We start from the raw sequence: 70321 nt of genomic DNA on the forward strand, positions 1-70321 counted from the left end.
AAATTGCTGCTGCAGTTTCCATTAGTTTAATGTACCATGCGATTTGCGATCAGAAGCAAATCGCAAATCGCAGGGTAGTGGAAAAAGGCCCTTAGGGCTCTTTTCCACTATGAAATGCGATCGCGATTGCGATCGCGATTCTGATCGCGATCGCAATCGCGTTTCAATTTCCACCATGCGATTGCGATTGAGCTACTATACTCATTATAGTCCAGCTCAATCGCATACAAAACGCGTCAGGACAACGATTGCGCTTTGACCAAAATCGCATCGCAATCGGATCGCACTAATGGAAATTGCTGCTGCAGTTTCCATTAGTTTAATGTACCTTGCGATTTGCGATCAGAAGCAAATCGCAAATCGCAGGCTAGTGGAAAAAGGCCCTTAGGGCTCTTTTCCACTATGAAATGCGATTGCGATTAATCGCGTTTCAATTTCCACCATGCGATTGCGATTGAGCTACTATATTCATTATAGTCCAGCTCAATCGCATACAAAACGCGGCAGGACGACGATTGCGCTTTGACCAAAATCGCATCGCAATCGGATCGCACTAATGGAAAATGCTGCTGCAGTTTCCATTAGTTTAATGTACCTTGCGATTTGCGATCAGAAGCAAATCGCAAATCGCAGGCTAGTGGAAAAAGGCCCTAAGTTGGAGAGCTTAATAGCTTTTTTGCATAGAGATAACAACTGGAGTTTCTCAACTCTTCCTGTACTGGAAACAATTACACTGATGTATCTGATCTTTAATGTTTTTTTTCTTAGCTGTGCTACACATACAAATCATAATATCATCATTTTTTTTTCGCTTCAGTGTCTCTTTAAAGTGTACCAGAGCTCCCCCCTAAAAAAAGATTTATACATACCTGGGGCTTCCTCCAGCCCCGTCACCTTGGATCGCTCCCACACCGCCGTCCTCCGATGTCTGCAGCTCCGGTACCGGGTCCCCGCACTTCTGTCAGTCGGTTCCAGTCTGCGCAGGAGAAGTGCGCTCTTTGCTTATCTCTCCAGCAGCTGCTGGAGAGATACGTAGAGGGCGCACTTCCCTTATGTCAGACTGGCTCTGACTGACGGATATGCGGGGACCCGGTACCGGAGCTGTGGACATCGGAGGACGGCGGCGTGGGAGCGATCCAATGTAACAGTTAGAATATATACATACAAAATGTACATTTCTCCCACAATAAAATGCATAATTCATTACTTTTTGTTCTATGTTGCAGTCGCTTACAGTAGGTGGTAAAAAATTGACAGATAGGTTTTGGACTAGTCCATCTGCTCCTGGGAGATTCATAGATGTCAGTCACCTTCCCTACTCGTTTGCACGCTATTTTGGCAGTTGTACTGATCAACTGCATTTCATTAAGTGCTTTTGTGAATAAAGAAATAACTGAGAACCTCTAATAAGCAGATGGACTAGTCCAAAACCTGACAGATCTGTCAGATTTTCACTACCTACTGTAAGTGACAGCGACATAGAAAAAAAAAGCTATTTATACTGCCTTTTACTCTAGAAGAAATGTATATTTTAAAGGGGTTCTGTGGATATAATTAACTTCCTGGGGACCGCCTAACGCCTAATGGGCGTCAAGTTCTGGGGCTGCAGTTTCCCAGGGAACGGCCGCGCACATGCGCGATCGTTCCCTGCCACTTCACGGAACGGAGTTCCGTGATTAGCCTGCTAGCCGCCGATCGCGGCCTCTGATTGGCCGGGGAGTGCTGTCCTCTCCTAGGCTGATGCCTATGAGAGGCGGAACAGGACGGATCGCCGTCCTGTTCCAATTCTGATGATGAAGGGGAGAAGGGAGGAGGGAGAGAGAGGCTGGGTAAAAAAAATAAACTGCTACAGCGATCGGACCCCTCCGGCAGCATATCCCCTTAGGGACAAAAAAAGGAGGTGAGTCCGATCGCTGGGCTCCATAGCTGGGCTGTGCAGGAGGCTGAAAAGCCTGCACAGCCCAGTACTGCAAATAATGGCCTGGTCTTTAGGGGAGGGGGTTAGCACTGTGGTCGTCAAGTTTTTAAAAGCAAAAACTGACACTTACCTGGGGTTTCTATCGGTCCCCTGCAGCTGTACTGTCCTGCGCCATCCTCTACAATCCTCCACTGGTCACGATCCAATTATTCGCCTAACTAGACGAATACAGCTGCGCCTGTGCAGCCGCGCCCATCCTAGCTCCCGCTCACGGTTCCGCAAAATGAAACTTTGTGTACAGCGCCTGCGCAGTAAACTCCCAGAGACGCGAGCGGGAGCCAGGAAGCCCGCGGCCATGCAGGTGCTCTTGTATTCTTCTAGTTAGACAAATAATTGGGCCATGACCGGCGGGGAATGGAGGATCCACAGAAACCCTTCAAATGTAGGTATTTTAAATATTACAATTTCACATGATAGTGGTTCTTTACTTTTAGGCAGGTTTCACATGTACTTTTTGCATTGCAGTGGGGATGAAATGCCCCTTCCCCGTCCCACTGCAACACAAAACAAATTACCAACATATTAGCTTGTGGCATAGTGCGCGGACAGGGTCATATGCATAGGGCCCTACACTGAGAGTTAAATGCGTGCATTAAACAACAAGTGAACACCTGACATAACTGGCTGAGCAAATTTGGCCTAATTGGCTATTCATGAGGCAATGCTCATGCAAATATGCATTCACTTACAGGAATCAAGAGGCCGGCACCATCTATTTTTCTGCTCTTTTATTGCTTAAAAGCATAAATATATTCCAGCAATAGATGCAACGTTTCAAGGCTGCACGCCTCTTTATCAAGCTTGGCTGGGTATACAAATAACATAGTAAACATGCCCAGTATTTATACAAGTCATGGATGGCAGCAGCCAATAGCATTCAAACATACTCACACCAATCATAATAGTCCTGTACTTGCGGACCTGATGGGGAACTTCATTGCTGCTCGCCTGATAGGACATAACATGCTGGAGCCTCCCATCTGGTGTGTCCGTCCAGGCCAACGGCTCGGTAACCTCCTTTGTCCGCCCCTTACTGCACGGGCGCCACCTCCTCCTCCGCAGACTGCGGACCTGATGGGAGCCCTGCATGACGACACGCATTGGGCGGCGCCAAGTCGCGCCGCCGTAGCGTGCAGAGGCGGAAACAGTGGGGACGTCTTCGGCTTAACGCCGACTGACGTCACCAGATGGTATCTAGGAGGCCCGGGCCGCCGACCAATCAGGACACATCCCTACACATGCGGCCTGGGAGTCGCATACAATATGCGTACTCACACTGTGTGTTTACAAAATAAAGACACACACGGGCCTCCTAGATACCATCTGGTGACGTCAGTCGGCGTTAAGCCGAAGACGTCCCCACTGTTTCCGCCTCTGCACGCTACGGCGGCGCGACTTGGCGCCGCCCAATGCGTGTCGTCATGCAGGGCTCCCATCAGGTCCGCAGTCTGCGGAGGAGGTGGCGCCCGTGCAGTAAGGGGCGGACAAAGGAGGTTACCGAGCCGTTGGCCTGGACGGACACACCAGATGGGAGGCTCCAGCATGTTATGTCCTATCAGGCGAGCAGCAATGAAGTTCCCCATCAGGTCCGCAAGTACAGGACTATTATGATTGGTGTGAGTATGTTTGAATGCTATTGGCTGCTGCCATCCATGACTTGTATAAATACTGGGCATGTTTACTATGTTATTTGTATACCCAGCCAAGCTTGATAAAGAGGCGTGCAGCCTTGAAACGTTGCATCTATTGCTGGAATATATTTATGCTTTTAAGCAATAAAAGAGCAGAAAAATAGATGGTGCCGGCCTCTTGATTCCTGTACTGCTGATTGACCCGGAGTGCTGCTGGGTCGTTGGCCGGGCACGTCGACTTGGAGTTACTGATAGAGTGTGCAGTCACACAAGGATCACTGAATATGCATTCACTTACGCATGCTGACTTATGCAGGGTCAAAAAACAATGCCGCAAAGCGGTTGCCCTACAGGAATTAGTTCATGCTACAGTACAATAGCACTATCCAGGAGCGCCACGGGGAGGCTTCCCAATGCCCCCATACAATCGGAGGACCGCGGGGTCCCAGGCGCTCTCACTGCCTAGGAACCACAGCAGCACCCCGGAGGGGGAGGCTGGGTGGCGCAGGCGACCCCCCCCCCCAAGCGTGGCCAGCGCCGGGGAGAGCCATTCGCACCCACCTCCCAATATTTAAAAACAGGCACTTACCTTAACGTCCATTGCGTTCTGCTACTGAGCATAGCTTGGGTGCAACATATTTGAAAAGGAAAGGAATGAAGCTGGCTCACACACTGCACTCCAAGGTGGGGGGGGGGGGGGGAGGACAGGCGCAGACAGCCCACTCCAGGGCTCACACCACCTGGAATGAGCCATCCACCACCCGCCTCCAAAGGAGAGACATTCATAAATCACTACACAGAGAGTTAAATGCGTGCATTAAACACCAAGTGAACACCTGACATAACTGGTTAAGCAAATTTGGCCTAATTGGCTATTTATGAGGCAATGCTCTAGGTGGTGTGAGTCCTGGAGTGGGCTGTTTGCGCCTGTCCTCCCATCCCCCCCCCTCTGGAGTGTTGTGTGTGTGAGCCAGCCCTGAGCTCCAAAGCTGGGGGTGACCCATGCTTCACTCCTTTCCCATGCAGTGCCCCCAGGTTGGGGGCATTGGGAAGCCTCCCCGTGGCGCTCCTGGATAGTGCTATAAAGCATGAACTAATTCCCGCAGGGCAACCGCTTTGCGGTATTAGTTTTTGACCCTGCAAAGTTTGGCATGCGAAAGCAAATGCATTTTTGCATGAGCAATGCCTCATGATAAGCCAATTAAGCCAGATTTGCAAAGCCAGACTTGTAAGGGTTAAGCTTGGTGTTGAGCACGCATACATTTTCTTGTTGTAAGCATTTTGCAGTTTCTATCCTTTGGAGGCAGGTGGTGGATAGCTTGCTCTAGGTGGTGTGAGCCCTGGAGTGGGCTGTTTGCGCCTGTCCTTCCCCCCCCCCCCCCCCCCCCGGAGTGTTGTGTGTGTGAGCCAGCCCTGAGCTCCAAAGCTGGGGGTGACCCATGCTTCATTCCTTTCCCATGCAGTGCCCCCAGGTTAATGCGCAGTAGCAGAACGCAATGGACATTAAGGTAAGTGCCTGTTTTTAATTTTGGGAGGTGGGTGCGGACGGCCCTCCCCGGCGCTGGCCACGCTTGGGGCGGGTCGTCTGCGCCAACCAGCCTCCCCCTCCGGGGTGCCGCTGTGGTCCCTAGGCAGTGAGAGAGCCTGGGGCCCCACGGTCCCCCGGTTGTATGGGGGCATTGGTAAGGCTCCCCGTGGCGCTCCTGGATAGTGCTAACGTAGCATGAACTAATTCCCGCAGGGCAACCGCTTTGCGGTATTAGTTTTTGACCCTGCAAAGTTTGGCATGCGAAAGCAAATGCATTTTTGCATGAGCAATGCCTCATGATTAGAGTTGGGCCGAACCTCCGATTTTCGGTTCGCGAACCGGGTTCGCGAACTTTCGCGAAAGGTTCGGTTCGCGTTAAAGTTCGCGAACCGCAATAGACTTCAATGGGGATGCGAACTTTGAAAAAAAAAAATAATTATGCTGGCCACAAAAGTGATGGAAAAGATGTTTCAAGGGGTCTAACACCTGGAGGGGGGGATGGCGGAGTGGGATACATGCCAAAAGTCCCCGGGAAAAATCTGGATTTGACGCAAAGCAGCGTTTTAAGGGCAGAAATCACATTGAATGCTAAATGACAGGCCTAAAGTGCTTTCAAACATCTTGCATGTGTATACATCAATCAGGTAGTGTAATTAAGGTACTGCTTCACACTGACACACCAAACTCATCGTGTAACGCACCGCAAACAGCTGTTTGTGTAGTGACGGCCGTGCTTTACTGGTGCGCACCATGGCGAGAGTGCAGGTTTTGGTGGCTTTACAGCCCATATGGTCATCTGGCTGATGTAGCTGAATGACAGAACAGTGACTGTCCAGCTGATCAAATTTGGTCTGACCACAATGAGGCAACGACCTTATTATCGTGGGTGTGCCCCCCGAGACACTCATCTAGGCGCCGGTCATTGCTCCATTGTGATACGCAAGCCCCTTCACCACGGCAAGGTAATGATCACGAAGGGGAATGGGCGCATGTACATGCCTTTTCTTTTGTTGTTGCAGCTGCCCGCAGTGCAGCCAGAAAAATTAGGCAGTCATGTACACGCACCCGAAAAATTATTACAGCGGCCGCTGCTAGCAGCGGCCTAAAAAATTCAGCAATCCGCCTGGAGTCCCGGACCCTGTTGGTGGTGGCGGAGAAGGTAGTCAAGCGGCCTGCAGGCAGACATGCTGTGTGGAGGGACTGGGAGCGACTTAGTCTTCTTGGGGCAGGCCAGGCAGCCAGTCACACGGCGTGCAGGCAGAGATGCTGTATGTGCGGGGACTGACTTAGTCTTGGGGCGGGCAGCAGCCCTCCGGGATCCATGCCTCATTCATTTTGATAAAGGTGAGGTACTTAACACTTTTGTGACTTAGGCGACTTCTCTTCTCTGTGACAATGCCTCCAGCTGCGCTGAAGGTCCTTTCTGAGAGGACGCTTGCGGCAGGGCAGGAGAGAAGTTGGATGGCAAATTGGGACAGCTCTGGCCACAGGTCAAGCCTGCGCACCCAGTAGTTCAAGGGTTCCTCATCGCTGTTCACAGCAGTGTCTACATCCACACTTAAGGCCAGGTAGTCGGCTACCTGCCGTTCCAGGCGTTGGTGGAGGGTGGATCCGGAAGGGCTACGGCGAGGCGTTGGACTAAAGAACGTCCGCATGTCCGACATCACCATGAGATCGCTGGAGCGTCCTGTCTTTGACTGCGTGGACACGGGAGGAGGATTAGTGGCAGTGGTACCTTGCTGGCGTTGTGCCGTCACATCACCCTTAAAGGCATTGTAAAGCATAGTTGACAGCTGGTTCTGCATGTGCTGCATCCTTTCCACCTTCCGGTGAGTTGGTAACAGGTCCGCCACTTTGTGCCTGTACCGAGGGTCTAGTAGTGTGGCCACCCAGTACAGCTCATTCCCCTTGAGGTTTTTTATACGGGGGTCCCTCAACAGGCAGGACAGCATAAAAGACGACATCTGCACAAAGTCGGATCCAGTACCCTCCATCTCCTCTTGCTCTTCCTCAGTGACGTCAGGTAAGTCAACCTCCTCCCCCCAGCCGCGAACAATACCACGGGAAGGTTGAGCAGCACAAGCCCCTTGCGATGCCTGCTGAGGTTGTTCTCCTGCCGCTGTCCCCTCCTCCTCCTCCTCCTCCCCCAAAGAAACACCTTGCTCATCATCCTCTGAGTCTGATTCGTCTTCTGCACACGACTTCTCTTCTTCCTCCTCCTCCCCCCTCTGTGCTGCCGCAGGTGTTGAGGAAACAGCTGGGTCTGATGAAAATTGGTCCCATGCCTGTTCCTGCCGTAACGGTTCCTGGTCACGCTCATTCGCAGCTTCATCCGCCACTCTACGCACAGCACGCTCCAAGAAGTAAGCGTAGGGAATTAAGTCGCTGATGGTGCCCTCACTGCGGCTCACCAGGTTGGTCACCTCCTCAAACGGCCGCATGAGCCTGCATGCATTCTCCATCAGTGTCCAGTTGTCGGGCCAGAACATCCCCATCTTCCCAGACTGTTTCATTCTACTCCAGTTGTAGAGGTAGTGGGTCACGGCTTTCTTCTGTTCTAGCAGGCGGGAGAACATGAGCAGGGTCGAGTTCCAGCGAGTCGGGCTATCGCAAATGAGGCGTCTCACCGGCATGTTGTTTTTGCGCTGAATTTCCGCAAAGCGTGCCATGGCTGTGTAAGACCGCCTCAAATGCCCACAGAACTTCCTGGCCTGCTTCAGGACATTCGCTAAGCCAGGGTACTTTGCCACAAATCTTTGAACCACTAGATTCATGACATGTGCCATGCAGGGTATGTGTGTCAGCTTCCCCATATGCAAAGCGGCAAGCAGATTGCTGCCGTTGTCGCACACCACGTTGCCTATCTCCAGGTGGTGCGGGGTCAGCCACTCATCCACCTGTTTCTTAAGAGCAGCCAGGAGAGCTGCTCCAGTGTGACTCTCCGCTTTGAGACAAGCCATGTCTAAGATGGCGTGACACCGTCGTACCTGGCATGCAGCATAGGCCCTGCGGAGCTGGGGCTGTGTAGCTGGAGAGGAGAACTGCCACTCAGCCAAGGAGGAGGAGGACAGCGAAGAGCATGTAGCAGGAGGAGAGGAGGTGGCAGGAGGCCTGCCTGCAAGCCGTGGAGGTGTCACAATTTGGTCCGCTGCGCCCTGCTTGCCATCGTTCACCACCAGGTTCACCCAATGGGCTGTGTAGGTAATGTAGCGGCCCTGCCCGTGCTTGGCAGACCAGGCATCCGTGGTCAGGTGTACCCTTGACCCAACGCTCTTCGCAAGAGATGACACCACTTGCCTCTCAACTTCACGGTGCAGTTGGGGTATGGCCTTTCTCGAAAAATAAGTGCGGCCTGGCATCTTCCACTGCGGTGTTCCGATGGCCACAAATTTACGGAAGGCCTCAGAGTCCACCAGCCGGTATGGTAACAGCTGCCGAGCTAACAGTTCCGCCACGCCAGCTGTCAGACGGCGGGCAAGGGGGTGACTGGCCGAAATTGGCTTCTTCCGCTCAAACATTTCCTTCACGGACACCTGACTGCTGCTGTGGGCAGAGGAGCAGGAAGCGCTCAAGGGCAGAGGCGGAGTGGAGGAGGGTGCCTGTGAAGGTGGAAGGGAGAAAGCGGCAGAAGCAGATAATGCACCTGATGGAGGAGGAAGAGGAGAAGGAGGGTGGCTTTGCTTTTGTGTGCTGCTGCTGCTTTTGCTCAGGTGGCCATCCCATTGCTGTTTGTGCCTTTTCTCCAGGTGCCTTCGTAAGGCACTTGTCCCTACGTGAGTGTTGGCCTTTCCACGGCTCAATTTTTGTTGGCAGAGCGAGCAGATGGCTTTGGTCCGATCTGAGGCACACACATTAAAAAATTTCCACACCGCTGAGCCACCCTGGGATGTGGGCACTATGGGGACCTCAGCAGCTGATGCTGAAGGGCAAGTTGGCTGGCTGTACATAGGTGGCAATACATGGTGCCGGACACTGCCACCAGCTGTTTCTGACGAAGAGCTGCCCCAGCTTCTTTCAGCAACTTCTCTCCTCCTCCTACTCTCTGACTCCCCCTCTGAACTGTCCCCCTCTTCATCTCCTCTATTGGGTACATACAGAGGATCCCTATCATCGTCATCATCGTAATCATCCTGCCCAGCTTCGCTTGCCTCAGACAAATCCAAACATGCACCAACATCAGTAGGTCCTTCATCCTCCTTACACGTTACATCCATAATGTTGCCGCGTAACTCAGACATATGAGCTGGTGAAAATTCATCTGGCTGTAACAACAATGGCTGTGCATCAGTGATTTCACTACTAAATAATTCTTGCGAAGTGTCAAATGCAGCGGAAGTGGTGCTAGTAGTAGCACTGGTGGCTGAGCAAGATGAGGTGTTCTGTGTCGCTAAATACTCAACCACGTCCTGACAATCTTGGGAGGTGATGGGACGTGCCTTCTTCCGAGCACTGTACTGTGGGCCAGGTCCACACGAAATTACATTTACACGACCTCGCGCAGACCTGCCGGGTGGCCTTCCTCTGGCTCTGCCACTACCTCTTCCTCTACCTGTTTTGTCCATATCGGGTATGCACGGAGTGGTATATCACACTGCGTGCACTCACGTAGGTAGGTGGGTTCACTTAACTGCACAGGTATGCGCACTGATGCGGTGGGTTCACTGAACAGAACAGGTATACAGTGGCGGGTTCACAGAACAGGTATGCAGTGGCGGGTCCACTGAACAGAACAGGTATGCAGTGGCGGGTTCACTTAACTGCACAGGTATGCGCACTGATGCGGTGGGTTCACTGAACAGAACAGGTATGCAGTGGCGGGTTCACTTAACTGCACAGGTATGCGCACTGATGCGGTGGGTCCACTGAACAGAACAGGTATGCAGTGGCGGGTTCACTAAACAGAACAGGTATACAGTGGCGGGTCCACTGAACAGAACAGGTATGCAGTGGCGGGTTCACTAAACAGAACAGGTATACAGTGGCGGTTCACTAAACAGAACAGGTATACAGTGGCGGTTCACTAAACAGAACAGGTATGCAGTGGCGGGTACACTGAACAGAACAGGTATGCGCACTGATGCGGTGGGTTCACTGAACAGAACAGGTATGCAGTGGCGGGTTCACTAAACAGAACAGGTATACAGTGGCGGTTCACTAAACAGAACAGGTATACAGTGGCGGTTCACTAAACAGAACAGGTATGCAGTGGCGGGTCCACTGAACAGAACAGGTATGCGCACTGATGCGGTGGGTTCACTGAACAGAACAGGTATGCAGTGGCGGGTTCACTAAACAGAACAGGTATACAGTGGCGGTTCACTAAACAGAACAGGTAAGCAGTGGCGGGTCCACTGAACAGAACAGGTATGCAGTGGCGGGTTCACTAAACAGAACAGGTATGCAGTGGCGGGTTCACTAAACAGAACAGGTATACAGTGGCGGTTCACTAAACAGAACAGGTATGCAGTGGCGGGTCCACTGAACAGAACAGGTATGCAGTGGCGGGTTCACTTAACTGCACAGGTATGCGCACTGATGCGGTGGGTTCACTGAACAGAACAGGTATGCAGTGGCGGGTTCACTTAACTGCACAGGTATGCGCACTGATGCGGTGGGTTCACTGAACAGAACAGGTATGCAGTGGCGGGTTCACTTAACTGCACAGGTATGCGCACTGATGCGGTGGGTTCACTAAACAGAACAGGTATACAGTGGCGGTTCACTAAACAGAACAGGTATACAGTGGCGGTTCACTAAACAGAACAGGTATGCAGTGGCGGGTCCACTGAACAGAACAGGTATGCGCACTGATGCGGTGGGTTCACTGAACAGAACAGGTATGCAGTGGCGGGTTCACTAAACAGAACAGGTATACAGTGGCGGTTCACTAAACAGAACAGGTATACAGTGGCGGTTCACTAAACAGAACAGGTATGCAGTGGCGGGTCCACTGAACAGAACAGGTATGCGCACTGATGCGGTGGGTTCACTGAACAGAACATGTATGCAGTGGCGGGTTCACTAAACAGAACAGGTATACAGTGGCGGTTCACTAAACAGAACAGGTATACAGTGGCGGTTCACTAAACAGAACAGGTATGCAGTGGCGGGTCCACTGAACAGAACAGGTATGCGCACTGATGCGGTGGGTTCACTGAACAGAACAGGTATGCAGTGGCGGGTTCACTAAACAGAACAGGTATACAGTGGCGGGTCCACTGAACAGAACAGGTATGCAGTGGTGGGTTCACAGCACAGGTATGCAGTGGTGGGTTCACAGCACAGGTATGCAGTGGTGGGTTCACAGCACAGGTATGCAGTGGTGGGTTCAATGAACAGGTATACAGTGGCGGGTCCACTGAACAGAACAGGTATGCAGTGGTGGGTTCACAGCACAGGTATGCAGTGGTGGGTTCACAGCACAGGTATGCAGTGGTGGGTTCACAGAACAGGTATGCAGCCAGACAGGAACAAGCTAAGCCTAACTAATCTTTCCCTGAGAGACAATCTGCAGCAGCTCGCCCTACTCTGACTAATGCAGGCACACGAGTGGCCTTAATGGCCGCCGCTGCCTGCCTTATATAAGGGGGGGTGGGGCTCCAGGGGCTAGTGTAGCCTAATTGGCTACACTGGGCCTGCTGACTGTGATGTAGAGGGTCAAAGTTGACCCTCCATGTGCATTATGGGGCGAACCGAACTTCCGCAAAGGTTCGCCTGCGGGACGCGAACGCGAACCACTGAAGTTCGCATGGAACCGTTCGCAGGCGAACCGTTCGGCCCAACTCTACCCATGATAAGCCAATTAAGCCAGATTTGCAAAGCCAGACTTGTAAGGGTTAAGCTTGGTGTTGAGCACGCATACATTTTCTTGTTGTAAGCATTTTGCAGTTTCTATCCTTTGGAGGCAGGTGGTGGATAGCTTGCTCTAGGTGGTGTGAGCCCTGGAGTGGGCTGTTTGCGCCTGTCCTCCCCCCCCCCCCCCCGGAGTGTTGTGTGTGTGAGCCAGCCCTGAGCTCCAAAGCTGGGGGTGACCCATGCTTCATTCCTTTCCCATGCAGTGCCCCCAGGTTAATGCGCAGTAGCAGAACGCAATGGACATTAAGGTAAGTGCCTGTTTTTAATTTTGGGAGGTGGGTGCGGACGGCCCTCCCCGGCGCTGGCCACGCTTGGGGCGGGTCGTCTGCGCCAACCAGCCTCCCCCTCCGGGGTGCCGCTGTGGTCCCTAGGCAGTGAGAGAGCCTGGGGCCCCACGGTCCCCCGGTTGTATGGGGGCATTGGTAAGGCTCCCCGTGGCGCTCCTGGATAGTGCTAACGTAGCATGAACTAATTCCCGCAGGGCAACCGCTTTGCGGTATTAGTTTTTGACCCTGCAAAGTTTGGCATGCGAAAGCAAATGCATTTTTGCATGAGCAATGCCTCATGATAAGCCAATTTAGCCAGATTTGCAAAAACATAAATTTTCTTGTTGTAAGCATATGCATAGGGCCGCCCCCGCCACTCCCTGCTGGACAGGAAGTCACTGGGATTCCCATCGGTCCTTGCATGTGCACCACGACACACCCGGCTCCGTTCTTTACATACGTGCGACGGATCGGACACTTTTTGCGCACCGCAAGGGACCGAAATAAGTATGAGAGTCTCCATACACTTTCATTGCTTTTGTGGAAAACTAGGGTACCACAATGCAAGTTTAACCTGAATATGTAGAAGGGGCATTAAAAGGACACACAGTAAAACCCCCGTTTTCCAGAACTCAGCTAATAAGAAGTCTCAAGCAACCGGAAAAAAAAAAAAACTCCTGGCCTTGCAGGATGCACATATCTACGTTTAAACTTTTTATAAAGTAATAAAGCTCTGTTAAATTAAGTTGAGTCTGTCCTTTGTCTTGATTTTTTTTCACTGTATACAGAGTTTATGGTAAGTTTACAGTGTGGGGGGTCTAGTACTTTTTTTTTTTTTTTTTTTTTTTTATAGCTAGGCCTGTTTTTAACATTAACAAAACACATATATCCAGGCACATCGCATCTAGTTAGGACATTAAATAAGTTAAGGAAAGGGAGGTGCTGAAGGGGGTGTGGCTAGAAAACAGCAAAAATCTATTAACCCTTCGCACTCTCACATACAAATGTTCAAACAAATGCATTCACAGATTCACTCATCCAGGCACAACTGTTATCCCTACAGCTAAGTTAAAAGCCGGGGTTTTCGTTCACAGAAGAATGCATTCTTATGCTTAGTCACCTATACTGCGCAGAAGTACCCAGGTAAACATAGGTGTCCTAACTCTGGCCCTGTAGCATGCGAAGGGTTAATAGATTTTTGCTGTTTTCTAGCCACACCCCCTTCAGCACCTCCCTTTCCTTAACTTATTTATTGTCCTAACTAGATGCGATGTGCCTGGATATATGTATTTTGTTCTTGTTACTGACCCCTGTGGCTAGGGTCTAATTCGGTGCACTCCCTCCTTCCCCTGTATGTGTTTGTCAGCATGCACACAGCTTATGCTGGTGTATGTGCATGGTGCACATGGATACATTACGTTAGCTCCCTTGTGCGATTGGTAAGATGCACTATCTGTCCCAGGAGAGGACGTCAGGATCTGTGCTCCTAATCCATTGATAGGTTTGATGCAATGAATGTGTTTGCATGTCTGCACTATGCATGTTACAGGGCCAGAGTTAGGACACCTATGTTTACCTGGGTACTTCTATGCAGTATAGGTGACTAAGCATAAGAATGCATTCTTCTGTGAACGAAAACCCCGGTTTTTAACTTAGCTGTAGGGATAACAGTTGTGCCTGGATGAGTGAATCTGTGAATGCATTGGTTGAACATTTGCATGTGAGAGTGCGAAGGGTTAATAGATTTTTGCTGTTTTTAACATTGACACCAGAAACTACACTTAACCGGCATCAGCCAATCCAGTTGGTGCCGGATAATGGAGGTTTTACTGTACAGAGACTCAACTTAACCGGCATGCCTGAAGGATAATGGGGACTACACTTTTGGGGCGTTTGGGGGAGGTGGGTCTTGGAGGCATTTTAAGTACCGTGCCTCCTGCGATGTCTGGCAGTCTCTCCGTACCTCCCTGTGGGCTCCTAGAGGCTTTCCGGCGTGGTGCACGGATGCTGGCATGTCACGTGACCCGATGCAGATCATGTGACTTGCCGACTTCTGTGCATGGAGAACGCCAGAAAGCAGTTAGACGCCCACAAAGAGGTATGGGGAGACTGCCAGACATCGCTGGAGGCTAGTGAGTATTTGCAGAAGCAGGTTTGTGCTTTTTTAGGGTAGGTCCACACTAGACCCGGTTGCAGAATGCAGTCCGCGGTCTGGTTTTCAAAAACCAGAACGCAAACAGAGCCGTTCTGCCTTTGCAGAATAAGTTTCTGATCCATTTGCGTTTTTTGCCCCCCAAAAAACGGATGCCTGAGGAGGTAGCATCCAGGATGGGGGGTATCGGGCACAGTGGTGGTGGGTGGCCCCCCCTCCCTCACCTGGGTCCCCTAGTCCCCGCTCCCCCTCCAGCTATGTGCTGCAAAAGTAAAGTGTGAGCGAGAGGGGAAGTAATTACCTTTCTTGCTCTGCCGGCCGCGACTCTGTGCCCACTAACCCCCATCCTGGCTGCTATCCCCTCAGGCTACCTGGGGGACACCTATAGGGCTGACGTGAAGGGGAGGAGCAGGCAGTAGGCAATGCGGATCTCTCTCCATTTCTGTGTGCAAGAATAGCCTGTGTAGAGGGAGATTTGTTTTTGCATCGCCCTTCACTACCGGGAGCGATCAGGGTCAGTGAAAATCTTGCAAATCCGGACCCTGCGTTCTGTTTTTCAGCACTGATCCCCCACGGATCCGTTTTTGAACAGGGTGAAGACGGCCGCTATTCTTTACATTGTTATCCATGGCTCCGGTTTTGATCCGGGCCACAGAATGGAGCCACGGATACTTTTTAAAACAAGTGTGAACCGACCCTTAGCCGGTTGCTCAAGCAACTGGCTAGCACATGTATCCGGCGTCAGTGCTGGATACTGGGGATCGGCTGTATTTCCAATTCCCACTAGTTTAGTAGGAGCGTGCTGTAAAGACCAACCAGACAACAGCCATTAGCTGAATGACCAACAACAAACAGCTCTAACTGACAGAGGTCAAATAAAAGTCACAAAACTCTAGAATATTGGAGCAATTCATTATTTAAAGCAACAGAGCTATGCATGGTTCATATGATGACACAGTAGTATATTGTTTTAACATGCGTTTATTTTTGTCTTTAAAGAGACACTGAAGAGAAAAAAAAATGATGATATTATGATTTGTATGTGTAGTACAGCTAAGAAAAAAAACATTAAGATCAGATACATCAGTCTAATTGTTTCCAGTACAGGAAGAGTTGAGAAACTCCAGTTGTTATCTCTATGCAAAAAAGCTATTAAGCTCTCCGACTAACTTAGTCGTGGAGAGGGCTGTTATCTGACTTTTATTATCTCAACTGTAATTGAACTGTTTACTTTTCCTCTGCTAGAGGAGAGTTCATTACTTCACAGACTGCTCTGAAAGACTCATTTTGAATGCTGAGTGTTGTGTAATCTGCACATATTATAGAATAATGCAATGTTAGAAAAAACACTATATACCTGAAAATAAAAATATGAGAATATTTTCTTTGCTGCTAATCTTCTAGTAATTATTCATAGTACACAACCAATTCATTATATCATATATTTTGTTTCGCTTCAGTGTCTCTTTAAGTCTACCACCATGCGCAGGTGAAACTTGAAAAATTAGCATACCATGCAAAAGTGTATTTATTTCAGTACTTCAACTTGAAAAGTGAAACTCGAACTTGAAAAGTGAAACCAATATATGAAATAGACTCATTCCATGTAAAGCGAGATATTTCAAGCCTTTATTTGATATAATTTTGATGATTATGGCTTACAGCAGGGGTCCCCAAACATTTTGGGTCGAGGGCCGGGTCAATATACTTCAGACTGCTGGGGGGTCCGGAGTATACATAAAATGATGTAGAAGTCTTTGTGCACCAGACAGTGAAGCATACCCATGTGCCAACCTGCAGTCCAATTGGACAGCAATGTCACCTGATGTGAAATTTCATTGGAAACCAGCAAATTGATGCTTTCTGGCTTCATTCTATATGCAAACCACCAATATTTAAAGATATAGCTGACCGCATCTGTAATATGTTTTGTGTGTGTGTGTGGGGGGGGGGTGCGGTAAAAAAGCCTCAAGGGGCCACATTTGGCCCGCGGGCCTTAGTTTGGAGGACCAATGGCTTACAGGTTATGAGAACCGCAAAATCGAAATCTCAGACCATTCGAATATTGTGAAGATGTTTAATATTCTAGGCTCAAAGTGTCCGACTCTAATTCGCTAATTAGCCCAAAACACCTGCAAAGGGTTCCTATTCCATAGATTAGTTTCACCTTTTAAGTTGAATTACTGAAAAAAATGGACTTTTGCATGATATTCTAGTTGTTGCACAAGTTGTGATTGCACTTACAGTGCATGAATTGGCAGTTTTGTTATTCATATAAACTTTGGCCAGGCAGAGTATAATTTCCCTTCTTAAAACATAAGGTTTTTTTTTTTTACAGAGCCACATCCGCCCACCATTCACACAGCCCGTTTCTGACTTCCTGGTCCTCACTAGTGCATGGCAGGGAATGATATGGCTGTATGGGATAGGGCTTGGAGCAGTACTAAGGAATACTCAGATAGCTCATGTTGACCCAGAACCAAAAGGCAAATAATACTCAGCTATGCTTTTTAGTAGGAGGGCTTATCGGTCTCTTTTAGCCCCTTATAGTTTCCTAGTGGTTCTGGGCCACCCTTAGCTATCTGGTTATTCTGTTAAACATTGGTCACTGATATTATATATTTGCTTATTATGTAGTCAGCACTGGCACTTTTGCTGTACGACAGTACGGATCCGCTGGTCTTTGAAAGTACTCCGGGATGAGAGTGCTTCCTAAGGCTGCCCAAGGAGTGCCGAAGACACATTCAATTTAGGTGGTTGAAGAACTTCCCCGGGGTTCGGCGGTGGAACAGGTGGACTGTGGCCTGGTGCACACCAAAAACCGCTAGCAGATCCGCAAAATGCTAGCAGATTTTGAAACGCTTTTTCTTCTTTTTCTGTAGCGTTTCAGCTAGCATTTTGCGGTTTTGTGAAGCGTTTTTGGTGTAGTAGATTTCATGTATTGTTACAGTAAAGCTGTTACTGAACAGCTACTGTAACAAAAAATGCCTGGCAAACCGCTCTGAAGTGCCGTTTTTCAGAGCGGTTTGTGTTTTTCCTATACTTAACATTGAGGCAGAAACGCCTCCGCAATCCAAAATCTGCAGCAGCCCGGGAGTATGCGTTTCTGCAAAACGCCTCCCGCTCTGGTGTGCACCAGCCCATTGAAATACATTACCCAAGCGGATCCGCACCCGCAAGCAGATCGCAAACCGCAGCCGAACCGCTCTGGTGTGCACTAGGCCAGAGAGATGATCTGGAAGACTCTATAGGATCCAGAGCCTTCTCTCTCCTTAGGGGAAAATCTAACTTTTTTTTTACAGTTGCTTCAGTATTGCTTTCAAAAGAAACTTTAACCCAGGATTAAAACAAGGAACACCAAGAGCCCCAATAGTGTAATATATACTGGTAAATGGCTACTAGATAGAGTAAATATTAATACTCACAAACCAGGGTTACCATTAGGCAACCACTGTAAAGGCAGGTGGGGAGATTTTCCTGACCCCACTCAGGAATAAGAAGTCGCTCTCTGTAGATGAGAAAAAAGGGGGTTCAACCCTCCGCCCAGGGTGGACTCAATATTATGCAGGAGAACAGAGGCGCCAAAAGGATAAAAGGAAGCTAAATGAGCTTAAAAAGCAAATTCTTGGTAAATAGAGGACGTATTGGTGGACTTACCTGCTCCAAGTAGACACACAACGACTGTAGTAAAGACAGTCAATATATTTTATTTATCACATTGGGATATCCCAATCAACCCCACATTTTAATAACTATTTCACCTCTAATGGTTGATATTTATATATATATATATATATATATATATATAATGATGGTATGACTACACATGGGTTATTAGCCAATTATCTCTGTTTACAGCTATCGCTCTGTTATTGCCTGATGAAGCGGGACCAAGCCTGCGAAACGTGTTGCATATTTGGAGTTCATAAATAAAATATATTGTCTTTACTACAGTCGTTGTGTGTCTACTTGGAGGAGGTAAGTCCACCACTGCCTCCTCTATTTACCAAGAATTTGGTTTTTAAGCTCATTTAGCTTCCTTTTAACCCAGGATTGAACTTCATTCCAAGAAGCTGATACTCCCTTTCCTACAAGAAATCTTTACCCTTTTTTTGAATCATCAGGAGGGTCTGCATGGCTGATATTGTGGTGAAACCCCTCCCACAGTGTGATGTCATGACCATGCTCCTGACAGTTTGCTGTCTCTGAACCCCTTTGCATTGTAGGAAATAACGGCTTTTTTCTAACTGTCAAGCAATCAGTATCTCTTCTGTGCATAGAACTCTCATTTACGAACATTCCGTACAGATCACCTGGCAGAACTAAAGAGGTCACCATCAGTGATACATCTCAGAATGTAAATCAGGGAGAGGAAAGATTTTACAATGGGCAAACACTGACTAAATAATCTATAAATGACTATTGTATAATAATAAAAAAAAGCAATTTTAAATGTGTTCATTATGTTAATTTCCATACAGTTCCTCTTTAAAGTGGTATAAATCTCTGACATAACAATCAATAAAAATGTGTTTTCCTACTTTTTATTACCCATTCAGTTACCATATTTGCTTTTGTGCACAAGTCATTTTGTATTTTTACTCATTAAAAGTTCCCAAAGTACAGTTTATCTGTTCTGAAAGCTACCAATGCATTTTATTCATAGACTAGTGACTTTAGCCCGTTTAAAAACGGGCTAGTTCTGTCACTGCTCATCCGCCTCGCTTGCCGCCCGCATGCCCAACCCTCCTTGCCCCCCGCCGCATCATTCCCCCAGCCCTCCTATGTCTCTGCGTCCCTCCTTGCCCCCCGCCGCGTCATTCCCCCAGCCCTCCTATGTCTCTGCGTCCCTCCTTGCACCCCGCCGCGTTATTCCCCCAGCCCTCCTGTCTCTCCGTCCCTCCTTGCCCCCCGCCGCGTCATTCCCCCAGCTCTCCTATGTCTCTCCGTCCCTCCTTGCCCCCCGCCGCGTCATTCCCCCAGCCCTCCTGTCTCTCCGTCCCTCCTTGCCCCCCGCCGCGTCATTCCCCCAGCCCTCCTGTCTCTCCGTCCCTCCTTGCACCCCGCCGCGTCATTCCCCCAGCCCTCCTATGTCTCTCCGTCCCTCGTTGCACCCCGCCACGTCATTCCCCCAGCCCTCCTATGTCTCTGCGTCCCTCCTTGCCCCCCGCCGCGTCATTCCCCCAGCTCTCCTATGTCTCTCCGTCCCTCCTTGCCCCCCGCCACGTCATTCCTCCAGCCCTCCTATGTCTCTGCGTCCCTCCTTGCCCCCCGCCGCGTCATTCCCCCAGCTCTCCTATGTCTCTCCGTCCCTCCTTGCCCCACGCCACGTCATTCCCCCAGCCCTCCTATGTCTCTGCGTCCCTCCTTGCCCCCCCCGCCGCGTCATTCCCCCAGCTCTCCTATGTCTCTCCTTGCCCCGCGTCATTCCCCCAGCCCTCCTATGTCTCTGCGTCCCTCCTTGCCCCCCGCCGCGTCATTCCCCCAGCCCTCCTATGTCTCTGCATCCCTCCTTGCCCCGCGCCGCGTCATTCCCCCAGCCCTCCTATGTCTCTCCGTCCCTCCTTGCCCCCCCGCCGCGTCATTCCCCCAGCCCTCCTATGTCTCTCCGTCCCTCCTTGCCCCGCCACGTCATTCCCCCAGCCCTCCTATGTCTCTGCGTCCCTCCTTGCCCCCCGCCGCGTTATTCCCCCAGCCCTCCTGTCTCTCCGTCCCTCCTTGCCCCCCGCCGCGTCATTCCCCCAGCCCTCCTATGTCTCTCCGTCCCTCCTTGCACCCCGCCGCGTCATTCCCCCAGCCCTCCTATGTCTCTCCGTCCCTCCTTGCACCCCGCCACGTCATTCCCCCAGCCCTCCTATGTCTCTGCGTCCCTCCTTGCCCCCCCCGCCACGTCATTCCCCCAGCCCTCCTATGTCTCTCCGTCCCTCCTTGCCCCCAGCCCTCCTATGTCTCTCCATCCCTCCTTGCCCCCCGCCGCGTCATTCCCCCAGCCCTCCTATGTCTCTCCGTCCCTCCTTGCCCCCCGCCCTCCTATGTCTCTCCGTCCCTCCTTGCACCCCGCCGCGTCATTCCTCTAGCCCTCCTATGTCTCTCCGTCCCTCCTTGCACTCCGCCGCGTCATTCCCCCAGCCCTCCTATGTCTCTCCGTCCCTCCTTGCACCCCGCCGCGTCATTCCCCCAGCCCTCCTATGTCTCTGCGTCCCTCCTTGCCCCCCGCCACGTCATTCCCCCCGCCCTCCTATGTCTCTGCGTCCCTCCTTGCCCCGCGCCGCGTCATTCCCCCAGCCCTCCTATGTCTCTCCGTCCCTCCTTGCCCCCCGCCGCGTCATTCCCCCAGCCCTCCTATGTCTCTCCGTCCCTCCTTGCCCCCCACCGCATCATTCCCCCAGCCCTCCTATGTCTCTGCGTCCCTCCTTGCCCCACGCCGCGTCATTCCCCCAGCCCTCCTGTCTCTCCGTCCCTCCTTGCCCACCGCCGCGTCATTCCCCCAGCCCTCCTATGTCTCTCCGTCCCTCCTTGCACCCCGCCGCGTCATTCCCCTAGCCCTCCTATGTCTCTCCGTCCCTCCTTGCCCCCCGCCGCGTCATTCCCCCAGCCCACCTATGTCTCTGCGTCCCTCCTTGCCCCACGCCGCGTCATTCCCCCAGCCCTCCTATGTCTCTGCGTCCCTCCTTGCACCCCGCCGCGTCATTCCCCCAGCCCTCCTATGTCTCTCCGTCCCTCCTTGCACCCCTCCGCGTCATTCCCCCAGCCCTCCTATGTCTCTCCGTCCCTCCTTGCCCCACGCCGCGTCATTCCCCCAGCCCTCCTATGTCTCTGCGTCCCTCCTTGCACCCCGCCGCGTCATTCCCCCAGCCCTCCTATGTCTCTCCGTCCCTCCTTGCCCCCCGCCGCATCATTCCCCCAGCCCTCCTATGTCTCTGCGTCCCTGCTTGCACATGCACATAACAACACACACACAGGGACACGAGACACAGAGACACTTGTGTTTTATTAGGTAGGATTAATATATATTTCTAGACATCCTTAGTCTGATATTTTATCGCTTTAATGCTTAATACCTTAATATAAGTGAGTGGGGACCTGCTCTTCTTTTTTGTCAGAATTCTATATTGAGGTCGGTGACCTCTCCCCCCTCTGATTATTACCTATTTAGGTGGCAATGAGATAGCTTTTTGCTGCGTTATGTTTGCTCGTGTTGCTTAGTGTGAATTTAGGATTAATATATAAATACAGCAGCCATCAAGTGATCATTTTTCATACATCTCTTGTCAGCTCAGTACAGTTCCGTTTCAGTATACGGCTGGCTGTATCTAATTGTAGAAACAGAGGAATATAAACAAAATATGCTATCACCTCTTCCAATGCAGATCACAAGCTGAAGGAGTTTTCCACTGCAGAGAAAAATGCTGTGTTTAACTGTTTGAATGCTGTTCTGCTACATTTTTTTTTTTTTTTGTGGTAGTAGGTTTAAAGGCTGTAAATAATATTTTAGAACAAAGAGGAAACGTTGAGTTTCAGACCACTTTAAGCATATCTGATCGCCGTTTAACTCTGGCCTTTTTGTATGTCAAGAACTACATAACCAAACATCTATTGCTTGTCGTTTACAGTAGGTGCTTGTTGCAGCTTGCTCTCCATTGACTGGCAGAGGTCAGACTGCTATAATAATAAAAAAACAACTGATAATAATAATGTGATGTTTTCAGCAGGTGTGCTTTTTCAGCTTGCTGCAGTTATTGTTTTGCTGTTTGTGCTTGTTGTTACAGCCAGCCAGCAATCATTGAGAGACTGCTGACACTAGACACTGCAGAGGGCAAAATGTGATGTCATGTAACATTTCATTGTTATTATAAAGTTACATTTTATCCTTTTATCTGACTGCCAGGAGGACTTTTTCTCCCCCCTTTTGTAAAGCAGAACTGGCATTAGCCGTACAGAGCGTTCATCCTCCCCGGAGCAAAACTGCTCGATTTGTGAAAGGTTGAATTTGATGGACGTGTCCTTTTTAACCTTATTGTATAACTGTCTAATTAGAGTTTTTCTCTTTGTATCGCAGTCTCCTCTCTGGAATCAAGGCCAACTCCAGGCACAGCAAGAAAAAAAATAACCTTCTTGGACTTCCTTCCATAACATATATCAAGCTCCAATATTTACAGGGACATGTGGTATGTTAATGACAATTTCCTTCTTCTCCCAGCCCCTTGCAACCGTCCTGTCCCGTGCTGGGACAAAATGATCCTCCAGTCCCCCCCGCCGCAGCTCCCCTTCATTTTGTCCGTCGGCTGTCCTGGATGCGCGCGCCCTTGCTCCTGCCGACAGGAGCATTCTGCACAGGTGCAGTACGACATTTTCTCATACTGCGCCTGGGCAGGTTGTTCCCGGACATGGGAGTGTGAACAAGGACACTTGCAGCCAGGGCTGCGCAGGCGCAGTTGCTGTCGACTTGTAAGTTAGTGATAATGAAAGTGAACCGTGGCGGGGGAGCGGAGGATGTTTGAGTACTGGCACGGGACAGGACGGCTGCATGGGTCTGTGAGAAGCCCCAGGTAAGTTAAAATGCTTTTTTTTTTAGTTTACAGGTTTCCTTTAACCACTTGAGGACCACAGTGCTAAACCCCCCTAAAGACCAGGCCATATTTAGCATAATTGGCCACTGCAGCTTTAAAGGGACACTTAAGTCAAACAAAAAAAAAATGAGTTTTACTCACCTTGGGCTTCCAATAGCCCCCTGCAGCTGTCCGGTGCCCTCGCCGTCTCCCTCCGATCCTTCTGGCCCCACCGGCAGCCACTTCCTGTTTCGGTGACAGGAGCTGACAGGCTGGGGACGCGAGTGATTCTTCGCGTTCCCAGACACATTAGCACCCTCTATGCTGCTATATGGTATATGATATATGCTATATCAGCATAGATAGAGCTATTGTGGCCAGGAACGCGAAGAATCACTCGCGTCCCCAGCCTGTCAGCTCCTGTCACCGAAACAGGAAGTGGCTGCCGGTGGGACCAGGAGGATCGGAGGGAGACGGCGAGGGCACCGGACAGCTGCAGGGGGCTATTGGAAGCCCCAGGTGAGTAAAACTCATTTTTTATTTCTGACTTAAGTGTCCCTTTAAGGCCAAGCTGCTGGGCCTCACAACTCAGCACATGAGTGATTCCCCCCCCCCCCCTTTTCTCCCCACCAACAGAGTTCTCTGTTGGTGGGGTCTGATCGCCCCCCCCTAGTGTTTATTTTTAAATAAAGGTTTCTTTTTTTTTTATTATTTATCATTTATTTTTTGTAACCCCCTCCCTCCCCCCAGCCAGCCAATCGTGGCGATCGGCTTCAGCCTATGAGAGCCGATCGCTCTCGTGTCCGAGGGGGACAGCCGTGTCACACGGCTGTCCCCAGTACATCCCCACTGATCGCAGCGCTGTACTAACTGAAAAGACGACGAAACCGTCTCCCAAGCGGCGATCGCCTGCGCACGACCACCTGCAGTAGGCGGCCCCAGGACTTGACGCCAATTGGAGTTAGGCGGTACTGGGGCTGCCGCCGCGGCCACGCCCATTGGCGTGGGGCGGTCTTTAGGTAGTTAAAGTGAATCTGAAGCAACATGTGAAATGATGAGCTAAACATATTCACGTAGGATTCTAGCCCTACTAAGAAATTATATGAAGCACCTGTCTGTTTTCCAGTATAGGAAGGGTTAGAAAACCTGAGTTGTTACCTATGCAAAAGAGCTTCTATGAGCTAGTGGACAGCTTGAGCTCAGTCCCGTTTTCTGAAGAGACTAAAGTAAACTTCTTCAGGCCGTGCTCTTGGCTTTGGAGTCTGTACAAAAATCATCAGACTCCAACTCAGTTTATGAAACCACTGACTCCGACTCACTAAAAATTGCTCCGACTCCTCAGCCCTGGTGGACATCTACTCGTCCATACATAGTTACATAGTTACATAGTTACATAGTTACTTTGGTTGAAAAAAGACATACGTCCATCGAGTTCAACCAGTACAAAGTACAACTCCAGCCTGCTCCCTCACATATCCCTGTTGATCCAGAGGAAGGCGAAAAAACCCTTACAAGGTAAAAATTCCTTCCCGACTCCAGATGGCAATCAGATAAAATCCCTGGATCAACATCATTGGCATTACCTAGTAATTGTAGCCATGGATGTCATTCAACATGCCCAGTAGAGCAAAGCTGCTGTACGTTTCTCTTCTCGCACAAGCTCAGTCAGGATGCACTTGTCCACAGCCAGTCCATTAGATGTAATGTACTGTCCACATTTTGATTTCAGTCAATTTTTATATTTAGTAAACAAAGAGAATTCTGTTCGTGGCATTTACCATATTGGTTTTCTTCTGACTGAAGCAAATGCTGATGTAATTTCCTCCCTTACTCTTTTTTTTTCCTCATAGAAATCTGCTCTGTCATAGATAGCTTGCTTTGTAAACATGTGAGTATAGAGTTCAGCCTCATAAGACACACTGAACTGCCCTCAGCCAATCAGTGAGGAGCAAGAATGTGGGTGGGGTGATGACAAGCTTCTTTCTCGTCAGCAATGTACCAAATAGAGCCAGGCTGACACAGCAGACACATTTCTGAATAGATGAGTGCTTGCAAATGCAGGGTAAGGCTGCAGAGCAGTGGGTAAATGGAATGTGATTTTGTGGCTGACAATCCCTCTTTAAAATAAAAAGAAAGTCTGAGACCAAAAATTGTGTTTTAGTTAAATCTGCACAATTTATTGAAGAGATTAGGACAAAACATTAAACCAAATACATAACATTCAAAGCACCAGAGGCAATAATACCCCACCATGCATTTTATCACCAGTCGTTCATCATATACGGTATTAAAAAAAAATTGCTAGGGAGAAAAAAAAATAAACAAAAATATATATACGGGCATTTAGGGGTAAATGGGGAAAATTAAAGTCCACCTTCTGACGCAGCACCATCTTGAGTGTTAATCACCACTTGATTTGTAATTAAGATACCAAAACAAAACCAAGGTCAGCCGCAGATTTGTCTTATTTTTTATAGCTGGGGTAAAAAAAAAAAAGTTCCTGAAAGCAAAATAAAAATTCTTCCCATAGGGCAGGCAAACAGTGTCCCAGTATTCAAATGCCGAGTAGCTGTACGTACATGCCACATACTACAGTTAAGCACAAATTCAAGTAACAATTAGATACTTACAGAGTCTACATGTACCTACTCAAAAAACTTTGAACCATTTCACAAAACAGATACAAGCAGAACAACTGAGGTACGGGATAAAAACACAAATATTCATGTTTATATTTCATTATATAGCAATAGAGAGGTGGTGAGGGTGGGAAGAAATGCCAGTTTTGAGTTATTACAAGCTATAAAAATAAAATAAAAAAACAAAAAAAACAGAAGCGAGTGCCAAAATAAAAAAACACAAGAAAAGGGGAAGTGTTAAAAAGCACAGCATGTAATAGGTTACTGTAAATCACCCGTAATTGAATTGAAGTACTGGCTTAATACATCACAACTGTGACATTTTCATGAAAATAAATAATTTTCAACATGAGAAGGTGCAGTAAAATGCATGTCCGTGCGGGGGCATCGGGGAAAGAGGGCCATACTGGTAATTATGAGCTTATAAAACAAAAATTTCCCATGAAATGTTTACAAGGTAATGAAAACAAAAAATGCTGAAAGGAAATTGAAAGGAAAAAAAATAAGTAAGAATAAATAACAGCCAAAAATAAAAAAGGAATAAGATATAAACAAAATAAAACAAAAAACTGTATTTGAAAAAAAATAGGAAGGAATAATGAAAACATCCTTAAAAATGGCTGTGCAGCTTATCTCTTTTTATACGATCCTGGCTATAAGTGCGAGATGGCAAAGTATGGAAGCCAGCGAATCAAAAACCCTGTTTAGCTCGCCAAAAAGGTAATATTGTCCTCCCTGTAGCATTGCGGAAAATGCATCTGGAAGTTTGGATTATAACAGCTTCCTATAGCAAACCATTTCAAAGAAAAACAGAACAGCTTGTTAAATGAATGGCATCTCCTAAAGGGAACGAGGAAGTCATTTCCTGACAGGAATATTAAGTAGTATGTAATTAGACAAAATAAAGAGCTTAAAATTGGGAGAACTGAACAAAAATAAAAAAAAAGTTACTCTTAGCACCTACTTTAACATCAGTGCACCCAACTAAATTTAAGTTTTCTATAGCTTGCTGTACCAGCTTGGCACGGGTATAAAAAAAATTAAAATAAAATAAAAAAACAATAGCCAACTGTACTTTCCCTGAACAATGGCACAAGTAAAATTAACAGTGCGATGCCAGGATGTGCGTGGCAATATGTCGATAAAACTTTATTAACAGGAGGAGTGACAAAACTGCACTGTAATTGGCTTGTGCAGTCTCCTTGGCTCCATAGAGGGTGAAGCTACAATTGATCCATGCTGATTATGTTCAAGAGAAAAGTAATAGAAAAAAAAAAAAAAATAAAATAAACAGACTAGTTGTATAGCAGCCTTAATGCTACATTTGTAGAGTAGTTCCTTGCAGACCTGTCTTCTCAAAACCAAGGAGCCCAGAGCAGCATGTGTAAAAGTTACCGTCCTGGAACAATATATGAAATACTATGGTCCGGAAGGACTCCTTCATGTGGCCATGTTCAGCTCAAGTACCGAAAGGAAAGTTTTTGTGCTCAATTAAAAAAATGGTCCGTTTCCTCATCCATATTGACATCAGGCACCAGTTGATCTGAAACCTCCTTAGCACCATATCCTGAATTCAACGCATTGAAATCTGTGGAAAACCAGGGATGGTCCAGAATTTCTTGAGATGTGAGCCTTTCTGTTGGCTCCCTTCGAAGTATGCTACGTATGAGGCATTTGGCCTTGGGGGATAGTGTCTCTGGAATGTTAAACTGGCCACGACGGATTTTGCTGAACAGTGAGCTAGGCTCAATGTCATGAAATGGATATCGTCCAACCAACATTGTGTACAGCATTACGCCTAGGCTCCACACATCAGCCGCCTTGCCAGAGTAGCTGCCATTGGAGTTCAGGATTTCTGGACTAACGTAGGCCGGGCAACCATGTTTGTCTGAAAGAGAGTCGTCACCTCCCGATAGAACGTAAGCATCTTCAAGGCTTTCCAGCTTCACCCTAGTTCTAGGATTAAGGAAAAAAAAGAAAGATGTAAATACTAAATACTGTACTGATCAGAATTACATTTCATGTTGCATTAAATAAGGAGCTCATGACTACTCTACTCCAAAAGGTTCTCAAACCTGACCTCAGGCGTCACCAACAGTGCTGCTCATTTTTTAGATTTCCCCTCTAGAACACAGGTGGATAAAATCATGGACTGAATAAATGAAGTATATTCATAAAACTAGCACTGGTCAGTGAGTTCTGAAGGCAGGTAGAGCAACCATGGCTCCCCCTGATCATCAAAATAATATCACATTCATAGTTGTTTTTTTACACAACTCTCCATCTGAGCATAAATATTAATGTAATACATAAGATCAACACAAAACCCACATCTGCATTGGTTTGTAAAAGACATAGGCCTCGATTCACCAAGCGGTGATAACTCAGTTATCACGCCTAAAGGACTTTAGGCGTGATGACCTTTTCACCACTGAGTTATCACCGCTTTTTCCTGCTCTTCGCGCGAAGTTACCGCGCGAACGCGCGTACGCGCGTGAGAGCGCGCGCAAAGTCCCATAGGGTTTAATGGGAGCTTCGCGCGAAGCGTCGGGTGCTGCGCGCGCACTTACGCGCGTACACGCGGTAACTTCGCGCGAAGCCCTTCTTATCATGCCTAAACTGAGTTTAGGCGTGATAAGGGCCTTTTCACCACGGTGCTAACACTTTGCACCGCTTGGTGAATCGAGCCCATAGAATAGCAAATGTCTGGGGGCTTAAAGAAATCCTTGCTAACCCAATGTTTTGAAGAACAAAATAATGGTGACGATGTCACTATAGTAGGTCAGTCCCTGTGCAAGCTTTATCCTCTGACTGAACATATAGTATAAATATTTGTATACACTGGACTGTTTTTAAAGGGACACTGTAGGGGGGGTCGGGGGAAAATGAGCTGAACTTACCCGGGGCTTCTAATGTTCCCCCGCAGACATCCTGTGCCCGCGCAGCCGCTCACCGATGCTCCAGCCCCGCCTCCGGTTCACTTCTGGAATTTCAGACTTTAAAGTCTGAAAACCACTGCGCCTGCGTTGCCGTGTCCTCGATCCCGCTGATGTCACCAGGAGCGTACTGGGCAGGCCCAGTATGGTCTGCGACTGTGCAGTACACTCCTGGTGACATCAGCGGGAGCGAGAACACGGCAACGCAGGCGCAGTGGTTTTCAGACTTTAAAGTCTGAAATTCCAGAAGTGAACCGGAGGCGGGGCCGGAGCATCGGGGAGTGGCTGCGCGGGCACAGGATGTCTGCGGGGGACCGTTAGAAGCCCCGGGTAAGTTCAGCTCATTTTCCCCCCGACCCCCCTACAGTATCCCTTTAATTAGGTTGCACAGTATGCCAGGTTTGTAGCCTTTTGATCGTGCTCCTTGCTTGTTTTCATCAATGTGCGCATGCCCTTAAAAGGCTGCCGACCTGTCATACTACGCATGTGCAGAGAAGTATGTCCGGGTCAAATGCCGCCGACCACGCCAACTTACCGGACCAATCGGGGGCTTTTACAATGAAACAGAGGGGGGCGCTTGTACACAGGAGGTGCAGTCAAAATCTGTGCTCCTCCCTACACACACGTAGCATCCGTTTTTTACTTCGAAGCTCAGGTCTAGTAGCCTTTAAGCCTCGTACACACACTAGATAGGTCTCAGCTGAGGCCGCCTCTGCCAAAAGTCTAGCAGGTGTACGACAGTCCTCGACCCTCCCTGATGCATCAGATCCAGACTGCCAAATCATCTCATTCAAGCGCAGGCCATGAAAATTTTTTACAAATTATACACACATAAAAGTGTCCGTTTCTCCCAGAGAAAATGTGCTATCAATTACTTTTTTCCTATGCTGCTGTCAGTTACAGTAGGGAGTAAAAAGCTGACAGATCTGACAAATTTTAAACTAGTCCATATCCTTTTAGGAGACTCATAAAAGCACTCACCGGAAAAGATCTATATCTATATTGGGTTAGCAAGGATTTCTTTAAACCCCCAGACGTGCTATTCTATGTCTATATAAAGGGGGCTTAGATGCTTTCCTTGCGTTGAAAGACATCCATGGCTACAATTACTAGGTAATGCCTAACTAATGATGTTGATCCAGAGATTTTATCTGATTGCCATCTGGAGTCGGGAAGGAATTTTTCCCTTTTTGGGGCTAATTGGACCATGCCTTGTAAGGGTTTTTTCGCCTTCCTCTGGATCAACAGGGATATGTGAGGGAGCAGGCTGGAGTTGTAATTTGTACTGGTTGAACTCGATGGACGTATGTCTTTTTTCAACCAAAATAACTATGTAACTAAGATAACAGCCACCTTCCTTACTTGTTTGCACACTATTTTGGCAGTTGAACTGAGCAACTGCTGTTCAGTAACTGCCTTTGCAAATAAAGAAATAACCGAGAATCCCCCATGAAGAGATGGACTGGTCCAAAGCCTGTGAGATCTGTCAGCTTTTCACTACCTACTTTAACTTCACTTTACTCTGGGAGAACTGTACAGTTACCGTATATGTATACATTTTAATTCTTAAAATTTTTTGAGACAGTTGTCCTTTAATATGAGAAAAGTATTAGACATGTTATAGTTAATAAAGATTTGAGTTACTTTTTTCCACTCGGAGTCCCACTTTAACACACATTAAAGATCAATAGCAGACTGCTTTATTAGATTCTGTTTCTCTTCTGAAGTCATGAGCTTGTCAAAAGAGGAAGCAATTGAGCCTGTGAATGCTTTCCCATTAGTGGTGAATGAAACCACAGAAGCTTAAATCAGAGGCAGCCATGGCCCTCAGAAACAGGAAATGCATCTCTGTCGTCATGGGAACAGACAGGGAACCCCAAGCAAGACAAAAGTGACTTTGATAGGGGGAATTCAATCATGGCATTCAGCACTCTATGCCCGTCTGCAGAGCAACAAAAACAAGTCGATCAATTAAAATTGTTAGAAAACCATTTCACAGATCAACACCTCTTTACACGCAGCCATTTCCACAGCAGCACTCCAGTCTTAACTGTATTCCTAATCCAAGCTTGGCACCAATAAGAGAGATAACAAGAACGGGTTTCCATTGAGTCCCATCCTCCTATTTTGCCTGTAGAAGATTTTCCCATAAATAAGGAGCACTGTGAGGGGGGGGGGGTGGATGGAGAGGGATTTGAGGGAGGCATCTTGACGGCAGATATCTGAGCGGAATTATTTTACACGGATTTCCCTGCCTGTTTCCAAGGAGACGAAGACGTAGATGCGGCCTCCAAGAATTACTGCCGCTCTTCTGTGGTTTCCCCTCAGTGCTAATGGAAAACATTTTACATTCAGCTTCATCTCTGAAGACCTGGTAATGCCTCAGCCTGCTGCAGCTTCCCAGCAAGTCAAGCGCAAGTCAGGAATGTTTTCTAACATGAGAGAGGGGGATAAAGAAAAGTGCAATATAGGGTGGATGTCACATGACAAAGCCAAGGAATTCCTGTCAATACGACTGCATATTAGAGTAGAGATCTATCTGTCAGCATGGGAACTCAATCTAGCCTAAGGTTCTAGGCCTGCTTCAAGGAAACCTGAAGTGAGAGGGATATGGAGGCTGCCATATTTATTTCCTTTTAAACAATGCAGATTGCTTGGTGGTCCTGCTGATCCTCTGCCTCCAATACGTTTCGCAATAGCCTTTGAACAAACTTGCAGATCAGATGTTTCTGACTCGAGTCTGACTAGATGTTTGTTTCCGGTGTGTGATTCAGACACAACTGCAGCCAAAAAGGTCAGCAGGACTGCCAGGCAGTTGGTGTTTAAAAAAAAAAAAAAGGGAAGAAATATGGCAGACTTCATATCCCTCTTACTTCAGGTGTCCCTTAAAGGGAACAAAAAAAAAAAGTTTCACTTACCTGGGACATCTACCAGCCCCCTGCAGCCATCCTGTGCCCTCAGTCACTCACAGCTCCTCTGGGCCCCTTCCGCCAGCTAGTTTAGTTTTTGCCGACTCTGAGTCGGGGGGCCGCCATGCGTATGTTTGCATGCATTCCCGCTGGTGCAGGAAGCTATCGTGGACATTAACACGTACATTGTTACGTGTCCACGATAGCTTACTACACCAGCAGGAATGCATGCAAAAGGTACGTGTGGCAGCCCTCCGAGTCGGAAAAAACAAAACTAGCTGGTGGCGGGGGACCAGAGCAGCCGTGAGTGACTGCGAGGGCACAGGATGGCTGCAGGGGCTGGTAGACGCCCCAGGTACGTTTTTTTTTTTTTTGGTAATAGAGTGAAGGTTATATTCCAAGACTTATTCATTCAATATGAAACAGCAGCCTTTGTTGGAGAAGGGGGAGGGGGAGAGCAAACTTTGCCAGAGCTCCTATTAGTGAAGTTTGCATAGGCAAATTATTCAAGGTCTGGCTGACAGAAGCATTATGAAAGAGTGACATCATTTATAATAAGTAAGCTGTACAAGCAGAGGAAAGCGTAACCGTGGAAGATGCTAGACAACCAACCAATATGGCTGCCCCCAAGGAGAAATCCCGAACACGAGGTGGTCTAAATTTCTACCATTCTAGTCAGATATGTAAAGACATGTCACAATTCCAAACAAACTGAATACTGTATTTTTTTGTAATTATAAGACTTACTTTTTCTCCCCCAAAAGTGGGGAAAAGTCACTACGTCTTAAAGAGACTCTGTAACAAAATTTTCAGCCTTAGTTCTTCTATCCTATAAGTTCCTTTGCCTGTTCTAATGTGCTCTGTCTAACTGCAGCCTTTCCTAGTTGCACAGTGGCTGTGTTATCTCTGTTATATGATCTAATCTGTTTTCTTCTGTCGGCATAGTCAGGCTAAAGCCGCATCTACACGCGTAGATGCGGCCGCGATGTTCCTTATTGATCAAGTTGATAAGATCCGACAGGATGGATTTCTCCACCGCCGATTCCCTGCTCGCTCCCCGCGAGGGGACAATGGCAGGGAATCGAGCGGAAGATAAGCGGCGCCGGCAAGGAATCGAATCCGGCGCACGCGCAGCGAGCGGGGACGCGGAAGAGGCGATCCGGGGGCTAATCAAGCCACCGGATCGCCGCCTCATCTACACGTGTAGATGAAGCTTAAGGCTGGAATGTGTGGAATGTACAGGGCTGCTTGTGATTGGATAGAAGCGATACACACCCCCTCCAGGCCCTGTATGACTCACACACACTCTGCTTATGTGAGCCTATCACGAGCTGGTTAGTTTGTTTGTAAACACTGACTAAAACTGTTAATTACAAGCCAGGATTGCAGCAGAGAGTGGCAGAAACAGCACAGAGGGGCCCAGGAGAACATAATGAATAGAATGGTATGCTTTTTGCTGTAAAAATTTTAGAGTACAGATTCTCTTTAAGCCTCATACACACGAAGCACCGTTGTTGCTGTTGCTAGCACACAGGACATGTGTGCGCAAAAGCTCGGCGGCAGCTCCAATTGAGCGACAGCTGTCTACACGTCTCTGCCCACCAGGCAGAGACACGGCGGAAGCTGTCGCCGAAAGTTTCGTCCCCTCGCCGGAAGCTCCCTTCTTGCTGTGGGTAGCTGTCGCTAGTCTGCACATACACACGCAGTAAGCGTGGTGGACTACCGACAGTTGCGGAGACAGAAGTTGCCGGCGATTGAACTTTTCAATCGCATGGCAACTGCTGTCTCCGCCGACAGTTTGGGGTGAGCGCCTCATACACATGGGGCAACTGTCGCCCAGACATGCGCGTGCCACGTGTTTGTGGCGACAGTTGTGCCCCGTGTGTATGAGCCTTTATAATCCCAATGCAGGGAGTTTCTGGCTTGTGATCGCCTGCCAATATGAACCTCCAACCCGCTGCAATGTCGGGGATTCCCTGTACTGTGCCCATGCAGAGGAGGACACGGGGACAAACAGAGGACACAGGGGGACACAAAGGGGAAAAGAGGGGGTCAGAGGGGGACATAGGGAGACATGAGAGGTACAAAAAGGTACAAAGGGGGCATAATCCACAAGATGCCCCTTCACCATGGATGCACCAGGTTTAGTATATATTTTTTTCCCCTGGTTTTGGCCCTCTAAACCTAGCTGCATCTTATGGTCAGGAGCGTCTTATAGTTCGAAAAATACTGTATATAAATACCATTTCTATTCTTAAAGGACCATTGTCACGAAAACATTTTAAATTGAATATACACGAAAACACAAGGTAGAAATCTAACAGAACTGAAAGGTTTTGGACTAGCCCATACCCGCATGGGGGTTTCTCAGGGTTTTCTCTATATTCAAAAGCACTTAGGGAATAACAGTTGCTCAGTCCAACTGCCAAAATACAGTGCAAGCAGGTAGGGTTCAGCTGGCTTCTCTGTATGGATCCTTTCCAGGGAGTGCTTTTGTAAAGAATAAATGCAATTCTGAGAATCCTCCATAAAGAGATGGACTAATGAAAAACCTGTCAGTTCTGTACGATTTGTATTACCTACTGTAAGTGACAGCAACAAAGTAATGTATAGCTCATTTTACTCTGGAAGAAACAAACTTCTTATTTGTATGTTTTTATATGTATTTTAAATGCTATAAATTTTCCACAATAGTGGTCCTTAAAAAAAAAAAAAAAAAAAAAAAAAAGCAAAGCAAAACATGAGTGGTGTGTGAGATAAATGAGAGGGGTGTGGAGGACGCCTGCTATGCTGAGCAAGGCCTACACAAACAGAATGCTGAGCAATGGTCAAATTTAAACATTGCTCATATAGGAATGTGCTGATGTGACATGTTCTGCCAAATCCTCGGTTCCCTGCCATTGGCCTTTCCCCAGCACAATGCTTGTTTATTCACACACGACACACTGTAGTTTGGACTGCTGTCTCAATATGTGTATGTGTGAGCTCAGCAGAATGTACTTCAGTCGGCTTATGCAACATCCTGAAAGGCATGTGCTCTGACACAGGGCCTCGGGGAGAGAAGCCTGGCTTTCTGCACTGGGCTCCTGGCTATAGAAGAGACATAAAAAAAAACTTCAGCCCTTCTCTGCCAGCTTGTACAGTGTTCTCCCCAGGCTCTTTTAGCCGGGTTCTCCGCCCGGCTAGTTTTGATGAGCACCCGGCTGTCATCGGCTCAACTCCTCCTATGCTGTAAGCAGAGTTGCGCAGAGAAGCACTGGCCCTGAATTCTCTCATCATGCTCTACCCAGCTACTTTTTAATGCCACCCGGCTGGAAAAAAAACTCTGGGGGGCGGGTTTACGGAGACACTGTTGTACATACCTCAACAAGGGAACAAGGGTGTTTTTCCAGTGCAGTGTGTCTTCTCTCCTCCTTGACCAGAGCAGTGCCGGCTGCTGACTGTCTGTCATGTTGCTATTATATATTTTTACTAGTCAACCTAAGCCCGTTTAAAAATGGGCTCTAGTTCTGTCACTACCGCCACCCCCGCCTGGCCCCCTGGCCTCGTCCTGTCCCAACGGCTGTCAGTGCTGGACATGCGCAGTAGCGCAAAAGCACCGAGACGGGGACATGGGACGCAGAGACACAGGCAAATTATTATATAGGATAGTGCTGACATCTGCAGCAATTTACAAAGTCCCTAGTTATGTCACATCACTAAGTGTCCCTCGGAGAAGCTCCCAATCTAATCCCTACCACAGTCAGGCTAATGTCCTCAACAGTCTAAAGCCAACATGGGTTTTTAAAAACCGCACCCCCTTCCTTGAAAGAGATTCTTGACTCCAGATCTGCTTTAATTACGGTCAACGATTCCGTGTACATAGAGGTTCTGTGTCTTCCAGGCATCTAAGTGGGCGGTCCTGTGTCCTTCCTGTATGTAAATAGGTGGTTCTGTGTCTTCCATGCATCTAAGTGGGTGGTTCTGTGTCCTCCCTGCATCTAAGTGGGCGGTTCTGTGTCTTCCTTGCATCTAAGTGGATGGTTCTGTGTCCTCCCTGCATCTAAGTGAGCGGTTCTGCATCCTCCATGCATCTAAGTGTGTGATCCTGTGTCCTCCCTGCAACTAAGAGGGTGGTTCTGTGTCCTCCCTGCATCTATGTGGGCCTCCACTTGGCTTTTATGACCACCTTAAAAAACTCACAGCTACTAGTTAAAAACACACACACAGAACTTCATTTAGTATGTAAAAAAGTTGCCATGGTATTAATTCCCGTGCATACATTCCGAATCCATGCTTGGAACTTGTGACCTGGCTACATTTAGATTTCCACTAAGCATTAAGTAAATGTAAACAGGCGGTATAATAAAATTCTAGTGCAATTTCAGAACAAGCAGTGGTTCTATAAGAAAAATAAAAGAAATGAGACCCAAAGACCACCCGGAACAAACATGAGGGATGAAGCACATGGCCCATGATTTGCACAAGACAGGCTACTAGATTTGTTATTTTGGGTTGCAATGTGTCATTTCCTCAAGGGGTAACTTGACAAGGAAATTTACTGGTTCCATCAATTCAAATTATCATTATAATTTAGTATTTATATAGCGCCAACATCTTCTGCAGCGCTGTACAGAGTATATTGCCTTGTCACTTAACTGTCTCTCAAGGGCTCACTATCTAATCCCTACAATAGTCTTATGTCTATGTATGTATCGTGTAGTGTATGTACCATAATCTATGGCCAATTTAGGGGAAGCCAATTAACGTACGTCTGTTTTTGGGATGTGGGAGGAAAATGGAGTGTCCAGAGGAAACCCGACACAGGGAGAACATACAAATTCCGTGCAGATAGTGCCTCTGGCTGAGATTCAAACCGGGGACCCAGCACTGCAAGGCGAGAGCGCCAACCACTACACCACCCTGCTACCCAAATTCAAATTAAATTATTTGCATTAAACCGATGTTGTACACAAGATGCAGGCATGTTACTCAGTTTGTTATAAGGAATACAATAAGGAGCACAGCAATGGCTGATTACCTAGAGGTAGTGGTCTTATAGTCTGCATTGTCAGATAATGTCATCGCCCAGCAGGTCATAAAACATGACCTCAAAACTATCGAACTGTCACCTCCTACTCTGAAGCTCTACCTGATGGCTTCAAATAGTAAACATAAAACAAACCACCGCCACTATAGCTTCTCTTTAAAATGGCCTTCTGCTTCTAAGCTTGTACCAGAACAATAGATTGTAATGCTTAGAACTCATGGAGAAACATGTTATCAGTTTGATCAGCAGATAGATTTGTAAGATTCTGATTTGCTGTGATGACTTCCTGGTCTAACACATGATTATGACCAGCAAATCAGAACCTTACAAATCCCTACACAACAGGATATAACATCATGCAAGTGGATTTCCACTACCCACCCTCCCCCCCCCCAAAAAAAAAAAACACATCAATTCTCCCTCTATCCCTAGAATATCATAGTAAGGGTGTGTTCATACTATGCAGGTTGCGGGGCTTCAGGTTCAGCTGTAGTAACATGAGCAGTGCTGTGTGCTATCGGACAACGCAAACATTGTGCCTGTGTTACAAATGACCAATGATGAGGTAGTACACATTGCAAAATTCATCTTGCCACAAGGCACCCATTTTGAAAACTGTTGTGGTGTGTCCCAAGCACCAGGGCTGTGGAGTTGGAGTCGGAGTCGAGCAATCGGAGTAATTTTGGGCACCCGGAGTCGGAGTCGTGGTTTCAGAAACTGAGGAGTCGGAAGATTTTTGTACCGACTCCACAGCCCTGCCAAGCACATTGCAACGGAGTCACCATGAACTTAGACCACTACTGAAAGAGCTGAAAGAAATATAAAGGTGCTGGGACAAGAAAAAGTAAAAAATACTACACCAGAAAAAGCCTCCTAAGGCTCCATTCACAGGATGTCCGCCACATAACAAAGGACAAAATCATCACATGGTGATGCAATAATATTACTCTGGGAATGCAATGCATTCAATCAGGACAATGCACTGCATGCAGTATGTTTACTGTATGTCTCACTTTATTATTTAGTACTTATATAGCGCCAACATTATGCAGCACTGTCTTGTCACTTAACTGTCCCTCAGAGGGGCTCACAGTCTAATCCCTACCATAGTCATATGTCTGTGTATGTATCCTGTAATGTATGTATCGTAGTCTAGGGCCAATTTGCCTATCTGTATGTTTTTGGGTATGTGGGAGAAAACCAGAGTGCCCGGAGGAAACCTACCAGCAGCTGTTGACCTAGCTGGAATTCGAACCAGGGACTCAGCGCTGCAAGGCGAGAGCGCTAACCACTACGCCACCTTTACTGCTCTGTTGCCCTGTGACTGTACAGCAATCAAATCACAATACAATGTGCAGAGTGTGAAAGGAGAATTACTTTTTGAACAGCAATGTGAAACTCCTGTGGTTTAGGTTACTGTGTATTTAGGAGACCACTGTGTAGGCAGGAGGAAAGTTTTTCTGGAAGGGGACGTCCCCTCCAAGTCGCTCGATCCCTCTCTGAATAAACATTCAGCAGTGGCCCATTTCAGTCAATATGCAGCATGCACAGAGAGATGGGGAGATGCTGTCATACAGGGTCTACCCCTACTGTCATTTTTCTAATTCTCCCATGGTTCTCGGTCCACTGCTTGGTTCCTGTTTGCAAAATTCCACTACATGAAGCCTTTAATAATATAACATAGGGATTTTTATAAAGAATGGGTGGAGGTTGGGGAAATAGGCTTTGATCTAGACATTAGAAATTTTAGTAGTAATTTTCGACACCATGTAGTAATTTTTAATGCCGTGGGATATTGAGTAATGGACAGTACATGCCACGGATTAATTAGAAGAGATTCAGTCTACAGGAAGAGATATTACCAGGTGAAGTTCACATGAGGAAACAAAATCTTGAGGGCAATGGAAGCTGCCACATTTATTTCCTGTTAAACAATACCAGTTGCCTTGTTGTCCTGCTGATCCTCTGTCTCTAAAGCTTGTACAGACGTCCAACAAATCCGCCTGATTGTCCTCTGATTTTGGTCTGTTGGACGACAATCAGGAGTGTGTAATTGCCCCAAACAACTAGACAAGCTACTGATTACAGGCAAACGCGGCTCAACTCACACGACTGTTTGGCTGATCTCGTGCAGTTGGCCACATGTGAGTCGGAGTGAAGAGCACTTGGTTTGAATGCAGCCATATCGTGCTTGCGCACGCAGGACATAAAGGAGTTGGTCATTCAGTTGGTTACTGCACGGAAAATACAAATCGTGTAAATGGTTTGTCATGGTGACGATCCTGTGGTGGAATTGCTTGTGTACTTTGTTGGAGGTGTGTATGAGCCTTTATACTTACAGCCATACACTCTAAACAAGCATGGAGATCAGATGTTTCTGACAAAAATCTGACTGGATTAGATGCATGTTACAGCTATGTAACTCAGACACTACTGATGCCAGATGGATCAGCAGGATAGCCAGGCAACTGGCATTGTTTAAAAGGAAATAAATATGGCAGCCTCCATGTCCCTCTCACTTCAGATTCCCTTTAAAGGGACACTGTAGGGGGTCGGGGGAAAATGAGCTGAACTTACCCGGGGCTTCTAATGGTCCTCCGCAGACATTCTGTGCCCGTGCAGCCACTCACCGATGCTCCGGCCCTGCCTCCCATTCACTTCTGGAATTTCTGACTTTAAAGTCAGAAAACCACTGCGCCTGCGTTGCCGCGTCCTCGCTCCCGTCACCAGGAGTGTACTGCGCAGGCCCAGTATGGTCTGTGTCTGCGCAGTACGCTCCTGGTGACATCAGCAGGAGCGAGGACACGGCAACGCAGGCGCAGTGGTTTTCTGACTTTAAAGTCAGAAATTCCAGAAGTGAACCGGAGGCGGTGCTGGAGCATTGGGGAGTGGCTGCGCCAACACAGGATGTCTGCGGGGAACCATTAGAAGCCCCGGGTAAGTTCAGCTCATTTTCCGCCGACCCCCCTACAGTATCCCTTTAAAGTCTGTTTGTACACAGAATCAGTGCCCAACCAACAGGCAAAGAATTCAGAACAGGACTTCAGCAAGAAAATAAATAATCTAATAAAAAAGAGAAACCACAGCAAAAACGCAGTGCGCTCTTTAGCTGCCACGTCATCAAATTTTATGTAACCCAGATTACATTGTATTCTTTGCAAAAGCCGATTAACAATTTCCTCGAGCCCTGTTTGTACTCTATTCAATTTGAGTGAGGTCAGGGAGGTTAGCAATACCATAAGTAAATCAGCTGACTGCCATAAAACGACAAGAAAGGCATTGTTAAACACCCGGAGTAATCCAGAGGACTTTTGCCCGGCTGAATTGCCAGCATTGGGCTTCACAGTGAGCAAGTGCAGCAGGGAACCTTGGCCCACACAATGCCAGCTATCGGCGCTCCAGTATCCAGCAGAGACAATGGAGAGAGGTTAGCAGGCCTTCTCATAAGCCAGACGCCACTTACTTCTGCAATAAGAGATTGGGGGGAAATGTCTGATGCATAGAAATAGAAGATGCGGGGGAAGGTGTTTTGCCAACACCATCCACGCTGGCATTTTAGGTAGGAGACAATGGCAGCCAGGCAAAGTGTGGGCCTTACACACACACACACACACACACACACACACACACACACACACACACACACACACACACACACACACACACACACACACACACACACACACACACACACACACACACACACACACACACACACACACACACACACACCTGAACAGTCAATTAGGGCCCTTTCACACTAGAGGGCTTTTTCAGCGTTTTAACGCCACGGCCAAAGTTGGCGTTTTCCAAGGTAAAATGAAAGTCTATAGACTTTCATTTTACCTTTCACATCTAACGCCGCGTTAGCTGTTTTAGGGCTGACCATGGCGTTTCTCTTTACAATTGATAGTAATGTGTTGGCGTTAAAACACCTTCAAAACGCCTTGAAAACGCCTGCAGCCAAAACGCAGCGTTTTAGCCTTTTACTGCTGCCTGTAGTGTGAAAGAGCCCTAAGGCTTGGGGCCCACAGCAGCCTTTTAGGGCACATTCACACTGAGGATCACAAAACGCTAGCAATTAGCGCTCGCATTTTGCGACTGATTTTCACGGTAAAACGCTTTTTTTTGCTGTACATTTTTGTGATTTTTAAACAATTGGGAATAGCGCTTTTTTAACATTGCAATCCCTCAAATATCACGAAAAAGCGCTGCATGCACATTTGCATTTACTACGAATCGCCAGCGATCGCGGCAGTGAGATCACTGCTATATACTTTACATTACACTAGCACTTTTAAAAGCGCTAGTGATGGCGGTAAATGCCCGCTAATCGCCCCAATGTGAATGGGCCCTTAGCCCCCCTCTGGAATTACTGGAGATTTCAAAAGCACTAGGCTAATGTTAGTCAATGCAGGTGGTTCCACTGCCACGATTGCAATTTTCTCAAACTGCAAGTCCTCCAAAAATTGAGTGATTTTCACGGAGTGATCCATAGCCAGCAAATCGTGCTGAGGCCCGGTACTTCACACTTTCAGAAATCACTGTGATCTCTTAAAGCTCCAGTGGGTCCCAGTCCTAATGATGCCTTTTGGTGTCACATTCTCTCCTCGGGACAAGAGAAGAAGACCACCGATTTTGGAGATTACAATATGCAATCAGATAAGAAATGTACAACTTTCCTGGCTTGCTTGATCCACACATATACAATTTAGGGTGCATACACATATCCAGCTTTGATTGGCCAATTTTGCCACTTCAGTGTGGTATGAGAGCTTATCTACACTATCTGTTCACAGTATTTAAAATCTGTTGTTCCTCATACCACATGGGTACATGAGAGGTGGGAAGACTTGACCAGTGACTGGCCAAGCAAAATGGCATGTTTGTATGCACCTTTAGAATATGGTATATGCAGACCTCCAGTGGCAACACATTGGGCCACATCCTATTCATTTTTCTCCAAGGAGACATTTTCTAACTCCATCAATAAAATACTTTTAGGCCACTTTTGTTACCGTTTAAAGCAGGGTAACGCAATAACAATGAAAGGCAATGGGGCCTAGCACACTTACTGCTTTGTGCCAGAAGTTAACAATCGTTCACCGAGTCGCCGCAAAGTCAACAGTGCGTTACCGTAAGACTTCGGCAGCAATGTAGCGCGGTGCAAGTAATGAATGTCAATGGGCAACAGGGAAAATTCAAATATGTTGGCAGTGGTGGTGCGGCAGGCATGCGCAGAAGTATGTAAATACGACGGGGAAATGGGCAGCGTTTTCTACCCATCCTGTAGCTCCTAGCGGCTTTCTGGTGTCCTCCGTGCATGGCTCCTGGCATGTCATCTGACCCGCGTCGAATAGTGGAAAGCCGCAAGAAGCTACAGGAAGATTAGAAGGCGGCACCTGGAGGCTCGGTAAGTATATTATGCCCTGCAACCCCCCCCCCCCCCCCCAAAGTACTGTCCCTGTTATCCCTCAGGCATGCCAGTTAATTGAGACTTCTGGTTGTCGGAGTTCCAGATATGTTGCAATACAAGGTGTACTTAAAGGAAACCAGAGAACGCAGATAGGCAGATGGAGGAAGCCCCAGGTATGTATCTGCGTTCTCTGGTACACTTTAAACATTTTATTCAGAATTAAACTGATAATTTATTTCCTTTGAGACTTCTATTGGGGTACTGCCTCGATATTATGTGGCCTCCCATCTACTGGGATAGGACTCACAGAGCCTAAATAGACCCAAACCTTTAACAAACCCTCACAGTTTTCAAAGAATAAAACTATAAAAGCATAACAAATTTCCAATATTACTAGGATTTAATCCACCGGCTGCTCAGGGAATACTCTCTGAAATGGGAGATTGCTGCTAAGGGTGGTTAAAATGTTCCTGCTCAGCCCCATGACAGCCCCTCGATTGAACAACAAAACATGCATGGGAATAGCGAGTCTACTTTATGAATCATTTAGATTAGGGACAGAAGCTGGTAACAGCAATTACACACCATGCTTATGTAGGGCAGGTCAAATCAAAGCCGGAGGCTGCAGGCAAATACAGCCATGTAACTGAGCAGCATTATAGGAGGCTTAGCCACACTGGCCTAACCAGGCGCCACCGCCGCTAAACAGTTTGTAACCTGGCATCCGCAAAGATGTAAAGGTGCAGCCCAAGGAACAAAAAAAAATAAAAAATAAAAACAAAACAAAAAAGTTGAAGAAAAAAAAAAAAGTTGAAAAATAAAAAAAAGCTACACATGAGCAAAAGTTTCATCTCTCCTAATCCATAGCAGTAGATAAGAGGAAGAAAATAATCATAAGATTCATTCCTGACCTCACAAACTAAATGGTATCAATTCTCCAGGTGAGTTTCCAAAACAAGGGGAGTCCTATTGGATATTTCAGACCTTGTGGTAAACCCGGTAATGCCCTTTTCAGACAGATCTGCCAACCAACGAGCAGTGTAATACAACCCAATGGTAGCATTTGTACCCATCCGTACATCAGTGGTTCACACAGCAGCAAAACACTGCATCATGACATGTCTAGGTGAGGTTACCGTCACAGTTGCATACGGGGAGGACACCTCCCCACTGCATATGCCGAAGACTTACTGGTGCCATGGGAGGAGTGAGAAGACTTACGGGTGCCATGGGAGGAGTGAGAAGACTTACGGGTGCCATGGGAGGAGTGAGAAGACTTACGGGTGCCATGGGAGGAGTGAGAAGACTTACGGGTGCCATGGGAGGAGTGAGAAGACTTACGGGTGCCATGGGAGGAGTGAGAAGACTTACTGGTGCCATGGGAGGAGTGGATGCACTGCCTGTCTCTGAAAAAAGGTCAACAGATAAGCCATATTTCCTTCACAATTTTTCTTCCTAATGGTGGTCAATGGCGCTGGCTCCCAAAAATTTCCAGTTGGGCCCCAGACTGGAGATGCTGACCCACGATTTCCATATAAAGCTTTCGACCCCATGGGGAAAAGCTTAATGTTAAAGTGCAGGGTAGGCATAAGAGAGATGTGATGTTAGCAACAGGCATAGGGGAGGGGAAATAAAAAAAAGCACATTAATTGGGGGTACAGGACTCAAGTTTCCCTAAGCTTCAGTCTTGGTTGTGATCATTCTCATAAAGTAGTGGTTCCAGTCAAGTGTACTGAGAAGTAGAAAGTGAGTAGCAGCCATATCTGTATAGAAGGTTATTGTGCGTTAGCTTCAGGGCTGTGGAGTCAGAGCAAATTTTGGGTACGTGGAGTCAGAGTCATTGGTTTCATAAACTGAGGAGTCGGATGATTTTTTGTGCCAACTCCACAGCCCTGGTAAGTATTAGACTAAGGAGTTGGGAGTCGAGGAAATGGAGCAATTTTGGGTACCTGGAGTCGGTAGTTTCATACAGTCGGCACTTACAGGATTCATGTATTAATACTTCCAACAGGAGGATATTGTAATTGCCTGCCTACAACATTAATACAGTGTATAAGTATACAAGCAGCTACTATGTCCTATAAGCTACAGACATTTAGTGGCGATTGGCTGAGATAAGATCCCAAAGCCCTTCAACATCTCATCTTCCACCCCAGCTCCACAGGAAATGACACACTCACTTCAAAAAGCTGGCAAGTCTCCGCACTACTAGTTGGTTGGAGTGAAGTGTGACATCTACATCATGTTTTGTATGTCTAGCTGTACTTCTTATCTGTTTGTAGCATAACCTTGCACTGGGATACTGTACTGGTCTACTCAAGACTCAATGCTATCCTGGAATCTATCCTTATATACACTCCACAAGCACAGGTTTTAAATAAAAGGACTAAGTTTTGCAAAGTGTTCTTCTCCTGTAGGACTTCTATATTAAGCTACCCCAGTCAACCTGTCCCAGTCTAGGGTCATTTTTTTTGAACATAGGACTGAAGTGCTCGAAGGCAAAAGTGCTAACCGCTATACGAGGATCACAGATGGTCAATTAGATGCTAATAATTAACTTGCACAAAAATTGTGTGAAACTTAGATGAAGGCAAATCAAAAATAGGAATTGCATCTGATTGGCTCAATTCAAAGCTGCTTACAATTTGTAATAGGTTTGCTTGCAAGCTAGATTTAAAGCATGCCATTGGACATATACAAATACTAACCCTTTCATGAATCATTAAAGCTAATACATTTGAGGAGAAATTTACTATATTTAGAGCCAATTCAACAGCACAACCATACACGTCGGCCTATAACGGGTATACTGTATCTGGTGACATTTCCAAGCCAGAAAATATAGTATTTGGTCTTACCAGGGGCTTTGGTTTCTCCACGGTAATATTAATAAAATATTCTGCATCTTACACAAGGTCTGACATTCTCACCATCAACTCCACACATTGAACCTCATGAGATGATCAAGTCCTAATATACTGCCTTAGAGCTTACACCCTGGTGTGATCAAGAGACCATAATATACGCCCTTACAGAGTATAAATCCTACAAAGATAATGCCTTACACAGCCCACATCATCATGTGATGAAGCCATACAGGAGGAGGTCCTACAGAGGCTGATCCTAGTGGAAAGAAGAACACATAATATGAAGCCTTACAAAGCCTACAGCCTAGTGGGATGGATGGTGGCTGTTCACTTCGGCCAAGAGTATTATTTCCCCACTCTCCCCACCTGGCACGTGACGTCACTCCCGCGCCATTCCACCACCCACATAGTACAGAACAGGTTGCTCACTTGTAAGCGAGTGACATCTGCACAGCCTTAGTCCTGCAATGTCGCCGCAGGGATTGGATCCCGACCCCCATCGGTGGACACTGATTGAGCGCATCTACGACCTTTACAGATAACTCATCTAAGGAGACTAAAGGTGCCCATACACTCGTCAGATTAGCAGCAGATAGATCATCAGATGGAATTCTTATCTGATGTGTAAAATGAACATTTTTTACTAGAATAGAATTCCAATAGATTTCAGTTGGAAATCTATTGAAAAACGATCTGATGGAATTTTTTTGCCATTAGATTTCCATTAGGGCCAATGCAAAATGATAAGCAATCTCAACAGATCGACCTAGATTTTCCACCCAGCCAGTTCGATGGAAATCCATCGAAATCGGCCGTCGATCGGTCGATTGGGCAACCGATTTGCAATCGATCAATCGATTTGGATCGGCCAGAAAATCGGAGTGTATGGGCCCCTTTAGAGTCCATAATGCATAGCCTTACCTTCAATAATCGTTCTATACAGAGCTCTCCATTGGTGCTCCAACTTGGACTACCGAACAAAAGGCTGTGCTAGTGTTAAATCAGATCAAGTAGCACACAACAATGCTTGGAATGGAAAAAACTACCAGGTGTGGAAGAGGAAGACCTTTCATTTTTTAACATTTCAGACACAAAAGGTATTAGGCAGATGCTATCAGGGACAGAGGGACAGCGAAGTGTCCGCTCCGATGATCCACTGTGGTCTGCCTGGAACCTGGGACAGATGTGTTACCACCATAGGCAATTTGGGGAACGCATCTGCCCTTCCGAGATCATCGGGGACTGCACAGAAGTGCGGCCCGCTTACCGCAATGGATCCGTTGCAGGCTGACAAGTGTGAATAGCTTCTATATAAAAAAAAAAACATAAGAGCCGTTCACTGTCAGTTTTGCATTGAGTGGAGGACAAAAAAAATGTCCATTCTCAGCACAAGTGGGAACAGAGCCTAAGACCCAAAAAATATTCAGAAGTGTAGATCAATCACTTACAGAGATATCAGCCTTGACCTGCTGGATGCGTGTAAAATGAGAAGAATTAGCAGCCATGTGCTATACAAAAGGAGAGAGAGCGCATTTCCACTGTTCAAAGGCCTACGTATGGGCTGAAGCATAGCACACCGCATTCCAAGCATTCTACACATCTGAGACAGTATTTACATCCTCCCTCTATAGCCCTCAAGGTTCCACCTGAAACCGCTCACTGCTAGCTAAGACAATGAACAGTGCAGCAGTACATTATACACATCTAAAAATAGAAATGTAGAAATAAACCTTCGGGATGTTACAGAACACCAGAAACCTAAAACGTGCGTTAGTGAGAACTGAATTTTTTTCTGCGAGGCATTTCTGAATCTCAAACGGTCTTAGTAAATACACCTGCTAGGATACGGTCAAGAAGTCGCCCACGCCAAACTTGTCTTTTAGGCCAGATTTACACCGGTTTGTTGTGTTGCGATGCCATGCTCCTGCCACCTTCCACTACAATGCAAAAAAATGCCAAACATATGACCCTGCAGCAGAGTGCGGCGGTAGGGTCCTATGCATAGCGCTGCCCTGTTTACTGCACAGTGCTTGCGGAAACGTACTGCAGGCTGTGCGTTGGGATGAACACTTCCGGCACAACTCAGTAAGTGTAAAAGGCCCCATTGACTTGCTATGCCATCCCTGCTGTAAAATAGGGTAACGCAATGCACACTTGCAATGGAAGTGTAACATAGGCCTTACAGTGAGTCTGAAGCCATTGGGGAAAAAAAAAAAAAAAAAAAACACATACCCACCTAAGGAGGAGGCTTTGGGTCTTATAGAGCCTTTCCGTTCCTCTAACGGTCCACTTGTTCCAGCACTGGCTCCCTCTTCAAATCTCCCGCCACGAGAGGCTTCGGAAGTCTTCGGAAGCCCAAGTGCTCCTGAAGACAGGTGGCTCCGTACTGTGCATGCGTGAAAATGTGTGCTCGTGCATGCACAGTATGGAGCGGCCGTCTTAAAAAAAAAAAAACCTTGGGCTTCCCAAGACTTCCACAGACTCGGGCAGCGGCAAAGAGCAGTCTCCGATCCATCAGTCGGGGACTGCTAACGAGGGAGCCAGCGCTGGAACGTGGGGTATGTGAGAGAAGCAGGAAGGTTCTGTAGGACCCAAAGCCTTCCCTCACCTTAGGTAAGTATCTGGGCTTTTTTTAAATCGCTTCAGACTCCCTTTAAAGAAACTCTGAAGTCTCAAAAAAAGCTTTTTATTTAAAGCCCTAACTAAACCGCCGCATCCCCGACTCTCTAATCTAACTAAATCCCCCCAAACTCCCCAGGGGGCAATCCGGGCAGCGCTTCCGTGTGAGGCAGAGCTATGAGCCGCAGCTCTGCCTCTCAGCGCGTCTGTCAGTGGCGGATCGCCGCCTCTCCCCGCCCCTCTGTCTTCCTTCGCTGAGAGGGGAGCTCCGCCGCTGACAGACACATGTGAGGCAGGGCTGCAGCTCATAGCTCTGCCTCACACGGAAGAGTAGAGGACAGCAAAATCCATGACCAAGAAAGTGGTGGATTTTGCAGGGGAGAGGGAGGGGGGAGTTAGATAGATTTCAGCGGCGGGGATGCGGCGGTTTAGTTAGGGCTATTAGGTTAAACACATTTATTAAATAAAAAGATGGGTTTTTTTGGACACTTCAGTGTCTCTTTAAGGTAGAGCAGAAAAGAGTTATAAACCTCTTTTTTTATGTGTCTTTATCCAAAACCCATTACTGGTACTGTATTGTTTTTCATCAAGTGTGACCCTGAATGCTTCCAATTTAAAATTTAGCTGAATCATGCTGAGCTGCAATGAGATTATCAAATGATGATTTTGTCCACAGGAGAGGCACTTGTTCACTTTTATTTCACTTTCAGTAGCAGGTTAAGATGCCCAACAATTTTCCACATCTCACCGTGAGCCAGAACATGAATGGTAAGACTGCTCATTAAAGAGGAACTCTACTGAAAATTTTTTTTATGTAAATAGCTTACTTTTACAGTATAACTTTAAATTATTTAGTCGGTGTTTGCCCATTGTAAAATCTTCAACAATCTTCTGCATTGTGAAATACATCACAGGTTGCGACATCTTTACTGCTGGCAGGTGCATCACTGAGGATTGTATGTACCGAAGCCAGCAGAAATAATACCAGCATGTGGCGCGTGTGACATCACACATACGGGACTTGCTATATGCCGGCGGCGTAAATAGCACCAATGGAGGAGTGGATTCCGAAGACAGATGGGCACCTCGAGGTGGGCGACATAGGACAGGTATCATAAATGCACACACAGGGACACATTTATAAATTGGGGGGAAGCGGCAAGGCGGCAGACTCGGACGATTCAGGAGAGATTTCATGCTTAGATCCATCGGGAATAGGCCTGTGGTGTATGGGCAGCCGACAGATCTTTCTCTAATCAGATATGACCAGAGAGAGACTTGGTCGAATCTACCCATCATCACTAGATGTATGGCTACCTTAATGCTTATTTTTCCCAAACATTCGGTTGTAACACTTTGTACGGTTCACACTTTAGGTACCAGTACAGGCAGTAACAGAAGAGGAGACAGGTTCACTTTTCTGTGCAGAGTGGATCTGGATGGTCAGAAATAACCTGACAGGTGGTTAAATATTCCATGCATAAAAAAAACAAACAAACAAAAAAAAAAAAACAGAACTACAAACCAACATCCTAAAATGCATGACATAAATGTTATAAGGTCAAATTAGTAACATTGGAGAAGAAAAAAAAAAATTACTACCCTTACCTTTCTTCATCATTGAAGACAAATTTTCTAAGTTTAAGGTCTCTCAGTACCACTCCGCCATCGTGACAGTGCGCTACGGCGGACACGATCTGGTAGAACAGTCTGGCCGCCTCTTCTTCTTTGAGCTTTTTGCAGGTACGAACAAAAGAATGCATGTCTCCATGGCTTTTCTCGAAGAACACGTACGCCTTAGTCTCTCCGAGAATGATCTCTGTTATTTGGTTTATGTTGCTGTGTATAGGTAGACAAAAACAGGGAGCCAGCGACTCCTGATAGCAGCGGATGTCAAAAACCTGAGGAGGAAATAAAACAAAAACATTAACAAAAGTAAGCTGACAAAGCCTAACGTGCTACAAGTTCAAGCCACAAAAAGGTGTGCAGATGCCACCAGGCCCTGTGTAGTGATATTAAGCCAGCCATACACCAGTTGATTACAAGCCGATTTGACAACTGATAATTGAATATTAGCGATCGATATATACCGCCCTGTGATACAGACTCTCGATTAGATCTGGGCAGAATCTGACTAAGAATCGATCTAGCCTTAAACGTTATACGCTTGATGGAATACAGGGCTTTATGGTTGTCAACAACCATTTAGCTCGCCAAAAGTTTAAAACTTTATTAGCGATTGATATCATCAAGTGAATCGAAAATCAATTGGTTACAGTATCACACGTCAATCGATCGGTCAAAAAGTGCAGTGAAGACATGCTTGTGAGTGCATGATCCGATCGAACAGGAATCAGTTAAAAGAGGTCAGGTACTTGTACAATCGACTGAAATTTTCCAACTTTGACCAATTGAGGTGCTTTCGATTATGCACTCGATAGTGATCATGTTTGGTGGATGGAATTCAGGTATTTAGTAGTGATTTCATTAAACGATTGCTCAAACCAGGAGATCAACCTGTGTATGGCTAGTTTTACCATTATGTCTGATCACTCTTTTGATCAATATGCAAAAATTAAGTTTTGAATCAGGATGATACCATTTATTGGCCAACTTAAGAGGAAAAGCAGTCAGCTTTCACCAATGAAGCCTTCATCAGCCTGATGTATCTATCAAAAATTGATCAGAAACAAACTGATCGGATATGTTGGAAGCAATGGCAATCAAGGCCAGGTTTGATTCAAACGGTCAAATCTTCTGGAGTATTCAAATCATGTATGATGATTTGCACTTGAACTGATGTGTTTTGGTTGCTATGGGTTACCATACATCACCTCCTTGTATACTACATTAGTAAAAATAAGCTAATATACAGTATATCCCCCTGCACAGTAACTGCATCCAGGCACTCTACAAGCTGCATCATTATGATAGCCCTGTCTTGCACATGCGGTTCTGAAGACCGACTGCACCATAAAAGTTCTGGATGCGTCTGTGGTGCAGTCAGTATTTAGGACCGCAAAAATCTGCACGGTGAGCGCAATCTCCCAACGGCGGTAAAAAAGAGGCAGGTCTAACCAATGGTGACTCCAGCGTGGCAAATGCGTTAAAAATTGTAAAAAAAATGCAGTCTCTGTACAATATACGTAATAGTGAATAGAAATTACATCTGCTCACACTATATTTACAGTACACCAGATGTATCCTGGAGATCTTACAGCTCCCAGTGCTTTCAGGTGATTGCATAACCCATATGCAGGGCAGAGCTAGCAGTCAACTGAAGCATGCAATTTTATTTCGATATGTCAGCATAAAAATTGCATTTTGCATAAGACCTGACACACACGCACACACACGCACACGCACACACACACACACACACACACACACGACAGCCTTATGCAACTGAGGGGTCTGGATTTCAAACAGACACAGGACAGAATGAAAAGCATTCACAAATAATGCGGAATATGACTCACTCTGAACTGCCGGTGATTATTATCAGCCTGCCCCTATAAACACATTTAGCTGCATTACATAAAATATTCCATTAAAAGTATCGAGAAACGGACTGCCATATTAGACTCCCCTAGGGAGGAAGGGGAGGGGGGGGGGGGGGGGAGAGCCTAGAGAAATTATAGAGCTGTGTTCAGTTTGCAATTACATCATTCACTTCTCATTGTTTATGAATGAATGAGGACACCGGTTTAGATGTTGCATTTCCACAAGTTACCTTCTGTAGCGTCTGGGAAAAAAAAAAGAGAACTAAAAACAATGAATGGAGGAAACTCAATCCTGAAAGGACACAGGAGTGGTGGAAGGGCTTGGAAAAGACTGTTTGCTCATGTAGGCTGCAAATCTTGCACACACAGCAGTAATGGGAGCAGGGGAACATGAAAAGCTATGAGAAGCCTGTGATGATAGTCAAGGCACAATAGCTTATTTTATCTAGCAGAACAGTGAGGGTGCCACCGGGTACTGTTCTAAAAAGGGGCTTTTGTGTTCAAGGCTGCAGCTCTACAAGCAGAAAATGAAACATCAAAGCAGACATTTTAACTGGAAAGAGAGTTATGTGCGCACCTGCAGAGGGGTATTCCCAAATGCACTATTATTTGATGTCTGAACCTCTCTGGTAAGGTCAATTCGTCTACAGCCCCTCCCCCCAGGGCTGACAATGCCTAAATTTCACCCATGGCTCGCATAAATACATTGATCCCCAGGCATTTATAGTAAGGTTATAACCACAGACATAAGAGAATAATCTGCTCTCATCTGTAAAGTGCATTTTTCAGAAGGCCTTTTTATTCAGACATCACCACCAATACTGCAGACTATGCCATCTGGAGCACTGGACAGGACAGTCATATTTAGGTCAGGCAATAGGAAAGGATCATTCATTGTTTCGAGAGGCCATGCGCTCTCAAATATTTAAAAAAAAATGAAAAAAAAAAAAAAAAACATACAGACCCTTCTAAAATGATAGCCATAGACATGCAATTGAAGTTGAACATGCAGGCGCAACCTGACCCCATTAAGGACATGCTGTATGATTGCAGGTCTACATAACGGAGCGCTAGACTATGGAAAGGAGAGGGGGAGATCGAGGTAATGGCAGAAGTAAAAAACAATTCCCGACAGTCATAAACATGCAATGGTGGCCGGACATGCAGGTGCCCTCAAACCACCTTTAGGATGTGCTCTACAGTGAAAGCTCTGCAGACAGGAAAGCTAGGCTACTATTGGGCTACATGATGGTGAAGGAGCGCAGACATCAATGTTTGCAGGGGAATAAAAAAACGGAGATGTGCAATGCCGGTTAGATGTGCAATGCCGGTTGGACATGCAGGCGCAATCTGACCACCTTCAAGGCATATAGTGAGAATTCTACTAAGAGAAGAGTAAGGGGGGGGGGGGGGGGGGGTCTGATAGTTATGGGAGCAGCAAGCAGGCATCTACTACATTAGAAGATGCAGATGATGCCACAGGCATGCTGCAGTGGTGGCATGTGCAGGCGCCATCCAACCACCTTTAGCGCATGTTCCATGGCAAACCATTGCCCTACATAGAAGCGGAAACGGCAAATGGTCATGGTTTTTCTACTTGCTTGACCATTTTGCTGTAGCAGCCTAAACCAAAACACATGACATCTTTGACCGATCTGACCAGACAACCATCATTTTACATCTACAAACACTTCAGTCCGTTTAGTTGACTTTTTGACAGATATCTGCATCCTGAAATAGGTTTTTCTGAATAATTAAACCCCCCACCTCTAAATTATCTAGTTATGTGTGCACCTAAAATGCATGAACCTCTCTGTTCAGGTCACACTGGTCTGCTGCACCTCCTCCACGCCTGACAATGCCTACATCCCTTTAACTGCATGCATAAGGCAATGCCTTGTGGAGCAGCAGGCTATCATAGGACAAAGCCAAGGCTTTAGCAGTGAGAATGGAGATTCATATATACCTTGCAGAGGAGCTCCTCTCCACTGTGCAGATGCACCGAACGAAAAACGTGGTCTCCCTCCAAAGGCTCTAACAATAAGTATTTCCCAATGCAGGAAACGCAATGCGACGGGTTGGGAGTCTCTGGGGGGCTTGGGGATCCGAGATTCGGGCTGAAGCTCTGGCTGGGTTCCGCACACCTTATAGACGATAATTCTTCAAAATCCTGGGTTTTATTTCGCGATCTCCCATATCTTGTGATTGTGATAGGGTTCGACCTTTGTATGTTCATGAGAGCAGCCAAATCCCGGGGAAGGGGAGGATAAGGAGGACTTTGTGCTTCTTGGAGTTGGAAGGTTGGTGGGGGTTTCCTTTCCGATGGCACTGGTTAGCAATGTATCTATGCAACCACAATGTCAAAGGAAGGGGGGTTGTGCAATAACCAAGAGATCAGGAGTGGAAGAATAGGTGTTGATTGAGGACAGCTTCATACAAGAGACAGCAAAACAAAAAAAAATAGAGTAGGGCCTGAACACACTAGCGCGCTTCTGTCCGCTTTTCAGCAACACATCAATGTTACAGACTGATACACGTAAGGCAGCGGTCACTGTGAGGTGCGCTCGTATCAAGACGTTGACCTCAAACTTCACAGAACGTTGATGCTTTGGATCAAGCACTCTACAACGAAAAGGAATACACTTGAAAGTTCAGTTCTGATCCTGTGCAAAACCTAGCAAGAAAAAATATAGGGCTGATTCTTCTGTTCATAGATTTTTTTTTCCTTCCAAAAATAGCACTAACCACAAAAATAAAGCTTTTTTTTCTTCTAATTTCTTCTATACAATATAACCGATGAGATCTTTTGACACATAACGCTGGGGTCTGTCGTTATAGTTTTCTTCTTTTTATTTGCAACAATAACAAAGTTGACTTGGTGTTAACTCTAGATGGCGTCCAAAGCTTCCCCAATGGATAGGCAAGAGAGAGATGTGTGCTATACAGTCCCGTAAAGGAGCATAGTAGGATCTGCAGCCAGGGGAGGTAATAACGATGGGATGCAGCAGAACAATAGCTGATGATGATGATCAAGGTGCAAGCTGGACCGAACCTTTACGACCCTTATGCCTGGTGCACACCATGCAATTTTCCTGCAGATCGACGGGTCGAATCGATCATTTCCAATAGGTCCGATCAGGTTTCCGATGGATTTTTTCCGATCACTCCTGCACAAAATTGATCAGAGAGATAATAGGCCGATGAAGATGATGGTGATCGCAGCAGAATGGAATAGAGCTTGCAGTGCAGCCAGTGCTTTGTGTCCAGGATTGCAACAAAATAACGTTTCCTTTTCTCATGCCAATGGGATAGAATGCTCAGGGTGGTCTTGTATTGAGGCAGGAGGGAGAGGAGGAGAAGAGAAGGGATGGCTGCGGCCGATCCCTTTCAGCAAGACATCATCTTCCTCGCTGCTGTACTGACGTGGCCGGGAAAGTCTCCCCTTGTGCTCCTGCCTCACTACACTCAGTGTCAGCAGCAGCGGCTCTCGCTTCTCTAGCAGGGCTGAGCGATGGAGCGAATGGGAAGCGGCACCGCCCCCTTCTGCCAGGGGGTGCCGCCTCCGATTGGCCGCTCTGCCCGTCACTCACGCCTCGGAGGGTGCCGCCCACCGATCTCCACTCATTCTGGGTTTTGCGCTTCTAATCCTGTGACTTGCTCGGAGGAAATAGAGCGTTAAAGAGCCTGTGTATCCCTCCGCGGGGGGTGAGGCGGCTCAGGTGTTGAGAAATCATTGGGATCTATGCTTTCTAGGTAAAACAAAAAAAAGTGACGCATGGTGTGGATTCCGCCTGGATGCGGCGGAGGCGCACAACAAAAGGGAACATTTTTCTTTTCGTAACAATTTTAACCTTTTGCAGTTTCAACTGTTCAGCATTCAAAGGGACCTTTAATTAGATTAGTGATCGTGAATAAATAAATGTGCATTTCATCAAGATAGACAATTAGTAAAACGGAAAGGGTACTCTGAACTTGAATATCAAGTGCATTCATCAAGATGAACGATTTGCAAACATAATACCCTCTATAAAGGGAGTTTATCTAGCATCTAGTCCTGCACTCCTTTCACTGGCTACCTATAGAATGGAGGGTCCTATTCAAGATCAGCCTACTGACATTTAAATCACTAAATAATCTGGGTCCTGGATACATGAAAGAAATGTTACGCTGGGCATACACGGCTCGATTATGCCGCTCAATTCTCCCGCTCGCTCTATTCCGCAGGCAATTCTATCTTCCGCTCGTTTTTCTTATCTTTTTCCATTGTGTTCAATGTGGAATCGAGCAACGAAACGATCGGGCGGGAGATCGGACATGTCGGAAATTATTTATCGAGCCATCTAAATGGCTCAAAAACGAACCGTGTATTCCCAGCATAACAGCTGCGTAGCAATCCCTGCAATCTCAGATCCACAGGTTCTAATAATCTAGTAATAGTCCACTTGGAAACTTTTGGTCCCAGAGCCTTCTGTCATGCTGCCCCTACGTTTTGGAACTCCTTACCTCAGCAGATCAGGACAGCTCCATCCCTGGACCTGTTTAAGGCTTCTTTCACACAGGGACGTTATGAGGTGGCAACCCTACAGCCAACAGATCTCTAATCAGATTTGATCAGAGAGAGATTTGTCTTTTGATCGAATCTGCCCATCATCACTAGATGTATGGCTACCTTAAAGAGAAACCGTGACCAAGAATTTAACTTTATCCCAATCAGTAGCTGATACCCCCTTTACATGAGAAATATATATTTTTCACAAACGGATCATCAGGGGGCACTGTATGAATGATATTGTGGTAAAACCCCTCCCACAGGAAACTGTGAGCACCATGGTCCTGGCAGTTTCCTGTCTGTGAACCTCGTTGCATCATGGGAAATAGCTATTTACAGCTGTTTCCAACTGCCAAAAAAGCAAGCAGCATCTCCTTCCACTGACATCACCTGCCAGCAGTAAAAATGTCACCATGTAATAAATGTCAGAATGTAAATCAGGGAGAGGAAAGCTTTTACAATGGGCAAACATTGATTAAATAATTTATACATAATTATTGTAAACATGAAGCACTTTTTTATTACATTATTTTCACTGGAGTTCCTCTTTAACCTCCTTGCCGGTCTAATTCCCCCGGCAAGGAGGCAGCGCAGCACTTTTTTTTTTACTTATTTTTTTTTAAAACATGTAGCGAGTCCAGGGCTCGCTACATGATAGCCGCTGAGCAGCGGCAGCTCTGCAGCCACTCCGATCGCTTCTGGCGTTGGGCTTCCCCGGTCGCCATGGCGATGGGGCGGGATGACGTCATCGACGTCGGGACGTCATAGGGAATCCCCATCCACCCCTCAGCGCTGCCTGGCCCTGATTGGCCAGGCTGCGCATGGGGTCTGGGGGGGGGAGGCGGCTCGGCGCGGCTGATTGCGGCGGATCAGCGGCGAGCGGCGGCGATCGGAAGTTACAAGCAGCTAGCAAAGTGCTAGCTGCTTGTAACAAAAAAAAATTATGCAAATCGGCCCAGTGGGGCCTGAGAAATCCTCCTGCGCAGGTTACCCCGAGCTGAGCTCGGGATAACCGGCAAGGAGGTTAAAGGTGACCATACATCTAGAGGCTGGATAGTGTACTGGTTAAGGGCATTGCCTTTGACATTGGAGGCCAGGGTTTGAATCCTGGCTAGGGTCAGTACCTATTCAGTAAGGAGTTCAAGGCAAGACTCCCTAACACTGCAGGGTGGCCTCTTGAGCGCACCCTTAGTGGCTGCAGCTCTTGAGCGCTTTGAGTCCAACAGGAGAAAAGCGCTATACAAATGTTCGGATTATTATCTAGCGATTTTAAGGCCTGATCGACCACCTCACTCGATAATTTTATCGAGTCAGATGAAAATCAGTGCAGCAACAACCATGCCCCGATCAGCAGTTTAAAAGATTTCAAGCTGAAACCGGTCAAATGTATAGATCGAGCAAACTGGAAAATATCGGCCTGACATGGTCGATCACATGAACTGTGATAGCGGTGCATAATATCAGGACAAGCGACGAACGAGACGTAATCCTCTGACCGCCGTCCCCCCCAAATGTTCATGTTCCCCTCCAGTGCCTATGCATTTAAATCTTACATGGTGAGATTTTAATGCACGGTTGGGGCAGGGGCATGACTAGAAGGGAGCAGCTCGAGCAATCGCAGGGGGGCCCAGAGCTGTGAAGGGGCCCATCTACTAACCTTCCCTTCCTCTGATACAGGGGACTATACTTCAGATCAGGTGTTTTTGTGGCTACACTTGTTATGGGTGTGAAGATCCTGATGGCCACACTTGTTTTATGACCCTTGTGAGATGGGCCTCAAGGCCGTAAAGGGCACCAGGGGGAGGCAAGGGAAGGGGTGTGTACATTGGGAGGGCCCCATCAGAGTTTTGCTGGGGGGGTCCCATAAATTGGAGTTACGCCACTGTCAGGGGCGTAGCTACAGGGGAATAGCCTCTGCAATGGCAAAGAAGGCCCAGAGTTGTAGCATATGAGAAGTGGACAAATCGAGCACCGCCATTTACTCGAATGTTAAATATCAGCTATTGGGTGCAAAACTGGATGATTTGGGCGCCAGGCACCAAGCTCGTCAAACCAAAATTTTTCATCTTCAGAATTAGTATATTATCTTTATGAAATTTCTTTTCACAATCATTTATGTAAATTATCATTTTAACTTTTCAACATTTTGATATTCTACTTTTTTTTATCATTTTGTTACATTTGTTTTGAGAATTATAATTGCTTGGGGTCTTAGGGTTAGGCACCACCAGGGGGGTTTTATGGTTAGGCACCTCCAGGTGAGGTCTTATGGTTAGGCACCACCAGGTGGGATCTTAGGGTTAGGCACCACCAGGGGGGTTTTATGGTTAGGCACCACCAGGTGGGTCTTAGGGTTAGGCACCTCCAGGTGGGGTCTTAGGGTTAGGCACCACCAGGTGGAGTCTTAAGGCCCATACACACGTCGGATTTTTCTGAACGACCCGTCGTTTGAACGTTCAGTCGTTCGCACGTCAAATCCGACGTGTGTACAGACTATCGTTCGGGTGATAAGACTCGGCGGATCGCTGGAAACCAGTCTTATCACGCGAACGATAGTCCGTACACACGTCTGATTCCGCGTGCGTACGACTGAACGACGGGACGTTCAAACGACCCGTCGTTCAGAAAAATCCGACGTGTGTATGGGCCTTTAGGGTTAGGCACCACCAGGTGGGTCTTAGGTTTAGGCACCACCAGGGGGGTTTAGGGTTAGGCACCACCAGGGGGGTCTTAGGGTTAGGCACCACCAGGTGGGGTCTTAGGGTTAGGCACCTCCAGGTGGGTCTTAGGGTTAGGCACCACCAGGGCGGGTTTAGGATTAGGCACCTCCAGGTGGGGTCTTAGGGTTAGGCACCACCAGGTGGGATCTTAGGATTAGGCACCACCAGGGGGGTCTTAGGGTTAGGCACCACCAGGTGGGGTCTTAGGGTTATGCACCACCAGGTGGGTCTTAGGGTTAGGCTCCACCATGTGGGGTCTTAGGGTTAGGCACCACCAGGTGGGGTCTTAGGGTTAGGCTCCACCAGGTGGGGTCTTAGGGTTAGGCTCCACCAGGTGGGGTCTTAGGGTTAGGCGCCACTAGGTGGGGTCTTAGGGTTAGGCTCCACCAGGTGGGGTCTTACGGTTAGGCACCACTAGGTGGGGTCTTAGGGTTAGGCATCACCAGGTGGGGTCTTAGGGTTAGGCACCACCAGGTGGGGTCTTAAGGTTAGGGACCATCGGGGGAGGAGGGGTCTTAGGGTTAGCTATCGGTAGAGGGAGTGTTCTTAGTGAGAGTAGGGTTAGGTTTAGTAGTAGTAAAATATCGGTAATATTTTTCGGCTACATGTAAGTAGTACACACAACACACAATTCCACCTAAAATATTATGCTTTGGAATACTTACAATCATTAAAAATCACTTTAGAAACAATTGCTAATTTTAAGCCATGTCTTTGTAAACCAATATTTTAGTACTTCTTACTGAAAAATAATGATTTCAGCTTTATCCTGCGTCCATTTATCACAGCACCTCGATTTCTTGCACGTGTTTTGTGGCTACACTTGTTATGGGTGTGAAGATTACAATGTCCACACTTGTTTTATGGTCCTTGCAAAATGGGACCCCAGGCTGTGAGGATCACGAGAAGTTAGCAAGGGAAAAGGTGTGAACATTGGGGGCCCAATCAAAGTTTTGCTTGGGGGCCCCATAATTCATAGTTGATAGGGTCTTGTACTGACCCAGTTCCATAGGGCCTTATCATTCGTTGAGTCCCCTGAAATAGGGGGTGTACACTTGGTGAATCTATCATAGGCCCAGTGCACACCAAAAACCTCTAGCAGATCTGCAAAACGCTAGAGGTTTTTGGAGCAAATTTCAGAGTGATTCTAGGCATGTTTAGAGACGTTTTCTACACATGCCTAGCGTTCTTTGAAGCGTTTTTGTGTAGCAGATTACACATATTGCTACAGTAAAGCTGTTACTGAACAGCTACTGTAACAAAAACGCCTGGAAAACCGCTCTGATCTAGTGTCTTTCAGAGCGGTTTTCCACTTTCCTATACTTTAACATTGAGGCAGAAACGCCTCAGAAATTTAAAAAATGCTGCCCTCGAGTTTGCGTTTGTGGAAAAAACTAACCGCCCTGGTGTGCACCATCCCATTCACTTTCATTAGCCAAGCGGTTTTCCCCCTGCAAGCGTTTTAAAGGATACTGCAGCCGAAAGGCTGCAGAGAGATAAAACCTGCATTGTGTAGGTAAAGAAAAGGACATACTCACCGCTCCCCTCGCTCCCTACCGTCGGGTCCCGCTCGTCAGCCACAGCTCCCGGTACTGGCCGACTCTCCTGATCCCTGACCCGGACATACTGCGCCGCACATGCGCAGTATGTCCTGTAATCTTCGCTTCTGGTGTCGCATCATGACGCCAGAAGTACGGACACTCCCCCGCCTCCTGCGTGTGCGCTCCAGCGGCTCCACTATAAAGCTACATGCTAGCTTTATAGTGGAGCCGCTGGAGCGCACACGCAGGAGGCGGGGGAGTGTCCGTACTTCTGGCGTCATTATGCGCCGCCAGAAGCGAAGATTACAGGACATACTGCGCATGTGCGGCGCAGTATGTCCGGGTCAGGGGTCAGGAGAGTTGGCCAGTACCGGGAGCTGTGGCTGACGAGCGGGACCCGACGGCAGGGAGCGAGGGGAGCGGTGAGTATGTCCTTTTCTTTACCTACACAATGCAGGTTTTATCTCTCTGCAGCCTTTCGGCTGCAGTATCCTTTAACCTCCCTGGCGGTTTATTTATTTTGCCAGGGAGGCTGCGGGAGGGTTTTTTTTAAATTAAAAAAAAAATATTTCATGCAGCCAACTGAAAGTTGGCTGCATGAAAGCCCACTAGAGGGCGCTCCGGAAGCGTACTTTCGATCGCCTCCGGCAATCGAAAGTAACAAGATAGGCCGCAATGAGCGGCCTATCTTGTTTCGCTTTCCTCGTCGCCATGGCGACGAGCGGAGTGACGTCATGGACGTCAGTCGACGTCCTGACGTCAGAGCCGCCCGATCCAGCCCCTAGCGCCCGCCGGAACTGTTTGTTCCGGCTGCGCTGGGCTCGGGCGGCTGGGGGGACCCTCTTTCGCCGCTGCACGCGGCGGATCGCCGCGGAGCGGCGGCGATCGGGCAGCACACGCGGCTGGCAAAGTGCCGGCTGCGTGTGCTGCTTTTTTCAGAACTCAAATCGGCCCAGCAGGGCCTGAGCGGCGACCTCCGGCGGCATACCCCGAGCTCAGCTCGGGATTACCGCCAAGGAGGTTAAAATACACTCCAGAACCGCTCCGGCGTGCACCAGCCCTGATCCTGCTGCAACATAAACAGCCCTACTGGTGGAAGATTTATTAACCATTTAAGTGGTGGATATGTTATTAACACATGCAAGAGGACTAATTACTGCTGAACCTTTTACTCAGGCAGGGGACTTTATTAAATACATAATATTCTCTAATTGTGGATGTTATTTCTGCAAGTTGTTTATCTTGATTGATGCACTTGATATTTAAGATCAGAGTAGATTTTGGTTCTGCTCATTTTTCATCTTGATTAATGTACACCTTATTCATGGCCCTCCTCCTAGTGTTTCTTATTCTGCTGTAATTTATCATATGAACATGTACCAGTATTGAGGATGTCTCATACCATACATGTATGTATTTGTGTTGCTGGATATCTTCATTGTACAGTATAATCTCGTTATAAAAACTCTGATATAGAAAACATTTGGGTATAGTAAGTGCCCAGGTCCCGGCCAAGCTCCATTAAAAGTATTTGGTAGTAACGTCTGGTAGTAAATCCTGATATAATAGAACTTATGTTAGAATAAACCAGTTTTTTGTCCCCTGCGGTATTCTGTATTCGCCGACAAAAGTGGGAAGTGGGTGGGCACATGCATCATATTTCATTGGGAGAACCATGACTGGTGGGCAGGCTGGCAGCCACTTGTAGCCTGCGCGCTATCTGCACACTCCTCTGCACTTGCATTGATTACCTCAAAAGCACCACTTGTTCACACCCAGGGCGTGTTGAGCTTATTTTGAGCGCCAGCAATTTAAAAAAAAAACGCCCCTGAAATCGATTGTGCAATGAATCCTTAGCGTCCGCTTTCTGCTCAGCAAAGCGCTGCATGTACCATTTTCAGGGCGATCTTGCTGCAATGGAAGGTATAGGAAAAATGAAAAGACGCTCACAAATCTCAGAGGGGGGGGGGGGGGGGGGGAAGGGGTGTTATCCAGCGATTGTGTTTGCATTTTTAAGAATAAATACATTGTATTTATTATTTTCCGGGTCAAAGAGACTGACGTCAGGAAGTGAAAAAATGGAATCGCTCGGCAAAAGCGCTTACAAATGCGTTTTGCACATAATCGTAGCGCATAGTGGAGCGCCGGGAGGGCGGGGGGGGGGAGAATCATGCAAAAAAAGAAAATCGCTACTATCAGCAATTTCGATTTTAGATGTGAACAAAGCCTCAGTGAGACTTATGCTTCCTGTGTAAGCTGCTGCCTAATTGCTGAGGGAATTGCCTGTCATGTGTGACTTGCTTGTGCATGGCTGCAATGCTATAATATCATCCAGGCTGCACAGGAATGCACATAAGTTCTGAGACCTATGCGTCCTGTGCAAGCTGTTGCGTGATTAGTGCGTTCAAATCCCTGTACATTGAGCACTGTGCATTGTGATCTAGATTAGACACTGCCTGTGCTCGCTTGCTGATGCATTGAAAAGAAAAAATGACTCCCAATGATTGACTGAATTAAGATCCAGTAAGTTACTAAACTTGATGTGCTCATTTCTGGTATAGTACATTTTTGATATAGTAAACCACATTACCCGGTCCTTAGGAGTTTACTATAAGGCTTCTTGCACACAGGGACGTTACAGGTGCACGTTAGTGCAGCCTGTAACGCTCCCCCAACGCACAGCAATGTAACACAATTGGGCAGCATTGTAACGCAGCAAAGTGCTGCATGCTGTGCGTTCTACGCGGCTAAGCCGCGTTAGACTGTTTGCACATGCTCAGTCATGTTGGGGAGGAGGGGAGAGCGGCCGGGCACATGGCTAATTAATATTCACTGCACTCAGTGACGTGCAGTGTTTACTTCCTGGAGCGGCCGCTCTGTGCGGCAATTGGTCGGGCGGAACCACGTGATGCCGCATGCGTCCAAGAGTACGCATCACGGCATCATGGACGCCAGAGTGAGCTGCACAACGCGGCTCGCTCCGACGTCCACACCAGAGAGCACCAGGCGTTGCGTTAGGGGCACGTTATGTGCCCTATAACGTCCCCTAAACGCAACGTCCTGGTGTGTAACTAGCCTAAAGGGATTCCACTGTACAGAGTTTTGAACCTATCATGTATCTATTCTCCCCACTATTTGTTTTGTACTATGCAAAGTGCTACAGAAGGTGCTGGCGCTATATAAATAAAATATAATAATAATATAATAAGAAGAAGAAGAATGATCACTGGATCTATTCTAATAAGGCTCGCTGCACACATAACAGAGCGTGAAAGGTCGCGTTTTCTGTCATGTGTTGATTTTTGTGTGTGTGCGTATTTAGTGCGTTTGCTGTTTTTTCTGCATTTTTCTAGCGTTTTGCACGCGTTTTTACACGTTTGCGGAACGCATATGCGTTTTGTATCTGCTTTTAATGCGTTTTTACATTACGTTTTATGCAAATCACTAGGAAGACGACAGGAAGTGGAAATACATCACAAAACAATTTTTCATGAAAAAACAAATATAAAACATATGAAAAACGCATACAAAACGCAATACATTGCTTTCCCATTGACTTTCATTATCTTCGTTTTTGATGCTTTTTTGAATAGTATACAACTAAACCAGCATTTTTAAAAACGCACACTTTCATGCGACCCATAGACTTCCATTAGCGTCAAAAGCGCAGCCTTTTCCGCCACGCTTGTGTTTCTGCTAAGTGTGCACCTAGCCTTAAACAATTCTTAGTAGAGCGAGTGCAGTTCCTAGCAGTAGTAAAGTGCAACAGGTCAATGTTCCTTCAGGTAGACAACTCTAGATGGAACTGTGGCGTAGCAAACAGAGTATGAAGTAAAAGTGAGTTTGGGGCCTGCGTGCTGTACAGACGCTCACTAGCCCGCAGGGTAGTGACTGATCTGTTGCTATAGAGGGGGGAGGAGGCACAAAGAGACAGCAGAAGTTAGAGGAGATTCTGACAGGCAAGTTGAGGAGGGGAACAATGGGCTTGGGCTCTGGTCGAGTATCACTGTCACTAAAGGGAACCTAAACTGAGAAGGATAGGAATCTTTCCTTTTAAAATAATACCAGTTGCCTGACTCTCCTGCTGATCCTGTATCTCTAATACTTTTAGCCACAGCCCCTGAACAAGCATGCAGATCAGGTGGTCTGTTCGAAGTCAGACTGGATTAGCTGCATGCTTGTTTCAGGTGTGTAATTCAGCCACTGCTGCAGCCAAAGAGATCAGCAATACTGCCAGGCAACTGATATTGTTTAAAAGGAAACATCCATATCCTCAGTTAAAGTGAACCCGAGGTGAGAGTTATATGGAGGCTGCCATATTTATTTCCTTTTAAGCAATACCAGTGGCCTGGCAGCCCTGCTGATCCTCTGCCTCTAATACTGTAAGCCATAGACCCTGAACAAGCATGCATCAGATCAGATGTTTCTGACAATATTGTCAAAACTGACAGGATTAGTTGCATGCTTGTTTTTGATGTACTTTAGCCACTACTGCAGTCAAATAGACCAACTGGTATTGTTTAAAAGGAAACAAATATGACAGCCCCAATATACCTCTCACCCTGGGTTCCCTTTAATGCTGGGGATACACGGTACGACCCAGCGGCTCGATTATCCGCCGGATCGACTCCCGGCGCGTCCCCGCTCGCCCCTATCATCTGGATCGATTCCCGCTCGTCCCCGCGGGAGCTTCCTTATCTTCCGTTCGACTCCCCGCTATTGTCCGCCTGCGGATATCGAGGAGGCGGGGATTGAGCGGGGTCATCGGACGTGTCGGAAATTATCAATCGAGCTATCAGCGGCTCGGTTGATAAGGGGGGAAACGTACCGTGTATCCCCAGCATAAGGTTCCCTTAAAGATCCAGTATGCTGCATTTTATGCTGTGTCGGAGGGCATCTGTACACACACTAGATTTTTGGCCGAGAAGGTCCTGAACTGTTAGGCCTGGAACCCACTGAAAACCGCAAACGCAAAACGCAACCGCTAGCGTTTTGTCTGAGCGGTTTGCAAGCGGATTCATGCGCGTTTTTGGTCGTGTTTTGCAACATTGTATTTTTTTCCCTAGCGGGTGCCTAGCGTTTTGCGTTTTGCGTTTTTATCCTGATTGGTCCTGTGAATTATTTTTCATTTTGTTACAGTGTGCTGAACCGCAAAACGCTAGCAAAACCGCTCAGTTTAGGTTTTGCTGAGCGTTTCCGCTAGCGGTTCAATACTTTACATTGAAGCGCTAACGCTCCCAAAATGCTGCATGTCCTGCGTTTGCGTTTCTGAGAAACGCAAACGCTCCTGTGGAAGTTGCCCCATCCATTAACATTAGCCCAGCGTTTTGGCAAACTGCTAGCGTATCGCAGTGCTGCCAAAACGCTGCCAAAAGCGCTCCTGTGGGTTCCAGCCCTGAAGGTCAGTGTAAGCACTGAAGGAGGAGTGTAAGCGCAGACTGGGAAACTAATATTCCTGTGTGTCTTAAACTACTTAAAGGACACCACAGCAGACAAAAAATTTAGAAACGGGGGGAGCAGGCATGTATTAGAAGCAGTCCCTATGCCCACCACTCCCGTTCTCCTCCGGCCGCCTCCACTCTCACCTAATTGATAAGGCCCACGGGACGGAGTTTGACATGTATGCTCTAGGGGGACTTTTTTCACTACAAGTACTCTTTAAAATGCACCCAAGGTGAAAATAATTAAACAAATAAATAGATCCTTACCTAGGAAGAGGGAAGCCTTTGGATCCTACAGAGGCTTCCCATGCCCTCCTGGTCCCCACCATTGCCACGCGCGGACCCCCGAAAGAAACCCGGCAAGAGTTTGTTGGGTTTCTGTTCGCGACCATGCTCCTTGTTATGTATGAGCGCGGCCGAATTGCGCCTGCGCGAAGAATAGCTGTTCCTGCGCAATAAGCAGAAGCCGCTTATGGATGAGAGGCTCTGTGCTACTGTGCAGACACAGCTGTACACACGCTTGTGCATGAAGAGGAGCGAGGCCGTGATCTTCAGGAGGGTCTTGGGTAGCTGTGGTGGTCTCCAGGAGGACACAGGAAGCCATTAGAGGATCCATAGGTTTCCCTCTAAGGTACCTCGGGTTTACTTTAACAGTTTTTGTAAAATTATAAGTTGCCCATGAGGAAGAAATAACATTTGTATATATAAGCTGCAGACACATGCAAAGTACAAAGTACAATCGACACCACTAAGGGCTCGTGGACATATCTGTGTTGCTCCCCATTGCAGCGCTCATCCCATTCAACAACAGTGACTGAATGGGACATAGCTGTGTTGTGCGCAGAAACACACTGCTACGCAGCACATAGGCGTGCCCATCACACAGCGCTGTCTATGCATTATCTGATGGCCATACATGTTTCATACTGAGATGTGTTGCTGAAATCAGCTCAGCAATACAACAATGTGTCCACTGTCCAGGCCATAACTGCCCCCAGTCTAATGTCTTGTTGGGGGTTTTAGGGGCCATCGTTTTATAATGGACGTGAACTCAGAACTTCCCTCTGCTCTAAAAGATGAGCAACAGCTTAATAACCTTTAAAAAAATATTTATTTGTTACAGCTGATACCAATCCTGCAATAAATCTGCAGTGTGTCTGCCTCCTGCTTTCATGGAAGCAGGCATTATTATTTATATAGCGCCGACATCTTCCGCAGCGATGTACAACGTATATTGTCTTGCCACTTATCTGTCCTTCAGGGGGGCCCACAATCTAATCACCACCATAGTCATATATCTGTGTAGGTATCGTGTAGTGTATGTATCATAGTCTAGGGCCAAATTAAGGGGAAACCAATTAACCTGTATGTTTTTGGGATGTGAGAGGAAACCCGGGTGCTTGAAGGAAACCCACACAGACGAGGGGAGAACATACAAACTCCTTGCAGATTTTATACTGACTGGGATACGAACCAGGGACCCAGCTCTGCAAGGCGAGAGCGCTAACCACCACACCACATTGGGTTAATAGCCTGTGTTTATAAATTAGCTGCTCTGCCAAGGCAGTCAGATGGCACAACTGAGAGATCAAATTAAATTTGTGATTAGTCACCGATGAGTGGGAATAAGGGCCCATTCTCACCGGGGCGATTATCAGGCGATTACCGCTAATCACTAGATTTCTTTGAAGCGCTTTTTGAAGCGCTAGCGCAATATTAAGTATATGGCGGTGTTCTCACTGCCACCGATCACGGGTGAATCGCAATTAGCGGTAAACGCAAAACACAATACATACATAATTTTACAGCGATCGCGATTAGAATGCTAAAAAGAGCAGAGTGTACAGTGATTTTACTGCGCTAATCGCTAGCGTTTTGCGATTCCAAGTGAGAATGGGCCCTTAGACAGGCCAAACTCTCTAAATACATCCAGGGTGCATTTCTCTCTGTTTCCTTCTGTCCTGTGCAAGAGTTCAGGCCTTTTTCCAATTCTCCATCTCTGCAGCCAAAGCCTCCATTCAGTGCAATGCTACCTTGTGGGTAGAATGATACACTAATGATGCTTATCCCATAACGCCTTCCCCTAATATCATTCATGTATACACAGGATTCCCTGATTGGCTCACCTTGAGCAGAGGTCAGAGCTCCAGTATGGGCTGAAACTGATTCATAAAGGTCATACAATACACAGCTGCCTGCACAACACCAACGCAGGAAAACAGCATATATACATACCCTAAAAGGATTACATTTACATACATCATAATACATTAATGGAATATCCCTGCAGCACCACAGTAAAGTACACGCTGCTCTGATCATTAAAGCAAGCCTGGCCTCAGTCACATATCAACATCTGCACTCTGGCGCTGTCTCCAGCAGGGGACTGTAGAGAGATGTATTGCCATAACTGTTATATATTTCCTTCACAGTACAGTGATAACAAGTCATTCAAAGAACAGGAATAGCCTGCTGGAAAGCCAGGGGCCCCCTTGTCCTGTATTCCTAGCCACAGATAGATACAATACGTGGCCTGGATTCCATTTACTTTTCACACTGAGGCCTCTTTTCCAAAAACAGTTGATAGACAGTTGATAGGCAGTGAAATGCTCTCAAACTCTAACAACTGCTTGCTGTTGCCGGGTAACTGCTCACTGCTGCCTGGTAACTGCTCACTGCTGCCTAGTAACTGGTTGCTGAGAACACAGTTCAACTGCCCATGGAAAAGAGGCCTGAACGTGAAAGATAAGGAGATAAAAACTCTTAAGGTAGCCATACATCAGGCGACTTGGCGGCTCATCGACCATCTGATTAGCTTATTAGAATCGGATACAAATCGGTAACATCAAGTGGATGCCCAATCTACAATGCGTCCAATTTTGTGCTGAAATTGGTTGCATTACTAGATCAGACATGCTTCAAGATGTTGGGCTCATGTGCCCGGCAGTAACGGCAAGTGATATTGTGACGAGCGAGGAAACTCCTGGCACTATTCCCACAATGTGTATGTATGTTAATGTGTAAATGTATATGTTTAACGACTAAACGACCGCCCCACACCGATGGGCATGACAGCGGCAGCTCCAGGACCACCTAATGCCAATTGGCATCAGGTCCTGGGGCCGGCTACTGCAGGAGATCGCGCACGCTGATGGGCGTGCATCTCCGCTTGGTAGCATCTCCGCCTTCAGTCTCCCAGCGGCGATCGGCGCTAGGGAGACTGTTAGATGGTGAAACCGCCGTGTGACACGGCTGTCCCCCTGGTACACAGGAGAGCGATCGGCTCTCATAGGCTGAAGCCTATGACAGCCAATCGCCGTGATTGGCTGGCTAAGGGGAGGGAGGGAGTTAGGTAAAAAAAAAACATAAATATTTACAAAAAAAAATAAATACTGGGAGGGATCAGACCCCACAAACAGGAAGCTCTGTTGGTGGGGAGAAAAAGGGCGGGGGGAATCCCTTGTGTGTGCTGAGTTGTGCGACCCTGCAGCTAGGCCTTAAAGCTGCAGTGGCCAATTAAGCAAAAAATGGCCTGGTCTTTAGGGGGGTTTAACACTGCGGTCTTCAAGTGGTTAATGTATAAATGTTCTGTAATATGCATTTATACATTACCTGTCCTGTGTCGCGCTGTCCGTCCGTCTTCAGATGCAGCGCGTATGCGGCTAATGGAAGAGAGGTGGAATACGGACGGACAATGCGACACAGGACAGGTAATGTATAAATGCACAGTAGAGCACATTTACACATTGCACACACATATACACACATACGGCGGTGGATGCGGCTGGCTCGGCCGATTCCCAAGAGATTTCATGCTGAAATCGTTCTGGAATCGACCTGCGGTGTATGTGCATCCCACTGTATCTTTCTAATGAGATTTATAGAGAGAGATTTGTCTTTTGGTCGAATCTGCCCATCATCGCCTGATGTATCATGGCTACCTTACATCAGGTCAGTGGCGTAGCTAAGGAGCTGTGGGCCCCGATGCAAGTTTTACAATGGGGCCCCCCAAGCACTCTCTACATAGCAATTGATACGGCACACCAAACCCTGCCAATGTCAACTACAGCGTCAGAGGTGCAAGAAGGGAATAGGGAACAGTTTGTTAATGATTTCCACTATTCAAAGTATCTATAGAAGTGATTATTATGAACACAGGACCAATAGAGAGCTTATACTGTAGTTGAGGGAGGGCCCCTCGGGGCGGGGCCCCTCTTGCCCAAGGGCCCAGATGCGGTCGAAACCTCTGCAACCCCTATTGCTATGCCCCTGCATCAGGCCAGGACCCACTAGGAAACACAAATAGCTAGCGTTTTGCACTAGCGTTTTGTAAGAGATTTTAGAATCAATCCCTGTGCTTGAATACTTTACATTAGAGCGCAAATGTCCACAAAATACTGCATGTGCTGCAACTGTCATTCGCTCTAATCACAACTTCTCTAGTGGGTTTGCCACCTTTTATTGGCAAAGCAGTTTTGAAATCGCAAAGGTGTGTGAGCACCTTTAGAGGCAAAGGGTCAGCCAGACAGCCGGGCAATGTGCATTGTTTGAAAGGAAATAAATATGGCAGCCTCCCTATTCTTCTCACTTCTCACTTCTGGTGTCCTTTAAAGGATACCCGAAGTGACGTGACATGATGAGATAGACATGTGTATGTACAGAGCCTAGTACACAAATAACTATGCTGTGTTCCTTTTTTTCTTTCTCTGCCTGAAAGAGTTAAATATCAGGTATGTAAGTAGCTGACTAAGTCCTGACTCAGACAGGAAGTGACTACAGTGTGACCCTCACTGATGAGAAATTCCCCTTTTTACCTCTTTCTTGCTCTCAGAAGCCATTTTCTGCTATGAAAGTGTTTTATAGTTGGAATTTCTTATCAGTTAGGGTCACAGGACTTAGCCACTTACATACCTGATATTTAACTCTTTCAGGCAGAGAAAGAAAAAAAAGGAACACAGCATAGTTATTTGTGTGCTTGGCACTGTACACACACGTCTATCTCATCATGTCACATGTCACTTTGGGTATCCTTTAACAGAAGCTGAAGTAGAAAACGCCTAGGACACAAATGCTTATTCCTATATGCATACTTTCTTTTATGATTTTTACTGTATCCACCAGTTTGCTTTTAGGTGGGTTGAGAACTGTGTTTATGTGCATTTGCACAATTATAATTCCATATGTTCTTCCTTT

The 70321-nt window shown here is 47.1% G+C and overlaps 1 protein-coding gene across 1 annotated transcript; it reads right to left on the minus strand.

Moving 5' to 3' along the window:
- Positions 1-25109: 25109 nt before the first annotated feature.
- On the minus strand, positions 25110-54356 carry TRIB2 (tribbles pseudokinase 2). Its single transcript, XM_068280283.1, has 3 exons — positions 52844-54356; positions 48983-49275; positions 25110-27554 (listed from the first exon to the last, which is right to left on the minus strand). The coding sequence occupies exons 1-3, from the start codon at positions 53111-53113 to the stop codon at positions 27086-27088; spliced, it is 1032 nt and encodes a 343-aa protein (XP_068136384.1). The 5' UTR covers positions 53114-54356; the 3' UTR covers positions 25110-27085.
- Between the last annotated feature and the right edge of the window lie 15965 nt (positions 54357-70321).

The sequence above is a fragment of the Hyperolius riggenbachi genome, chromosome 4, assembly GCF_040937935.1.
Source record: "Hyperolius riggenbachi isolate aHypRig1 chromosome 4, aHypRig1.pri, whole genome shotgun sequence".
In the NCBI taxonomy this organism is placed as follows: Eukaryota; Metazoa; Chordata; class Amphibia; order Anura; family Hyperoliidae; genus Hyperolius; species Hyperolius riggenbachi.

Bases quoted from the DNA above. Each gene is read 5' to 3' on its own strand.
- TRIB2 (XM_068280283.1), bottom strand. From the start codon at position 53,113: ATGAACATACAAAGGTCGAACCCTATCACAATCACAAGATATGGGAGA. The intron at 49,276-52,843 runs GTATATATGAAT...TTTCCTCCTCAG, and splicing joins GAGAGGAGCTCCTCTGCAAG to GTTTTTGACATCCGCTGCTA. The intron at 27,555-48,982 runs GTAAGGGTAGTA...CCTTAATCCTAG, and splicing joins GTCTTCAATGATGAAGAAAG to AACTAGGGTGAAGCTGGAAA.